Raw genomic sequence first — 59,423 nt, 5'->3', positions numbered from 1 at the left:
TATGCAAGAAACAAAATACGACACAAATAACACCAACAAAGTAACATTTAACTGAACAAACCAAAAAAAACGTCTTATAAATGCTGTCCACTGCAAGTTAGTCAAATTACTGATTTCACTCAACATTGTCAACTGAACATCATCTTAGGTGAGTAACGCCAAAAAAAAAGAACTTGAAGATTATTTCGACATACGCCAGATTTAGGTTCACAAACATCATTCAGGAACTTCATTAATTATGCAGGTTTGGCTCGTTTGGATACACAGTACATGGAGGGTGATATACAGTTCATACGTTGACAGTAGTCTTCTGGGCAGTGATTAATACCTCAGAGACAATACACTACAGACGTCACAAAAAAAGAAGGGCAATTTTCCAGGGACCAGACCACAGAGCTCCTCCCCTCCCTCCCTCCCGCCCACCCTCTGGTCAGCCATGAACCAGAGCGCGGCCACCTGTCCTTATCCACTCTTGTTTTTACCTGGACCCCCAAGGTCAACCAGGTCAGCGAGGCCAACCCCACAAAGGTCATGTAAACGTTCCATGACGTAATCGTCTTCGCGTAGGAGCCAGCAACACCAGTTGTGTGTAGCAGTAACACAATCACCCCTGTGTAACAGTAACACCACCAACCCTGTGTAGCAGTAACACTATCACCTCTGTAACAGTAACACTATCACCCCTGTGTAACTGTAACACTATAACCCGTGTAAAAGTAACACCATCATCCGTGTAACAGTAACACCATCATCCGTGTAACAGTAACACCATTCTTATTACCACCATGCTATGTGTACTATTACAGATGATATTAAATGTTACATAATACTTTCTTGAGATAAATGTACAGTATACAGGAATATCAGGTACCTACAAGAGAGCTCAGGCTCTCAACTGGCTCAGCCATGTTAATATTATGATTTTTAATCGACTCTGTATCTGTGTTCTTTTGGCGAAATAAACTGTTTCAATATCAATATCAATACCCATGTAACAGTGACGCCACCAGGAGCCTAACAGAGTCCTTGTGACAGAGCAGCAGTACAGTAGGTGTTAGTAGAACTCGTCCTGCGGCCTTTCCCGTCTGGCCAAGAGTTAACTTTACTTGCTATCCGGCTGAGGTGAGGATACTGGCTGCGGTGTGGTGTGTTGTCGGATAATTATCTTCTCCCTTAATTGTGTTGCATCACCACCTAACTGTAAGGCAGCGATGAATTTATACCATTGTTTATATGATTGAATATTTTATTATAATGTTAATTATCTCATGTAACATCTCTTTCTGCCACATACTAATAATGGTGATTTATTTGGCAAGTATTTGGAATGTTGTAGCGGCAGCGTGTATAAAAACCGCGACCTTCCCCCACCCAAGTGTTAAGACCCAAGTTAATTTATCTTCGTAGGTAACTCGTGTACATAATTCCGGCCACAGTAACACCACCACCCGTGTAACAGTTACACCACCACCCAGGTAACATCAATATACATTCTAATATTAGGAGCAACATCATCTGAAAGTAGCACCAGCTGTCCTGCACTATTTTTAAGTAACACCACCTCGAAGTAACAGCAACACAATCTCCAAGTAACAAACAACAACACAACCTTTACCTAGTCCCAATACTATATTTAAGTAGCACCGACATCATCTCTAACAGCAACACAACCATTATGTATCACCAACACCATTTCTATGGAGCATTATTAGCATCTCTAAGTAACAGCAACACCACCTTTACGTAACACTGACGACTACAGGTCATCGTTCCGTCTCCAGTAGTTCGTTATTGTGGAAGGTTTTGTTTGTTAGAGAAAAATACAACTGGAAATTTCAGTATCTAACCTAACCTAACCAAACCTGACCCATCCCATCCCATCCCAGCCCAGCCTAGCCTAGCCTAACCTAACCTAACCTACGAGAACAAATCTAACTTACCGAACCTAACATAACCTAATAGCTCCCCTAACCTTAATAATGTAACCTAACCATAGTGACCGAACATAATCTGAATTAACTTCTTTAATAATATAATCTTGCTTAACCTAACTCTACCTAATCTAGAATAACTGGTATTTGTATTTGTATGGTGGAATATATTCGTGGTAGTGTGTGTCTCTGAACCTAGTAGATACTATACTGGACACTCACAAATACAAGTCGTTTCGATAAGGCTTTCCATGTTGTAGAGGACCGCTTCACTGCCCGTCTTCTCATACTTTTTTCTTTTATTTTACTTTTCGAGAAGGAAGGGGGTGAAAGAAAGTTAAAGGAAGGGGAAGAGGTTAAATAGTTTGGAAATTGAAAAAAGGTTAGGATGAGGTAGCAGATGGTGGGCTAATCGCCTTCCTATACTCACTAGCTAAGTTGATAAATGTGTTGATGTTATGACCTTAGGCTAGTTACTGTGGTTGATTTTTAGAGCAGTTTTTCTAGATGGTTTTGGCAGCTCTGGCATTAGACAGTCTACGAGTATACTCTATCCCATTTGAGGTGCTTTGAAGGTCATATATCACGTTCCACCGACCTTGCTAGTGGATGCTGGTCTAAGGAGGTTATGTATTGCCCGACCGTAAAGACCGGGAGTGGTGATGGACTTCTTGAGGTTTGGTAACTTTTTAGGAACATGCGTGGTTGTTGTCAATTATGCCCTTATAGTCAATAACTCACTTAAACTCCCTTATATGTGAATTTTCCGTATAATTGTATTAATAACATCAGTTGTAGGAAGAATTTATTTCATATAATACTCGTATATTGGTTAATTGTAGAAAAGGGTAGGGTAGGGTAAGTTGTAGTAAGGTCATTTTGCAAAATGACCGGGGTTTAGGCTTGGCCGGTCTTTTTGCAAAATAGCCGATTTAGCAAAAATAAATAAAACCTAAAACACACACACACACACATTATAAGGCTAAAAATGAACTCTTCAGTCCTAATAGAGCCCAGTCCGAGGCTAGATTTAGCCTTCATGAAGCCGTGGCTGGGAATTTCAATCCCCCCCCCCCCCACACACACACTTTTTAATGTTTCCAAACTCTATTATACTAATTAAACTCTGTACGGTAATGTAGTATATCAATGATTTTAGTATAATCGTTGATAATTATATTGATATATTATATCGGAATAATTTATCCCGGCACTTGCACCCTCCACTCAAGACAGTTATTGATAGTATGATTGGGAAGTGACAGTTTATCTATGATCATGGACGTAATACACCTCACTTCATTTCTAATAGGATCAGTCCTAATAGACCTTGATCCCAATAAGTCCTAGTCCTAATAGATCTTAATAATAATTAGCTTTAGTCCAATAAGTTTCAGTCCTCATAAGCCAAGTCCTTATAGATCCTAATTCTGATTAGCGTCAGGCCCAATAGGCCCCGGTTCCAATAGGCACTCATCTAACCTTCCTGGTCCTAATGGATCCTGCTCCTAATGGGCTTTTGGCTTAATGGGCTCCAATGATAATAGACCCCAGTGATTATAGACCCAATTGTAATAGGTTAGGTTAAGGCCTGTTAGAAGTGGGGACCCATTTATCATTCGACTGATTTTATGACCTCCGTCCAAACACCGAGCTACAACTTTCAGATCAAGTAACTTCGAGTCTTGCAAAGGCAATAGTGTCTCCCTTTAGGCGTTCCCAATTAATGTGTTACGTCCTCACTCTTACGCCACTCAAGAATTCATTCCTGTTGCCCTGAATGTTTGTGTCATGAACGTGGTGTGACGCTTGTTCAACTTCTCCTCCAGACGAGTGTACACATCAGTGGCTGGGTGTCTGTTATCTGGGGGAGTCTTTGTAGGAGTTCTTGCTCGGCTTGTTCTTTTTTTGTCTAGACTCCGCTGGCCAGGGTGTGTTGGTGGGTCATATTCTCAGATCTCAGTGAATTTCTGCTGTGGTCTTTCACCCGTGGCGAATCTCAGGGCTTTATTCTGGACCACCTGTAGTTTTAATATTTGGGTGGTGCTCATAGTGTGAAGAGGTACTGCTGGGCAGGTTAATATCGGTATGATAAGTGAGGTGACACAAGCGTAGTTTTGTTATTGGTGCTGCAGAGATGATCATGATTATAGGTCGGTGGTCGCTGGAGGTCACAGGACCTTGTTCAAAAGGGGAGTTGTGGAAGCATCTGCCGTTTATTATTGCTATGACTGGGGTAGTGGCTGAGTTCCTGGGCCAATTAGCTTGGGGGTTTTGTCAGCTAAGAGGTCAGCGAGGCCTCTTAGAACACTGTTCTCCTGCCATCTAATAGAGGGTGTATGGCGTTCAGGTCCCCTATGATGTAGATTGGATGGTAGTATGAAGTGAGTCTGTGTGACGGTGCTGGGGCTGGCCTCAAGTTCACGTGTAAGGAGGGGGAGGGGAAACAGTTTAACTAATATGTCGTAATTTATGTTGTTGGGATAAGTCGTAAGCTGTTGCTCGACTTTTTACTTAGCAAAGTGGTCGTTAGTATTTCCCACGCCTAATGCATCAATCTTAACCTAACCTAAACCAGGAACACTAACTTACGCCATGATGGACAAGAACAAATTAGCTCCTGCCATTCTCGTATAAAGGGATGCGGTGGCCGAGTGGATAGAGCGCTCGTCCTCAGTCCTTAAAGACGTTGCTTCTCGCTCAGGTCACCCCCTGTTCGTCCAGCTGTAAATGGGGAACCGAACCCGACAGTCCTTCGGGTACCCATTTTCACTTTAAGTTTTGTTCACAGGTGAATTTTGGTTGTGCAAGTGGAGGAGTGAGTTCCACCTGGCACTGACACAGACGGTTTATACCAGACAGTGAGCAACATACGCAATAGGAACCAACCTCGAACTTCACACATACATAGTGCAGCATCACGAAAATGTCTGTCTGATAGTGGGCGGACATTTTATCATCGGACAATTGAATAACGTGTTATAATTATTAGTTTTAGATAATAGTGTATTTTAGAGGCGATGAAGCCATGTTTAGGTTATATTAGGTTAGGTGTCTTATGTTCTGAAACCCATTGCGAAGAATTTGGGTAAAGTTTCCCGTTAGACTCGAAACTTCGATGTCACTTTATCCAAATTCTGCGTCAAGGGTTTCGTAACAACGCTAGGGGTGTAACGTGATTATTTTTGTTTACTGTACATTACATAAAACTCACTCGATAACGATACACAGATGCATTTACAACAAAGCTTTCTTACCCCGAATCACTTTGTGCAAGGTGATATTAAGTGGATTCTTGTTCCTTACCGCCGTCACCTGGTTAATATCTGACAAAGAAGCAGTGTAATGGTCAACATGTCTCCTAGTATACCGCCAGGGACAGTATGGTGGAGAGTTTAGTGTCCTCACTCACCTAACGTCGTTTATTATCGGAAGAACTCCTCAGTCGATGTATTTGATGTATTTTAACTCATTTATATAATATGATCTTTGATGTATGACATTTCTCTATTTAATCATGATGGAACTCGTCACTGTGTTGCCACCTAACATTAATTGTAAATATCCATCGTAAATCTGTTTAAGATGACAATTTTTTTTTAGCTTGATCTCACTTTTGTCTTGGGATCCGAGGTTAAGTGGTCACAGGTCCTGTGGCTTTTGAGCCTTGACCTGAGCATTGAGACATTCATACACAGAGTAATTGATCTTCTTAATATTGAATTTATAGTTGATATATATATATACTGTGAAGAAAATTGGACACTGAACTATTTTTTACCTTGTTATATTGATTGTAGTCGCGCCACAGTTTATGATGGATGTGGCGTAATGCTGAATACAATCGCGTAGCGTTAACTAAAGTTTTAAAAGTGGCGTCGTGTAGTGAAAGGGTTAAAGCAGTTTCCTTTTGTGTTATAGACAAATATAACAGGTCAAAGGTCACTGTCTTTCTCGATCTTATTTTTTACGTGTGGTTCTGTATTAGGGACATTTCAGTAAAGTTGTCTGTATTTTGTTCTGTAATGATTTTGTTGCTTATATTTTATTTAACTCCAAGTGAAGAGTCAAAATCAACACTTTTTCTTTGACTTTGACCTTAGATCTCTTCTTCAAGGTCACTTTACAAAAGTAATTAACCTCACATTGATAGTTTCCATTCGTATTACAGACACACAACAAAGTTCTCAGTTTACAGCTGATCATGACTTTGTTGACACTCAAATCTATGTTATTTATTGTTGATATCGCTGTGGACGCACGAGTCACGGGTGCCAGGTTAGGTTGGTGGGGTGGGCTGTGTGCTGAGTTGGCTCACGTGACGTAACCTGGTCCAAACTTACCCTTCGTTGACGGGTAATTGTGAAAACTTTTTCTTTTTCAAGGACATACGAAGCACTGTTTTCTGATTATCGGTTTAGAGCCTGACTCATCTCCCTAGATTATAAGGCCAGGGTGACCCAACTGACCTATGGGCTGATGAACACACGCCAAGGGTAATATGAATGATGGTTAGAGTTGGGTTGCCGCTGAGAAAAAAAAAAAAACAGATGTGTAATGAGGAAGTAGGCGAGGAGTGGGTATGGTGGTGGAGGTTCATGTGGGGGGGGGCAGCCAGAGTGAACTGTGGGAAAGAAAGGAACATGAGATCAGAAATAGCAAGGTGTCTCAAAATATTACCAAGTGTATGGAAACGATGAAAACAATATCACATATGAGTCTTTATATAATTGAAGTGAGAGGAATAGTCTTGACATTTTTATTATCGTGTGATTATCTGTTGCTAGATGTTATGTTGTCAGTTAAGAGAGAATACATTGATGGAATATTGTTGCGAGGAAGAGACAAGTACACCAAGACTCTCTGTTGGCAATACTATCTGTTGAAACCGCTGTCGGCATATCGTGATGATTAACTCACTCAGGGTTGCTCGTATGGAAATTCCTCTAAAAAAATAACAAGTTAATTTAAGGGTAATAAGTATTTAGAGGCCATTAATAACCATCAACGTTCTCCCACACAGCGCGGGCGGGAGGCGAGTCAGGGCCAGGAAGGTGGTACTGGTGGTGTGGTTAACATGATCAGATTACAGTAAAAAAAAAAAAAAAAACGTACAGCAGAAGTGAAGATATAACCCAAGTGTGAAAGGCATCCCAGAGCAGGATATTAGATGGGTGGAGGACAGCGGGTGTGGGGGAAGCGGGGTGAAGATGGCACCACAAGGTCACCAGGGAGGCACCTGGCTTCATGGTGACCCTCTCCTCGTGACCCTGGACACCTTCTCTACCTTCAAACGTGACCTGGACGTCCTTGTTTGTGTCTTGGTGGAGTCACGGGAGGTTGTCGCCTGGCTTCATGCGTGGCTGACCACCGCACTACACTAGATAACACTACACACACACACACACACACACACACACACACATCCTCCTTCAGGTCGTCTGTTATAAATGTGTGTGCGTGAGTGTGTGTGTTTTTTTCGCTCATAACACACTAGAATATCGCAGCTATGGTCTGCTAAGAAACTTTATTGTTATTATCACCTTAAAATTATTGAGAGTTATGCTAATTATTTATTGTTGTTTTTTAGTGTAAGCTGTTTTGGTGATTGCATAACTATAAAGAATGAAGAAGCGAAAACCTGTTAAGAGTGGTGTCATCATGTATAATCAACTCTCCCTCGGCTGCCAGGGTCACGAAGTACCATTTGCCAGCAGCCACTCTCCTTTACCTTCAGTGTCGGCGGGAAATGCAAACCCATTCAGTACAAATTATAGATCAGGGTTTTTGTAACTGAACGCCTCTTATAATTTATCATCAATTATTATGAAGCAGCTATGAAATTCTGAAAGTGAAATCGTGTTATACTATAAGGAAAAAGCGCTTATATTCTCTATATGATATCTTACTAAAGTCTTGTAAATTGTAACAGAGGAATGCGATGCTTGGGAGGTGACCATCTGTGAGTATAATAGTGATAAGCAAGATTAAATGTGAGACAAAACTTTATATCGTGCGTTTGTTTTTCCTCTGCCAACACTCGAGGTTTTTTTTTTCAAGGACATGGCGCGCAGGTCACCTCGGGAGTAACTTTTCCAATAATTTATCTGAGTCAGTGAGGATGACGCCTTGACCCGGACACACTGGTGCTCCTCCCCACACAACCAAAACTGTATACTATAAATATAAGCAAAGGTTAAACATATATTTTATTATAGAAAACGTTAATAATAAATACAAACATTTACATTCGTGAACTTCAGGGTGTTGTCTTCTGTAATGTTTAACTTTAGCATTAACTTCATGAAACTATTATTATGTATTAATCGCCATTTAATAATAATCTGTACATTTTAATCGCATCTTTAATTTCTGGAGTCAATAAACTTCATTTTATAAACCGAGATTTGGGTACCGGTAGAGTCGCCTTTACCCCATTGTCACACAAATTAAAGACTCGGTCAGAGTTGGAGGAATCTTAACAAGCATACAGGAGACTCTTACAGCAAGTATATCAGTTACACAGCTCACCCATCCATCCTGCCCTGTTTGGCTCTTCTCACGATCCAAGATTTTCATTTACGTATTTTGTTTATTCTTTGATATATATATATATATATATATATATATATATATATATATATATATATATATATATATATATATATATATATATATATATATATATATATATACATAATATGGATTTCGTCTTTATTCAAGACATCTTCAGAGAAAACTGAATTTACAGGGGCTGAGAAAAGCTTATATGGGTGACCTTACAAAACATCAGGTCACGGCTGTTGGCGATGACGTCACAGCAGTTGGTATAACCTCACAGCAGTTGATAACGATGTCACGGCTGTTGGCGATAACGTCACAGCAGTTGTCGATGACGTCACAGCCATTGGTGACAACGTCACAGTAGTTGGTAATGACGTCACAGACGTTGGTGATGATGTCACAGCAGTTGGTGATAATGTCATGACGTCACAGCCGTTGGTGATAATGTCATAGCCATTGGTGACAACGGCACAGCATTTGGTGATGACGTCATAGCAGTTGGATTTTTTTTTAGTGTTTGGAAGAAAAAAATGAATTTTGGGGGGACATTTTTGGAAGTTTTGACATTTTTTTTTCTTTTTTTTTAATTTGAATATGAAAATTGGGGTAAATTATCCCTCTTTCCCCCTTCCTCTCATACCACTTCCCTCTCTTAGCCTTCTCCATGTCCCATTCTTTTCATCCCTATTCTCTTATCCCTCCATCCCCTTACTTCCCCTCTCCCTCACTCCTCACCCCTATCCCTCTCTCTCCCTTATACTATCCATCTCCTCTCATACGTCTTTCTCCCTCTCTCTATTTATCCCTCATCCCTCTCCCCCCCCCCTCTTGTTCAACCGTGTTTCCCTCTTCTCTGATTACACTCCCTGGTTCTGCTGTTTGAAAATACCTAATTAAATTTGGATTATCTTTCATGGGTGAAAATCTCTCGTAGTGTTTGTGCCAATTAAAGGTCAAATGAACCCCAACCTAACCTGACCTACTCTAACTTAACTTGACCTATCCTGGCCTGACCTTCCCATAAATACGGTAAATTTTAGGTGGGAGAGGTTTACTTCAACACGCTGTGCAGGCGCCTTCGCCGTCTCATCAATCCTTGGGAAAGGTTTAGCAGCAGAACTTTGTCATGACCTCAGTATGCGGTCCTCAACATCGGGCAGGAGTGCGGCGGTCGAGTGGATACAACGCTCGCTTCCTGTTCCTGGGGTTAAAGATTCGATCCCCGGGCACTCCCAGTTCATCCAGCTGTAAATGGGTACATGTACATAAGTCTACAGCTTGCTTAAGTGAATGCGGTCGAGTGCAGTACCGGCCACGCTGCCTCCTTGTGTACCGAAGGTTCAGTATACAGTACAATCTGCTGTATCCGCACTGTCTCTTTCGGGCAGTCATGCCTATGGGGTCCACTTTCATTTTCAATATCGAGCGTGTGTGTAAAATGCAGTGATCGGTTCCTTTTAAGAATATATTATTGTACTTGTTTATTTTGTTTACGTATCCATATCTTGTTTCAGTACCCTCGCCTCGCCACACAGTGAGGCAAATGGTTCAGTAAACTTCACATGGAAATAGTAAAATATATAATAAAACAACGATGAAAAAATTATTAGACTACCATACACAACAAATTTGAAATAAAACTTATTTCAGCAATGTTAAACTCTCTCTCTCTCTCTCTCTCTCTCTCTCTCTCTCTCTCTCTCTCTCTCTGGGTAGCGTATAAAAAGAATTTATTTAAATTATTTCATTTATTATTATTGTTATTGTTATTATTATTATTATTATTATTATTATTATTATTATTATTATTAGGCGGCAGTGCTCTTCCTCTAGATACCTTTCACTGTTTGAATATTTTATCGTTCTTACGCTGCGTTTATAATCCTAGTATCATAAACAAAATAACTAAAAAGAAAAGTTCTCCGGGTGGCTACAAGTGAGGTGCGGGAAGGTTATTATTAGCCAAGGCCAAATGTATCATTAACGAGTTGATTTAGTTATAATTTGGAGTCTGTTGTTTGTAAGACTTAAAAGGAGTGATAAGGCTAATCATCGTGCTGGTCACGTAGTGTTGGTGGCTGGGCCAGACCACAGCCATCACCCAGTTATGTGAAAATTGGCCTACATGCTACTTCACGTTGCTGCTATATCAGTTGGGTTAATTTCTTAGTGTGCCTAGTGCCTATCGAGTCGTTTTATTAGTATTGAACCAAGGATAGACGACTACATTACTCTCGCTGTAATTTGGCTGCAGCGAGTTACAAGACGCATTTTCCTTTTTCTGTGAGGTCAGTTGAATAATAGTAATAGATTAACCAAACGGCTGAAAGAAAATACTTCTGGCTTGTAATTCGCTACAGCCATCACTAAATGCGTCATATATTCTCCCATCCTAGGAAAAAAAATGGTCTGAGTGGGAGGTGGGCAGAGCCAAGCCAATAAACATATATGGCTGGCAACGTAGCACAAGCCCATCGACAAGGAGTAAGTATTGAGATCTCTAACACAGAAGAGATTTCTTTCATTAAACCAGAGTAAATCGAGGTGGACACGCGCTGCTACAAGTATTGGCACACCCTGAGTACACCATCCCTGAGTCCGTGTCGTCGTGAGCATGACCTTCCTGAGGATGACAGACGTGGTACCGGGCTGGCCTTCACCCAACACTTCCTCAAGCGTAGCCACCCTCATCTCCGCTCTCCTTGGTCCAGTTTTTGTCTGTACTTGTGAGACCGTGGCAGGTTTTGTTTAGGCTGTACTCGTGTTTTTACGGACTCAATGACAAGTACTAAGGGTTATTTTTAACCGTTTCCCTCTGTAACTTGGTGAAATCTACATATTTCCGTGTCACAGAAAGGTTATATTATAAAAGATCATTCCACAAATTAACCCAACTTTCACTAGAAGGTTAAATGATGAAAAGTCACTATGGTATGCTCAGTACACTTTCTGCTAAACAACAGTTGAGGATGTAGGTGTTGTGTTGTGGTGGTGGACCAGCGTTACACCGCCCCCAATTACTAGGCTACCACGAACAAACTGCCATTACCTGATGGTGTCTATTTACATTCTTTACAAGACATTTTATAGTATTGTACTTTGGCATCGTATTTGATGTTAATGAACAATTGAGTTCGATTCTGTATAAAAAAAAATCCTGCAAGTTTTTTAACGAATTTTAGCTGTGGGAACAAAATGTGCCGCCATGACTCTTCTATGAGACTACACTCTCACTGCTCACAGATAAAAGACAAGTAAACATGAGGGAACTTGTAGATTCAACCAGGGTAATTCTCAAGCCGAATCTAATAGTAATGGTTATTGTGTTCGTGTGATGTTAAATTATTTCCCTTCCTTCATTTCTAGATTTTTTTTTCAGCTCATACGAAATTGTAAAAAAAAAAGTGAATATGTTGGATTCTTCACAGGTAACACTTTGCTTCCAAATGCTAGATAAATTTTCCCGTACCTTCAGTTAATTACTCATTATTCTCCCTCCAACATCCAACACACAATAAAGCCTTGACTATACTCAATACAAGTGCAGTACAATTCTTACCTGCGCTACTAAGAAACTGGATCTGGGATCTTTAAATTCGACCTTTATTTTCGAAACAAGTGCACGACTTACTGCATCTGTATATGACAGTAAATACAGGTGTCAGGATTAACCAGAGTTGTCCATCATTGAGGCGTGATGCTAACTGACAGGCTCTACTTGTGTACTTAATAGGTTTTTCTGTGTCGTACAAAACTTCTTATGTTTCTTGATCCTATTTGTCTTTTTGTCTACATGAGATAATAAAGTTCAACATAACCCACAGTGTCTACGTGTAAGGAGGTGTGCCATAAATATCTCGAAGCATTATAACAACGTGTTCGTCTAAATAAACTTGGACTAAAATAATACTTTATTAAACAACATCAACACTCAGTTTACTTCTTGTTATATATCTTTCGTCATTAAATCACTAAGTACGTAAATCATATCAACTGTGGAATATAGTGAAACTTCTATATAATCCGTTAGATGGGAGCTTCACATCTAACGGACCATCGATATAACAGACTTCCATATCTCTAGTTCGTTAAATGGAGGGTTCACATCTAGCGGACCATCGATATAACGGACTTCCATATCTCTAGTTCGTTAAATGGAGGGTTCACATCTAGCGGACCATCGATATAACGGACTTCCATAGCTCTAGTTCGTTAAATGGAGGGTTCACATCTAGCGGACCATCGATATAACGGACTTTCCTCTCCCTATAGCCCGTTAAATAGATGTTTCATTGTAATCAACATTAGTAGGATCAAAGATGCTCTCGGTCACCATATATGTTACTATTGTTATTATACAGACAGGCGATCTTAACCTCCTCTGTCTGTCTGTCTGCTAGTACCGTACCTCCAAGATAACTAAAGCACTAATCTAAACTCACAATCATTTTGCTCAAGTGACAGAGAAGTGAATAACAGTCACAACAAAAGCATACATTACCACACCGCGTAGAGGAGTGCAAGAGAGTGAACACGATAACACTCGACCTCCACACTCTTATCAGGCTAGCGGGTCCCAAGGGCGCCCCTCAACACCCGGTCACCGATACCTTAGTAACATACGGAGCTGAGTGATACTTGGAGGGTTGATGATGGTAGATAGTGTTGTTACTTAGACTGTTGTTGGTGGTGGTAGATACTGGTGTTACTTATTGAGGCTTATGTTGGTAGGACAGCTGTGATGATGGTGGTAGTGATAGTAGTGGTGTGGATGGTGGTGGTGATGGCAGGCATGGTGATGGTGGTGGAGGAGGAGGTTATGGCATGGCGTGGGGATGGCACCAGTTCACCCCGGCTCACCACCTCCACAACACTGGTGATGACCGTGAGGAGGAGGCGAGAATGGTTGTCTGGAGGGGGGGGGGGGAGATTTATGACCCAGCAAATAAGATGAGGATCAGTGACCTCTTACTACCAAGATGGCGGCCTCATGTGTTCTCAGAGAGATGTATCTCCTCTGTATTAGAAAAAAACTAGACTTTATGATAGATTATTGGTAAGGAGGGCACAGAAGGGGAGAAGTGACTGGCGAGGTCACTCTGAGGATATGAAAGCTCGCGGTCGGTTCGTGGCTGGAAGATGGCAATGACAAGACTGTTGTTTGAATATTGTACATTTATCTAAACAAATAAATGTGATATTCCACTATGAGGTGAATTGGGACACGATGATAAACTGTTGTGTCATACAAACTAAGATGATAGGGAAATACACCACCTGATCGTCGGAGAAAATATACGCCCCATCACTATTAACGTACGGTTTATATTAATTGATAACTTTAAACAAAGATCACACGGGCTAAAGGTCAGGTTCTCTCAATATTTACGTGGGATAGAGGTGTACCCTAGGCAGGTGTCTCGTACAGTGATAACACGAGTAACTCAACACACCTGCACTCATTTACGTGATGCTGGGATTACAACTCTCCGTTTGGCAATCAACTTGATCTTTGGATTTCTTTGTGTGAAGTTTCCGTAAAGTGCATCAGTTTGGCGCCTATGTGAAGTACTGCAGGACTCCGACACACGTGCATTGTTGTATCAGATTAAAAACGGTACCTTTAGCAGCGCGAGTGAGTACAAACTACCTTAGCCTTTAATGTATTAGAAAAAAGATTACGTATATCTGTTATAATACTGAAACATAGGCAATTAATCATATATGCTTTATTTGTTTCTGAATATTATATCACACACACACACACACACACACACCTCCCCCCCACTCACACCACACCACCCCCACACACACCCCACACCCCCACACACACCACCCCACACCACACACCACCCACACACACACCACCCCCACACACACACCACCCCCACACACACACACACACCACCCCCACACACACCCCCACACACACACACCACCCCACACACACACCACCCCCACACACACCACCCCACACCCCCTCACCCCCACACACACACCCCACACACACACACACACCACCCCACACACACACCACCCCACACCCTCACACACACCACCCCACACCCCCCACACCACCCTCCACACACACCCCCCATCACACCACCCCACACACACCATCCCCACACCCACACACACACACACACACACACACACACACACACCTCCCCCCCCACTCACACCACACCACCCCCACACACACCACCCCCACACACACGTAGAAAAAAAGTTAGACGATTATAACTCAAAATGTCACAGGTTCATAATGAAGTTTCGAAAAGAACAAAATGTCACTTGATTGTTACATACCACATCGTTTAGCGCATAAAAAAGGTGCTATATAATGTCAGGGCCTCTAATGTCCCTCCTCAAGGTACTGTAGCTTCTAGTGGGCCTATCTGAACCAACCCGGTGACTCAATAACCTATCTCGTGGTTCAATAACTTACCCCGTGGTTCAATAACTTACCTCGTGGCTCAATAACGTGGTTCAATAACCCCGTGGTACCTAACAATAACACCCCGTGGTTCTCGTGGCTCAATAACTTACCCTGGGCGTGGTTCAATAAACTTACCCTCGTGGCTCAATAACTTACCTCAATAACTTACCTAACCCCGTGGTTCAGTAACTTACTCTCGTGCTCGGGGCTCAATAACTTACGTGGTTCAATAACACCCCGTGGTTCAATAACTACCCTGTGGCTCAATAACTTACCTCGTGCCAATAACTTACCCTGTGGTCATAACTTACCTCGGGGCTCAATAACTACCTCGTGGTTCAATAACTTACCCCGTGGTTCAATAACTTACCCCTTGGTTCAATAACTTACCTCGTGGCTCAATAACTTACCCCGTGGTTCAATAACTTAGCATGTGCTTCAGTAACTTACTCCGTGGTTCAATAACTTACTCCGTGGTTCAATAACTTACCCCGTGGTTCAATAACTTACCCTGTGGTTCAGTAACTTACCCCGTGGTTCAGTAACTTACCTCTTGGTTCAACAACTTACCCCGTGGCTCAATAACTTACCCTGTGGCTCAATAACTTACCCTGTGGTTTAATAACTTACACCGTGGTTGAATAAGTTACCCCGTGGCTCAATAACTTACCCTGTGGCTCAATAACTTACCCCGTGGTTTAATAACTTACCTCGTGGTTCAATAACTTACCTTATGTCTCTTGAAGTTAACTCATGTCTCTTGGTTCCGTTCTAGCACCAGTGTGTATGTACAGTATAATAGACGCGCTAATGTACCACATGTAATCCTCACTCACAGCAGGACCAGAGTTTGTTGAATATTCCAGGGCAACAGTGTGACCTAGAAGTAGTGACTCCAGGGAAAGCAGTGTGATTCCCGGGGAAGCAGTGTAACCCCGGGGCAACAGTGTGACCCCGGGGCAACAGTGTGACCCCGGGGCAGCACTGTAACCCCCGGGGTAACAGCGTGACCCCCGGGGCAACAGTGTGACTCCTGGGGCAACAGTGTGAACCCCGAGGCAACAGTGTGACCCTCGGGGCAACAGTGTGACCCCCGGGGCAACAGTGTGACCCCCGGGGGCGAAGGACAACCAGGAAGAAGAGAGAACCCTTAAAAACAGTGATGCCAAGTGTAGGAAAGTGACAACCTTGGACATGGAATCTCAAAGACACGTTAGTTAAATATTTTTGTCCAAATAATAATAATAAGTTAATAATAAGAAAATATATGTATTTACAGTACAGTCCAAGTGATGTTCTGATGCCATTTTGACGTCCTTGTCTGTACCAATAAGGAGAGTTACCACATCTTTTACAATAGAGAAATTTAACGTACAAGCCTTGGAAAAGGGGTGTTTCGTTTCCCTGGCGGCGAGGACATGGCAACCGAACATAATTTGACTTTATAATCAGAGAAAACTGTTTTTAATAAAGAGGACCGTAGACCTGTGTTCACCATTACCGGGAAGCACGGGACTCCCCACCACACAGTCACCCTCGGCCTTCAGTGAGAGGGAGAGTGAGTCAACCCCTCCTCACCGTCTCCATACTTTACTGTACTGACCACTTGACCTCTGGCTGGTTCACATATAGCGAGTAGTGCACGTAGGTGGTGGTGCACATGGGTTGAGGTGCACATAAGTGGGGGTACACATAGGTTGAGGTACACATAAGTGGAGGTACACATGGGTTGAGGTACACACAGGTGGAGGTACACATGGGTTGAGGTACACACAGGTGGAGGTACATATGGGTTGAGGTAAACACAGGTACAAGTACAAACAGGCACAGATAAAGACAGGCACACTAAAGTTACCTCCAGCAAACTATGACAAAGATGTTAAACAAATGATGCCATAGTGTACCTTCTTCTCTGTACACGTTACCTCCCCCCCCCCTCCCGTAATGCGCCCTTCTTTCTTATGTTCTCTGTTACATTTTCTTTGCATCTCCTGTTTGGTCTTTCAGGAACTGTGTCATTACAGAGTGGTGGGGCAGTTGTAGTGGGCGGAGCAGGTGTGGTGGGCGGAGCAGGTGTGGCGGGCGGGGTTAGTGTGGTGGTTTAGGGCAGGTGTTATGGGCGGGACAGATGTAGTGGGGGAGCAGGTGTGATGGGTGGACCAGGTGTGGCGGGTGGTCAAGTGGGCACCTCACACCATCTTCACTACAGATGCTTAAGTCTCCAACACACTATTTTATTAACATATTTTTTAAGTGTTTTTCTTTGTCCTCAGATAATGATAAACTCTCCTGAAGCAGCAAGCACGACTGTATTCAGAGGAGTGTAGTGTTACCTTTGTCTCTCCCTACGTCACACACTTCTTCCAGGCCAAGTCCTTAAACCTTGTGTACACCCAGATAGCTCCTCAGTATTCAGGGGACGGGCTTCAGATTTAAGGTTTGTGATGGTCTGTGTGTAACGACTGTGGTTGTTGAGGCATTGTGGCGCTGACATCTTGTGTTATTTCGGTATATGGTCAGTTCTTTTCACTTTTCATCGTTTATTACTTGATTTCTCTTCGTCACCGCTTGGGGCATATTTTTTATAGATCTTGCTTTCGTTTCTTCTGAAATATTCTTTTTACTTCTGCATTACATACCCTCTTTATCTCTTGTTATGTTTCATCGCTTCTGTGTCTCTTTTTATCTTCCTCCATTCCTCTCCTCTCGCGTCCAAAGTTACTGAGAATTAAGTATCATGAACATTTCCTCCTTTAAATAAATAAGTTCCGAGAACCTGAATTACCGTCCCTGTACGATGAACACATTGCAGAGTTGCGTGTCTGTCATGCTTTGAGACGCACACTTCCAAGCAGAACATAAGCCACACCTTCAAGCAGTTGCTCAAGCAGGCTCGTGAAAACCCTCGGCCCAGCAGTGACATCATACCCCTCAAGGCCACCAGAACATCCCCAAACCTACAAGTAGGTAACCGCGGGAAAGACGTGTACAGTACTTGCGTAAGGCGAGTGTCAGGAGTTCAAGGAAAGCCAGAGATCCAGATGAAGAGAGTTACTCAAGGTGATGAGATCGTTCCTGCACTACCTTAGGAGCCAAAGAACCCAGTGTTAAGTTTATCTGCACGACTGGTCACTGTATATCATTCAGACAATACCTGTGGTAATAACAAGGTATAGTGAAGGGTCATCATGCTGGTACTAGGAAATGGGAGGGGGAAATGAGAGAAAGAGAGAGAGAGAGAGAGAGAGAGAGAGAGAGAGAGAGAGAGAGGGAGAGAGAGAGAGAGACATACCGTGAGGCGAAGGCGGCGTGTAGTGCACGCGACTCAACGCTTCCGCCTCACAAGGAAAACTTGGGTAGTCATGGCGCCCGACCCTGTACACCAGCCCCAGGTCACCCACCACTTGTACACCCACCCTCAACTCCCTAACCACCTTCCCCGCCCTCACCACCCTCCCACCCCTCACCAATCTCACAACACTTACCAACCTCCCCACCCCTCCCCACCCTCACCACTCACCACCCTCAACACTCACCAACCTCCCACCCTCCCACCCTCACCAACCTCCCCACCCCCACCACCTCATCACCTCACCAGCCTCCCACCTCCCCACCCTCACCAACCTCCCACCCTCCCCACCTCACCACCTCCCCCACCCCCATCACCTCCCACCCTCACCAACCTCCCCACCCTCCCCACCTCACCACCCTCCCCACCCTCATCACCCTCACCAACCCTCCACCTCCCCACCCTCCTCCACCCTCCCTCACCCTCCCACCCTCACCAACATCCCCACCCTCCCACTCTCACCACCCCTCATCACCCTCCCCACCTCACCAACCTCCCCACCCTCCCCCACCCTCACCAACCCCCCACCTCACCAACTCCCCCACCTCATCACCCTCCCCACCCTCCACCCTCCCCACCCACCTCCCACCTCCCACCTCCCCACCCCCCACCCCCACCAACCTCCCCACCCTCATCACCTCCCCACCCTCACCAACCTCCCCCACCCTCCCCCACTCACCACCCTCCCCCACCCTCCCCCACCCTCACCAACCTCCCACGCCCCTGCCCTCACCAACCTCCCCACCCTCCCCCACCTCCAACACTTACAACCTCCCACCCTCATCACCTCACCACCTCCCCCACTCCCCCCACCCCTCCAACACTCACCAACCTCCCCACGCTCCCCACCTCACCAACCTCCCCACCTCCCCAACTCACAACACTCACCAACCTCCCCACCCTCATCACCCCTCACCAACCTCCCCACCTCATCACCCTCCCCCCACCCTCACCAACCCTCCCACGCTCCCCACCCTCACCAACCTCCCACCCTCCCCCACCTCACAACACCACCAACCTCCCCACCCCACCACCCCACCACCTCCCCACCCCCACCTCACCACCTCCCCACCCCCATCACCCTCCCACCACCAACCTCCCACGCCCCCACCCTCACCAACCTCCCACCTCCCCCACCTCACAACACTCACCAACCTCCCACCTCACCAACCCCCACCCCTCATCACCCTCCCACCCTCACCACCCCTCCCCACCCCTCACCCTCCCCACCTCCCCCACCCTCCCCACCTCCCACCCTCACCAACCTCCCCACCCTCATCACCTCCCACCTCCCACCCTCCCCCACCTCCCCACCCCTCCCCACCTCACCAACCTCCCCACCTCATCACCTCCCCACCTCCCCCACCTCCCCCACCCCCACCCTCACCACACCTCCCACTCACCACCTCCCCACCTCATCACCCTCCCACCCTCACCAGCCCTCCTCCTCATTGCCACCTTACCCCACCCCTCATATTCCTCACTACCCTCTCCCACCGCTCACACTTATTCCCACAAGTATCTACTTTTACAAAAGTTTTATATTAAATTACAGTATATACACCAGCCATCGTTACACATTTCTTGGGCTTCAATAATCCCCCCCCCCCAAAAAAAGAGTTTATTTCAGTATCCTTTAATAATCATCTCAACATAAAAACAACGATCATTATGCATTAACCCCTTGAGTATGTGTGGGATACATACGTACATACATACTTACATGCATATATACATACTGTACATACATACATGATAATAATGGTTGCCCCTCGTGTAACGAAGATGGCTGGCCACCTAGGAGTGAATTTGTTTAAGGTGTAGAAGTTGTCGCCAACACAACAACCACACCCTTAGTTAACGAGTTGCATGACCCATTGTCAAGGAATAGTCCGAGAAGACCGGACAACTCGTGAACACCCCGGAACACAATCCGCAAATCGATTAACATCCAAGTTCCCAATTACTGCTGGGTAGACAGAGGCAAATGGCATAAAGAAACTTGCCCATAGTTTCACCCTGCCCGGGGATGGAACCCGGGTCCGCTCGCTTGCGAAGCGAGCATGTTGACCATTACATACATACATACATACTACTTTGCTGTCACTCGGAATCGAGTATGACGATCATCCAGCTATGATACAATGATATGAGTTATTAACGATGTCACCTAGGTTGGTGAGTTTTGAGGTGACTAAAGAGGCAGATACATACATACATACACAGATAGAGGTGGATAGAGGTGGATAGATCGATAAATGTACGAATAGATATTCAGTAAAATCGTCATACATTATGTCAGTATGTACAGTATACGTAGAAAATACAGTTATACAAGACACATAAACACTGCAGGTGTACAAACAACGGTAAACAGTAAGTCTCTTCAACCAAGAGCAGCTCAACCAAGCTCATTTTCCGCAGCTTGAATACATATAGACAATATTAAGAGGCTTGAATAATATAAACACATATAAAACAAAATGACAAGACTTATTGAAAAGGTACTAGAATGATGATGATGATGATGATGACTACTTGCAGAATACAGTGTTGATGATGCTGATGACTTACAGTTTTAGTGATGATGATGATGATGATGACTAACAGTTTATTGTTGATGATGATTGATGATGATGACTTATGATAGTGATTGATAATAATGATTTTTAATGATGATGACGATAACGATCATAACCACTACTCTGATAATCATTTTAAGCTATGAATTACCTCCGTGAAACTAAAATACTTTATTATGGTGAAAAACAACTCACTTACAGGTATACTCTCATACATATAACAGGTGTGTGTGTGTGTGTGTGTACAGCTCAGAGGGTTAGCATTTAGTTTCCTTACGGTGGACGTCTTGTTTACCACACACACACACACACACACACACACACACACACACACACATTCACTGCCAGGGTGTGCTCGGTCAAAGTTACTATGTCGATTAGTTGATTCATTGTTGAGTGTGATTTGTAAGGTGTTTTATTACTGTGTTAGTGAGCAGGTGCATCACACGGGGGTTAGAGAGAACATGGTATATGCAAAATAATAATAATAATATCCTCCTCCCATGACGGTTTGTGTCAATTTTGCAAACAATAACTATTTTTTTCTTTGCCTATTCATTTTGGCCAATTTTGATACGTCTTAACTGGATTAGCTATTTTATACCTCTTTTATTGTTTTTTTATTGTTTTTTTAGTTTCTGATTTTGTTTGCTAATATTTTTTTTTAATTAAGAAAGTTAAGCCTGACTAGTATAAAGACCGTCCCTTACCTATACACTTCTCTCACTTGTCTTCTGAAAAAAAAATGACTAACCTTTACCATAATTTGTGTTCTCTAATTGTAAACTGTTACCATGAAATATATTGATGTTGCTATGTGTAATAATTGATATAGTCACAGATTACGTTATAATTGATGGATTAAGCAACGGTATAGCGTAATCGTTCTCTATCTTTAACACGTTACGAAATTTTTTTTCTTATATGATCCTTTACAAGAAAATAATTTGTACAATAATTTTTGTAGTGGATTATTATGTCACGTATTGGATTATGCATGTAATTGTAGCCTGGAAATAACACCATGTGTCCTTCAGTGTGTGGGAACCCTGAGAGTTATGATAGAGGTATTGACCATAGTGGACACCTGCGACCACACTCACGCCCTCACTCCCTCACTTCCTTCTTCCTTCGTTCCCTCCCTCATTCCTTTCTTTCTTTTATTCTTTCCTCCCGTCTTCCTTCCTTCCTTCATTCATTCCTTCGTTCCTCCCTCTCCCTCCCTCCCTCCCTCATTCCTTCCTGCCTCCCTCCCTTCCTCTCCTCCCCCTCGTGTTTGTGAAGCTCTCTACCTCCCTGAACCTCCACCGCCCACACGTATAAGGTCTTGCGTATGTGTTGAGTATTACTAAAGTGTAGCTAATTCTCGACTCAAAACAAAACAAATCAAAACAGAGGATGTATTAGATTATTTATGTTGATACAAGAGCGGTCTATTTTTTTTTCTACATTTTATATCATTTAAATGAGGCTGGACCTATTAAATTGTAAAAAATTTTAAGGCTCCTATTTATATGCACACACACACACACACACACATACACACACACACACACACACACACACACACACACACACTCACACTCTCACAGGTTACGTTACGTTTTATTAGTTTAGGTTTGGCTATGTTAGGTTAGGTTAGGATATAGTTATATGAAGTTAGATTAGCTTAATGGTGATCAATCTTCAAATGAGATAAGATGGGGTGTCTAATCTTCAGGTGAGTCAAAATATTTCTTCAAAAGACTGTAAGATCAATATATACTGAAGTGAACAGGTGAAGAGCAGACCCCATTGTCAGTCGTGTCTTAAAATTATTCTCTGCCCAAAACTACTTGAAAAAGTCCTATTAATTTTACGTGTGTGTGTGTGTGTGTGTGTGTGTGTGTGTGTGTGTGTGTGTTTGCATGATTGTGTTTAACTTTTTTTACACAATGAATGCTAAGGTATTTGAATGTGAAGGTCACCAACGCCACTAACTGTATAGCGTCACACCTACACTACCTCGCGAAGAGCTATACACCACGACTGTATTATATAATCTTTACTTGGGGTATGTGGGTATTGTTTGTCGACCCTACAGTGTTTTTTGTAAATTTTATTTTTGCCACTAGAGTGAATATTTATAATGCTGGAGTGACGTGATAGTGACAGGACGAAGGAAAGTGTTTACGGGGGGCACTGAGATGTCTAGGCTTGTCAAAAACCTTCATGTTACATTTTCCTCTTTCCTGGAGATGTAAAATTGCATCTAACTGCCTCGTTTTAAGTCATATTACCAACATGACGGCAAGTGTGGCGTTGAAATTTAAACCAAGACTACTGTAACTAGATGCGTTTTCTTATTACTGGTGAGGGGAAAACAGTGTTCAGGTATACGGATCATTGAGATCTCGGACCCAATCTACCTTGATATTATATACTGTACCTTAAGACACTCGCTCGGTAAAGCCTCGTTTATGAAACAGGTGTGAGAAGCAGGGACTGACTTGCCTTGTGGTCAATGTTAGCTGAGACACACACACACACACACACACACACACACACACACACACACACACACACACACACACACACACACACACACATGCCTGACCTTTGGGAGACGAGGGAAAGCAAAACCTGATATGGCCAGACTACCTGAGAACCACCACTATGGGCACAATAGAAATGACGAGGGCCAGGTAAGTAAAGCCACGCGGAACCTGATGGCCACTGACCTTCACATCACGGAAGTGTCTCTAGCCGTCTCGCGTTTATCATAAAAAGGGATATACAGTATAAACAGCTTCTGGCAATTCAATCCAACTCGATCAAAACCTTGGCAACACCTGGCGACGACCTGTTGCTATATGGAGCTGCTGCAGGACGAGATAACTAGTACACGTTTATTATATAACTGACCAACTACAGCTTCATTATAGACTCTATCCTCATACAGTCTCTACATAGACTCTCTTGTTCCTTACTGTTTATAGGAGTTGGAATAAGACACTAATATTTGCCTATGTACGTCGAGACAAACTTTACCTATAGTGAGTGTAAATGAGTGTGGTGTAGGGACAGACGCACGGATTGACAATACTACCTCAGTACTCATTTGCGTAAAAAAAAAAAGTGGCAAAACTACACAAAGACTCAACAGGTCCACCACTCGCCTGGGTCATGTTTTTCTTCTCCCAAAAGTTGTATGCTGTTGACCCACCACAACTTCCCGCCCTCCCTTACACCGCCCCACAACTACAGTATAGCCGCTCACGTCCACTCGATATTATTGATAAATATTCACCAGAATCGCCATATAAATTCACACAGGTTCAGCTTGTACACAGACAGTGAGGTCATACAAATAGTAGCGAACGACACGACGATGCAACCAGGGGTAGTCCAAGAAAGATGTTGAAAGGGTTATTTCCAGCAAGCCAGCCTTCTTCGGCCGCCGGCTGACACCATCACCAGCAGTAACACTAGTCGCCTGACCCACGCTACTGTACTTACCACCAGAAAAAAAATCTTGACATCTCACCAAATCACATTATACTCCATTTCTTATGACCTCGTCTCTGAAGGGGTATACAAAGAATTGGAATGACTCTGAATGTGTATCTGTCTGTGCATTACGCTCCATCGGCAATAATGTAATGATTAATGAAGCATGTCGGCTATATCTACAGTACATTAAATCTGTCCAAACGTCATGAATGAACTATGTTGGTTATACTGTACAGTAAACACTGAATTTTTTGGGGAGGTCAAGGTCAAGGGTAAGGTCATGACCATCGAAAGTTCCAAATACATTTTTCGTGATAACTCTGGAAGGAAGCCTCATTGAGAGATGGGTCTTGTTACATTAGATTCCACGACGAAAATCACATAAAAATATATAATGTGCATTATTCCTTATGACATAACCATACCTCAGAAAATGATGGATAAAACCTCGTAAAAACCTGGTGTCACTGTAGATTCTTCATTGGTTCATAAGAAAAAAAAAAGACGGGAACGAACAGCGGATTGACGTCACGAGTGTGGGGTTTCCCGTTCAAGTGGCACAGCACTGAGCTGGGGCAAGGTATGTCATCACTGATTACCCTGTTAACTATGTTATTTAATATAAAATGGTACCTAATTATTAACCCTTTCCAGGGCAGCTCCACACTTGGGTATTTTATTGTGGTCTAACACCAGACAATTTTATTCAGTTGGAATAAACCCCCTGTTATCCCAAGGGTTATGAACACGCAAACAACGATGCCAAACTCAGGCACTTGTTAACTGGACTGGCGTGTTTATCATAGCTAAATGGAGTTTCATGTTGACCCGCAGTCACTGTAGGTGTGTAGATGTCTGCCACACCCAGACATGGTTACTGTAACTCAAAAGGACTGAAGTGTGATTTAACTTTGTCGGGTGGTGACTTTCCTTCACACTCGCACATTCTTATAGCGTTCTTTAATTGTGTCAATTTTAATTTGTCAGAAGAGAACGTATCTAATAAAGTAGAATTTCAGCGTAATTTTCACATCATTCTCATAGTATGATAGAAAGGAGACGTCCCTGTTCGCATTACTAGTTACGAGTAACTTTGATCTACGAACTCTTGGGAATTCTGGCCCAGGTCATGAGTGGTCTGGATGTCCAAATCTGGTGATGACTTCCCCATGGTCAAGACCAACACGACGACCAATCATCAGCCTCATATGTGCTGTAGTTGTTTCCCTCAGTGAGAAACAATAGGGGTCGTCTTACCCAAGCTGCAGTGACGTTAGGTCAAACAGCAAGACTGCTAATTTGTTTTGTTTGTACCTGACCACACTGTTGATCGAGAAACAGTGGAACGATATGTTATTTCTTAAGGACAAGTGATGCTTTACCGAGGAAATCTTGACGACAAAGAAAATGAAACACATAAGCTCACTCAAACGGACGGATTTATTGCGTCGTTTCAACAATAAAAAACTCATCATAGATTTATTTCTCTGGTTCACACTACAACTACGTCTAAGAAACTTAATCTTGACCTTAGAGTTGAGGTATCCTAATTGTGCCCAGCGCGTTATTCACTACCACTCACTGCAACCAGGAATTAAAACGCTCATGAGATGACAGGGCGTAGCGTCGTCCCAACACACGTGCGTCTGGTCATGTGCCGCCAGAAACAAAGCTACAGAAGGTGCACCTCGTCTTGTTCAGCTGATTATAACACTTCTTGCTGAGTGAATAAACTAATGGAAAATATATGTTTGTAGAACTGATTTCTTTTTCTGGTAAATTGACTGTACGACAACATTTCCACATTGCAATGCAACTTGTACGTTTCTTTCCCAGTTTTTGCTGCACTCAGTGACGAAAAAAAAAATAAACATGACTACATCTTCATTATCATAAGTGATATGTGGCTTATGAGGTGATGAAGACTGTTTATATCTGGTGTTCCTGCTTTCATCCACATCACCTTTGTGGATTGTGGAGTTTTAATTATTAAATGATGATCACTGTATAGCAACGTAAGCTACTGTTGACCTCCACTACACCTCACACAAAATTTAATCCAATTTTCTGTTTTTCCAGCACATTGCATGTTCTCGTAAGTACCTCGGGCAAAGAGATTTGGACTCTCCTATTTTTTTCTAGTTACTTAAGGTGAACAGTGCCATATTTAGCCCCACCGACCTCGAGGGGCCCGACACCCCAGTCCGCCTCGCTGCTGCAGGTCACCTTGTGAGGTAGGAGGCTGAATGGGCCAAGTGTAGATTAAGCACACCAGCTTATTTCATCTGGTGATTAAAAACCCTAGCGCTAATTAAGGAGTTAGGTTAGGTTGCATGAGATTAGATCAGGCTATCTTACGTTAGGTTAGATTAGGTTGTGTTAGGATGACTATTGTTAGGTTAGCATTAGGGTGGTTAAACTTCAAGTGAAATCAGGGGTGCCTAATCTTCACGTAATCCAACAGAAGCATTGAGTTCCGACCGAGTCTGTTTCGTCAGTTGTGTGTTGTTGTCGTCCTCGAAGCGTTACAAGGAGAGCTGCTGTGGGTCGTCATATAATGTTAGCTGAGGTCGACCAAGAAGGAGGAACACATGCACTGACGCTGTGAGTTTAGAGTCTATATCGAAGACATTCATACGGTTCACCAGAAGATTAGCCACCCCAGCTTATTTCACCTGATGATTAAACACCTTAACCTAACCTAACCTAACCTAACCTCCCCCCGAGGTAGTGTTAGGGTGTTTAATCATGAGGTGAAATAAGCTGGGGTGTCTAATCTTCTGGTCATCTTTTTTTTCACTTATGATTCACCCAAGTTCCCTCTCTCAGACAAACTGCTTTATATGGTGACCGACAAGGTGACTGATAGAGACCGACCAGTTGACTGATAGAAACCGACAAGGTGACTGATAGAGACCGACCTGGTGACTGATAGAGACCGACCTGGTGACTGATAGAGACCGACCTGGTGACTGATAGAAACCGACCAAGTGACTGATAGAGACCGACCTGGTGACTGATAGAGACCGACCTGGTGACTGATAGAGACCGACCTGGTGACTGCTAGAGACCGACCTGGTGACTGATAGAGACCGACTAAGGTGACTGATAGAGTGTATGGGAAGTTATCGACCCGAAACCAAACTTATCACAGACTCCTCTATCATATAAGGGTGTGGATAAGTAAACACATGGTGGTGGTGAACACACTCGCTGTAACGTAACCTTGATTTATCTCCAGTCCTGCCTCACTTACGGCTTGTGTTGTGTCGCCGCGTTACAGACACTAAAACCTGTTATAATTTAGCCTTATGGTAAATGTTTTTTTCTTATATTGATTTATGTTCTACTGTTTGGTATGTTTTATTATTATTAATTTTGGGGGGGTTGTCATCGTTACTCCTTCCTGAAATAACATAGAGTATTTTATTCATTTTAATTTCCCGTTTCTTCTTTTATTTTGTTTTATTTATCAGTTTATGTGTAAGTTATTGGCTTCAGTTTTTTCCTTCCTTAAAATAGAAAATAAGGCAAATGTGTGTAAGGACATAACGACAATGGTGGTGGTGGTAGTGGTGGTGGTGGTGCGTCCACCTGCAGGTTAACTGGGAACACCATTACGATTTAAATAACACGTGTGGCATCCATGGTCGTGTTGGACCTTGTAGGTGGCTGGCTCACATCCCCACCACTAGCACCCCACCCGGGGATTCCCCCGTCAGGAATAGTAACTCTCTCTCTCTCTCAAAATCAAGGGAAGCGGTGTTAAGTACAGCATTTTAGTATATCGGGGGGGGGGGGGGCATGACTTTTAAAAAGGGGTCCAAATATAGATTCTTTATATACAGTATAACGTTATATCAGGTATATATTATTCCTGATCGTTTTATAAAGTTTTCTAAGACATATCACAGTAATGACCCAAGACGCTGCAGGGAGTCACGAACATGGAGAAGTTACCCTCACTTATTGCTTCACTGTTCGCATAATATCAAACAAATCTAATACATTGGTTTTCTACATTTTTTTAGTCTAGCTGTCGTTATTGTCGGTTATTGCTTTAACTAAAGATAGCAATAGTTTAATGGTCTTTATGAAGTCATACATCCGGTGTAAGACAACGAATGAGACAGCTTTTATTACTTCTTTGAGCGAGGACGTTGTTCATGTAGTTAATTTCATAAATGGTTATCGTGTCTTGTATTTATATTTAAATATAATTGAAAATATGCACCACTGGCAATTAAGCTTTTCGAATTCTTCCGCCCTTGTAGATTACTTTAGTCGTCAGCAGAGTTATGACTGGTGGTGTGAGTACAGTACGTTCATTGGAATTTCGCATGATAGACACTATTATGGAAATTAAGGTAATGTAATAATATTTTTCATATATTTAGAGCAGGTTTGATAATATAACCAATATTATTGTCAGCTCAACCCCATTACAAGCAAGAGTAAATTCAATTTGACACTGAAGCACACATTTTAATATTACGTAAATGTTATGGTAATTGTTGGAATGTCGGTCAACAACACCTCTTAAGTGTAGGTGCGTATTATATTGTCTTGTATTATCACCATTGTTACCCATTATCATCCCCACAATTCTGTATGACTTAAAAACGATTTCTTTTAGGTTGTGGTTATTTGTCCAATCACGAACCTTTTCTTCCGCAATTTGTCTGGCATGTTCTGATTGGTCGAGGCTAATAGAGCTGATAACCTACAGCCCTAGGTTACCGAATTCGGTCACTTGCAAACCTAATCCAACCCAACCCTAATTATTTGCAAGTGAACGAATTCGATAATCTAGGTCATGAGTGTCACCAGCCTCGACTAATCAGGTAGATAGGAGGGGGTGGCAGGCCCAAGCATAGAGTACTGTACCAGCGTCCTCTCCACCGGAGCGAGGCCGGGTAACTCAGCATGTGCCGTATAAATGAGTATCATTCTCGACTCTCACTTATTGTGGTCCTTCAGGTGCTATCGGCTCTTAAAAGCTTCCCTCGCGGTACATTCTATGAACAGTAAGTTTTACCGCTGAACAGCGGTAATCATAGGAGTGATAAGAGTAGTGAAAGTAATTATGGGGAGTGATAAGAATTAATGTTGGTATGTACTACGCGACGAGACGCTGGTGAGTCAGCTCGTGTCTTAATGAGGAACAAGGCGTGTATATGCTGAATTCGCTTGACGTTCACCCAGGCGGGCCAGGCCCCTGGACGATAACATACGGCAGTACCCAGCAACTGATCGCCCTAAACACACCAGAGGCTGTCTGGCCAAGCCAAACCTGCAACACGTATGTGTGAAAATATTGTGTTTCATTGTGGACGCGAAGAATATTAATTGAATAACTTATGACGATATGCAGCTTATGTTGTGTTTACTGTTAAGATAATGTACTCACTTGTGTTAATTTTAGGTGAATGTATTCATATATGATATGTCACTGAACCTTCAGTTTCCCTCTTGTAAATTGATTATTTGTATTTGACAGCTTTGGCCGAAATAAACTGTATCGAGTTGACGAAGCAGGTTAATCTCCTTACCGGGCGATCACAGTTACTAAGACTCGATGGGTGATGCAGAGTTTGACACTGCCAGTTTCTTATACAGCATTTATGTTTGAAAATATAAGCCGGTCGCCGGATGGAAGTTTGTTTTTAGAGATGAATATTTGTACTGTATTTTCATTGTACTGTTAGGCTAAATGGCTAAGAACTAGAATTGTTACATGCATTTAGGTAACTGGGTTTACTGTTCAACAAGACTCACGGCTGATCATTCTGTCTCTTCGTGTTTCTTTTAAGTGCTGATCCCGTATTTATAACCAAACTTAGTTAGGGTAACGCTAACACAACCAAACAATGACAACACATCATCATCACCTCCCTCCTTCCCCTCATCCTCTCCCTCACCTTCCCCACATCTTGATTGGCAAAATAAAAACAAAGATAGAGACAAATAATAATGTACAGGAAAGTATATGTTGCCTTGCCAGCCTTGGTGTACAAGACGTGTGGAATGTGTCCGATGCTTGTTTGAAGACGTACCGGCACTTAATACAACTTTAGTGTATACTGTACAGGTGAAGCCAGAAGTTTACAAACTTAAAACAAGTAGGAATGCAATGTGAGAAGGGTGTTATCCAGTGTGACCCTACCAAATATTACAGGTTTTCTCTGGGAACTCCAGTCTCCTTCTGTACTAACACTGGACGATAAAAACCGTAACAAAGTAAGAAAGCATAGACCAACCGCTCCAAAGGATAGTAAGCTGGTACGTGGCGAAATGATTTAATATATATATATATATATATATATATATATATATATATATATATATATATATATATATATATATATATATATATATATATATATATATATATATATATATATATATATATATATATATACTGTATATATGTATGCATATAAAGAGAGAGAGAGAGAGTCTGAAGTCTGCGGTCTTTGCACGCCTCAGCACAGTCTAGTGTCAGAGAACAGGATTTGAATATTTTTTTCCTAATTTTGATTCAGCTCAACACAAATAAGGTAGTGGTTTATATGTGTTTTGCTTATAAGTACACTTCCAAGGTGTAGTATAAAAATAGTAAGAGCATCCACAGTTGTCTTTGAGAAAGAAGATAATTTGACAATAAGAATGTAGTTTTACCATCAAGTTCAAAGGTAAGAACTGCTACCACTGAAGTCGCTACTTCCTGAACCTGTCACCTGGTTTTATTGACATTCTGCCTTGCTCCTCCGTGGGCTGCTGGTGAGGGGCACTGAATGTCACCTCCTCCGCCTACTGACAATACAACACTTTCTTTCTCGGCACTACCGTTACCACTTTTGAGCTTACGTGACATTACCACGTAATGAAAAACAACAGTGTACCTTGTGTTTCGTGGGTGTGTGTGTGTGTTACTAATCTGAATTATACGGTTGCGTAATTTACATCTGTATGTGTTTTGGGGATGCTGGCAACGTTAGAAGGTCTGATAATTGTGATTTTAATGAAACAGAGAAGATGGTAGGTGTGGATATAGTGGACAAGGACATAAAAGTTGTAGACATAGTTAGGACGCCTGGATCAATTACAAGTTATAAACAAAACTGGATGGAGTTTCCTGTCGTTTCAGTGACCCAAGCCATGGTAGTACTGCAGTTGTTTTTAGTGACACTTCTTTTAGGGAAACAAATTTTTATAGTTGTTAGTATTTGGAATTCGGACTAGCTTATAGGATCCAGGCGTTGATAGTTTCTTTTGTGAACTAGCCAAGGATAGTTGTTAGTTTGAGTAAGATGGCTAACATAAGGTTTTAATATTTATAGTGAACTAGGACAAGGGAAGTGAGGTAGGATAAGGAAAGTGTGGTTGTAGTTTGGTCGGGTAATGGGAGTGTGATTGTAGTGAGGTATGGTAATGGAAGTGTAGTTGTAGAGTGGTTGGACAAAGGAAGTGCGGTTGTAGTGTTGTAGAACAATGGGAGTGTTGTTGTAGTGCGGTAGGACAAGGGAAGTTTGGTTGTAGTGTGGCAGGATAAAGGAGGTGGGGCTGGAGGGCGGGGTAGGTGTGAACGGCGGCAGCAGCAGCATGGGGCGCGGCCTTGCGGATGTTGGCTAGTGAAGGACCAGCGTTCCAGTTTTTGTACTAGTAGGAATGTCAACAAGCGGGCGTGGCCTTGATCCACCCCCAACCGACCGACACCTATCCCCCCCCCCCACCCCCCGGGACCCCCACGACCCTAAACCCTATTACAAAACTATCTTCGGTAAGACACCCAGTAAATTATAACCACTTAACCCTACAAAATATACGAATAAATCTAATAAATACACTATCTTTTTTTCTGGTTCAAGGACGTTGCGTTAGAAGTATACACCATCTTAGGAGGGTAGATGTGAGGGGTTGTGGAGGGCTTCGTATGTGGGAGGTGGTACGGGGAGAATGCTTCACCACTATGCAAAATCTGACGACAATACATCCCCTCTACACTAGATCATTCCCGGTCTCCTGTGTGACTTTGGGTGCCCCTGGTAGCGAGGGATGGGTGAGAGTGAGGGACCATCTCATCACTTTCCCTCTCGATGCCCCCACAGTCTGCTACCTCCTCCTCTCTCCCCCAAGAGCCCCGGTCCCTCACCCGACCCTACTCTCTCCCCAGTTGCCTCCATCTCTCACCAACCCCCTCCCCCCAACCTCTCTTCTCTATGTGGCCCCTCCCTCACCTTGCATTTTTTGCATTATATAGTGTAAGGGGGATAATTCCTCAATCAGAGGCTTCTGTTCAGTTGAATGTTGACATGGAGGATTCATGGAGGGAGAGAAAGATAATGTGTGTGTGTGTGTGTGTGTGTGTGTGTGTGTGTGTGTGTGTGTGTGTGTGTGTAATAATAATGATAATAATAAACGGTTTATTGAAAGAAAATGGCAGTCAAAAGGGTGAAAAATAATATACAGTTACATAATTGGGAATGGGTCACTGATTGACAAATAATATACAAGTAACATAAGTGGTACAAACATGATATTGTCCTGTTGGGTTTTAATATTGGTTTATATTTAGTTAATCTCACAAAACCCACTTGGGGGTTATATCCTCTTAATTACCAATCACTGGTAGATTGCTGCCACCACTCCTTACTCACCAACTATGTGGTGAGTATGGGGAAATAATTAATTTCTAGGTTCAGTGTGTTATCAGTCACTTGGGATTCTTTCTCACAAGTGGTGTAGTTCTAAATATCACAGCATAATGTAACTATCAAATTAATATATTTACATTTATTAACAAAATAAACTAGCATTTATGTCAAAGGAACTGGCCAGTTATTGTGAAAGATTTCCCTATTAAATGAACATAAGCTTACCTCCTAGGTCAATCCACTTAGAAACTTCTAAAGGTTGTTTTGTCAGAGTCCACAAGTCTCGCAACTGATGTTGGGGGGCTCAAGGTTAGCGTGGCTCAACCTCTATGAAGTCTCCTCGCACGCTCCTGCTAAACATACGGTTACATAATTTTCTGAGGCACTGCTCATCCTGGAAGTATTGCTGACCGAGTCTATGTCCTATGTGCGAGCGTCCTGCGGCATCGAGCAACCAGGGCGTAGATACTCTACATACTTTCCAAAGCCGACTTGTCTCTCAACTGCCAGCGTCTTCCCGTCATTTACATGCCGTCTACGCATCCCAGACGTTTCCTGGTACTTTTAGAAAATAATACCCTAAGGCGTATGGTACCCGCAGAGGTACCCAGGAAAAAAAATCCCATATATTAGAGGAGGATGAAAGTAGGCGAATTTCACGATCTCTTCAGGGAACTTCGCCAAGGTCCAAAGAAGGTTCACGAGTACACCAGAATGTGTTCTTATTGGGGACGAGGCCTACCCACTGTGTATATTTGTTGAAACCCTATCCTGGGAATGCTTTGAACAAAGAAAAAAATACAGATTGTCACATGCCCGGCGTGTTGTAGAGTGTGCATTTGAAATTTCTACAAGTAAAGGGAGAATTTTAAATAAAGCTATTGAAAAGATAGATACTACTGTTAACCTTGTAAAGTGTGTTACACTTTTCCATATCATTATTGACACTTCGGCTCTGGACGCAAAGTCATATGCAGTTCAAGAATGTACAGTTGAGAATAACACAGCACCTAAAATAAATAATGCTTTACAATCTTCTGCAAAGAATACAAGAGAAACATTTTGCAGATACTTTAATATTCCACAAGGATCTATTTTTTTTTTTTTTTTTGTAAGATCAAGCTGTTAACAGTGGAAAATGAATGCATAGACTTCTTTAGTTTTGTTGTAGAATGCGAGGACTCGCGTGACTGAGGAAGCGACATCAAAATATTTGATCACTGCTTCCAGGTCGCGCGTCTAGTTCCCGTTTCCTGGTCGCTTGCGAACGCTTCACGCGTCTACGTGGGACACATCAAAGAAAACTCATTGTTTGTCTGCTACACCAAGGTAGCGCGTTCACTCGTGTGGTCTCGATGCCGCAGGACGCTCGCACAGGGAACGTAGCCTTATTACTACAGTCACCAGCGACTTGACTGGAAATCTCGCCTGGCCAACATTTGGCCAGGGCTAGCCATAGTCCTGTACCACCTGGGCCACTCGGGTAAAATTCACTCCAAGGTCTTATCAGTACCAGTAATGGAAATTTGTTGCACTATGCTACAGCTGAAACCAATTATAGGCAAGCCACCTCCGCCAACACCTCTCTTGGTCAACAAGTTATATTCAACAATTCCCACGGTCCTGCAAAAAAGGTACCCTAAATTTCTCTTTGGATTATGGAAATAAACTTATTGAAAGATCGGAAAAATTTAGGTGGAAATGCAACAGTCTGTCAAATCCTTAGTTAAAGCCACACCAACATTGTCAAACCCTAAAAAAAGTGCGCGTATCTGCCAGTTCCATACATTTAAAGCTCACGGCTCTAACTTCTTTGCATTCCATCCATTACCTTCCAATATTGGTCTGAATGTTGCCATTAAATAAGAAAACAAGTAACAACTGTTTTGTTGGAATCCCAATATTGGTTAGAAAGTTAATCGCTGCCTAATCTCAGTTACTGTAATGAAAATTCACGAAATTTGACGGAGGAGTTTTAGTTTTTTATAGCAAAAATTAGAATCAAGTAGGCATCTTCCACCTTGTATTATTGTATAGGTAATTGCAATACAATCAATATGATCTTTGAATTATCTCATTATCTTTATTAGTTTCACCCTTCCTTCATCCCATTAAAAATTTATTACTGATGTAATAAACAAACTTGGCTCAAGACAGTGTCTCCAAATTATAAATATGCTCATTCTCTGCAAATTCCCAATACTGTAGTTCTTTTCAACATTTGTAGGATTGTTACTTATACTCGGACCATAGGCTAAAATTAATACTAGTCCGTCTTCCAAGTTGTTGTTGAGATGAGAGCTGTTTGCTCTTTAGACACAAGAAGATATTTGTCATAATAGCAAGAAAGTAAAAAGGAAGTGGGAAATAAAGTGGGAGATTTGATAGCATGTGGGTTATCCATCTTGCGGAAGGTGGTGGTGGTGGTGATACGGAGAGAGGAGAGCATTAGCTCTGAGGGTGCAAGAAGGGTACACAGTACAAGGTAAAGTTCAGAAATGGAAATATAGGAGGAGGTTGACAGCAGGGGGCTATCCACCTTGCGGAGACGAAGTTTTGTCTTCCGTCAAAAGTGATGCATTAGGGGACTCTTGCGGTTAGGGAAGGCCGGTCTCAGCCAAGCTAAGCTAAGTTGTTCTACTTGATGTTCTCTTGGGGCATATTATGTTGGAGGGGGGGGGGCTCCCTCCAGGTCCTTGTGGCACTGGAGGGATGATCCCCATCTTTTTCGTTTCTAGTTTTTATTGTGGGTGTTTGTGATCTTTTGAGGTCTTTGTTTGTGGGGTCCCTCCAGGTCCTTGTGTGACTGGAGAGTTGTTCCCATCTTTTGGTTCATTTTTATTGTGTATATAGAGGCTCTGGTTCTTCGTTATCAGTTTTTATACTTATAGGCCACCATCTGTGCGATGTGTTGTTGCTTTCCTCATTTAGTTGGTTCAGTATGGGATCCTGTTCTTGATGGATTTTTTCCCATATTGCATTTGCTTTTGCTTGGGTATGTGTTCTGGTGTTGAGTGGGTCTATACTGTGTTCTGTATGTTTGTCTTGTCCTGTTTGTGTGTATGGTGGTCTGTGTTTTGCCGCTCTTCTGAGGGCTATATTTTACACTGCTTGAAATTTAAGTTTGTTTGTTCTTGCGATTGTGTTCAGAGGTATCGGAGGGTATTCTAAGTGTGGTCTGATCAGTGCTTTGTATAGGTGCAGTTGCGTGTTGGTGTTTAATTGGAGGAATCTTCTGAGCTTTGTAAGTTGTGATTTTGCAATTGCTATTCTTTCATTGGTGTGGGGGATTATTCCGCTTCTGGTTATCTTGAGTCCTAATATTTTTCCGTTGGCAGCATATGGTATTTGTTGCTGATTGACAATAGTGGGGTAGGGATCTGTTTTTGCGATGTGAATTATTTTGAGTTTTAGGACATTAGTTTTTATCTTCCATTTTCGTTCATAGTTATTTATTATCTCTATTTCTCTGCTTGTTCTAATGGCCATCATTTGTTTGGATTTTCCTGGGTACCTGACTATCTGTGTGACATCATCTGCATATACTATATATTCTGATTGCCGTGGTTGTGTCATGTCTGCTGTGTATACAGTTTATAATGTCGGCGATATATTAATGCCTTGGGGAACTCCACTGTGGAGGTTGAAAGTTTGTCCTAAATGGTTGTCGATGATTAATTTGGCCTTTCTATTGTCTAAAAAATTGCATAGAAGTGTTGTGATATTGGAAGGCATGTCCAGTTTGATTATTTTCAACTTCAGTCCTTCATGCCAGACTTTATCAAATGCTTTTGATACATATCTTAGAATTATATTACATTGGTCTCTGTTGCTTGCAGCATTTGCAATTGATTCGTATATTAGTGCTATTGCTGTGTTGGTTCCGCGATTTTTCCGAAAGCCTTGCTGTCTCGGGTTATATTTGTTTTCTTGGTCTAGATAATTTCTGAGTCTGTGGTTGACTATTTTTTCCAATATTTTACTGGGTGTTTCCAGTAGTGAGATAGGTCTGTAGTTCTCTGCTTGGGTATGGTTCTTGCCTACTTTCGGAATGAATCTGATTTTGGCTATTTTAAATTTGGTAGAGAAGAAGCCAGTTGCAAGTGAGGCATTATATATATATTTTTAAGCTGTTCGATCATTGACTCAGGAATGTTTTGTAGTACGATTTTATTAATTTGGCTTATGCCAGGTGCTTTGTTCTTAAAGTTTGCTATTGTTTTTTTTTTCAATATTATCTTGGGTTAATGGAGCAATTATTGGGTTATTATTATTTAATGAATTGAGGTTGATTTTTCAAGTGGGTTTCCATTTCTCTGTGTTCTGGCTCAAATATGTTCTAGTTGCCTGTTCTGTTTCTTGGCAGAAGCTTCTATTATCTTCGTCGTTGATTCTGAATATGTCTTTCCAGTATTCTCTAAATATTGGTTCTTTATCGTGTGGTTCTGTTGCCTTTCTTCCGTTTTTGTCCTTTATGTACCTAGCTAGTTTCGTCCGAGTTAGTTACCATTAGGTTTTTTTTTTCGAGAATGCTTTTGGGTTTCTGTAGTCTGCTTGTGTGTCATAGATCAGTTTGTTCCATTTTTTCATTGTATTTGTTCTTGCTTATGACTTTCAGCTCTTCTTTTAAATTCCTGTATAATATTCTGTTGTCATTGCACCACCCGTGTGTTTTTGTGTATTCATATAGATTGGTGAATCTGGTTTGGATCATTTTCTCTTCATATGTTAATTGTGCATGTGGTAATGTACGGTATGTTGTTTTTGGGATGTTGTTTTTCATTGCTGTTATTACTTCATTGTACCATGTATCCAGTGTTTTGTCAATCTCTGTTGTGTCTTTGTTGTGTAGGAGTGTTGGTTCGTTGTTGCTAAGATCCGATTAAAATTTTTCCCAATTTGCCCTATTGAGTGAAAATCTTGGGATTGATGGAATTTGTATCGGGGGTGTGGATAGAGTTGCTATTATGGGTAGATGATCACTGGTTGTTGTGGGTCCAGCTTTTAGATGTACGTTTAGATGGTGATGCCTATTGCTTAAAACAATGTCGGGTTTCCCAGAGTTACCGGCTGATGCGTAAGTTTCGAAGTCGGGCCCGAGGTGTGTTATTGTCCCGTGTTCGATGAGAGCATGGAGGATTTTTCCTCCTGGGTTTCTATTATTGTGTCCTAAGGTTGTGTGTTTAGCTCTGAGGTCTCCTATGAAGTATGCTGGATTGTTTTGCCTCGTTAGTTTTAAGATGTCCCCTGTAGGGAATATTGGCCTTCTGAATGTTAGATATGAGGTTTCAATGGTTATTGGGCCTCTTGTTGTATTTATTTCGGCTGCAAGAAAGTTACTTTGAAAGTTGTCTATGATTTTGTATTGTATGTTGCGTTTTATAACTATTGCTATTCCGTCATGTGGTTCGTCATGTATGTTCATTCGATGTACATGGTAGTTAAAGATCTTGATTTTGTCACTGTTTTTCCGACCATGTGCGTTGATGAGAATGATGTCTGGGTCTATTGTGCTGTATATGTGAATGAGTTCTGTTTTCCTCGCCATGATCCAGGCAAGAACGTTGTGTTGGATTGTCTTTAGTGATTTGTTTTGTAGGGGTATCGAGATATTAATGTTGTCTAGCACTCAGGATGGAAGGAAACTCTAATGTGGTTTTCTTGTATAATATATAAGTTATATGATAGACAGTCTGGTGCTGGAGGTGCTGTGTGGTGAGGGGCTGCTTGGTAGAGACGTGCGGTGAGTAGCTTGTTGAAGGAGGTAGATGTGCAGGAGCTTCGTTAGAGAAGATGTTGCCTGTTGCTGGCCTCCTGGTTGAATGAAATGTTAACAGCGTGGAGCTTGCTGGAGGAGATGTTGCTTGTTCAGGAAAATGGGCAGAATGAGAGTTGGTTGGTGAGGAAGCTCAGAGAAGGACATGCTCGCTGGCGGGAGCGAGGACCGCCAGGCAGGCGGAGGAGAGGCGAGGGTCGCCAGGCAGCGGCAGAGGAGGAGGTGTTGCTTGTTCAAGAAGAATGGTCAGAATGAATCTCAATGGAGAGACAGAGCTTATATACCCAGCAGCCGCTATGAGTCATGGTGGGAAAACCCGAGAAGTCGCCGGTGAATAGTTTCGTTGCTAAGCAACGGCACGTTGGAATGTGATAGCAGGTGGTGGGCTGCTACGCAGTTTGTAGGGGAGACGTCCACTACAGTTTTGTTAAGTCAAGGGTCCCGAGAACTTGGTGCAGGGTGTTTGCTGGCTCGAGTCTATTTCTTTCTTCCTTTAGTCCCGTTGATTAGTCCTGCATTTATCAACGTTTCTATGTAGGATTCTTCAACCCTGACATCTTCGAAGGTAAATTTGACTGTGCCTTCCTTGATTTCGTGCAGAAGTCTATCACTTGATATTATAGGTGGTGTGTTAACTGAGTAGAGATGGATACCGATCTCATGATAATAATAATAATAATAATAATAGTAATAAACGGTTTATTAATAGAGTTGCAGCCGGTGGCTGAAAATATACAGACTTACATTTGATTTAGACATAATGATATAATATGCTTTGAATACATTTACAGGGCTGTACAGTACATAAATCAGGAGTTGTTTAATATTTTAACAATAGATGGGATGGTGCTCTTCTTATATCTATCGGTGCGGGCTCTTATGGGCTGAATTTTGTTGTAGTGGCGGACTGCGCGAGGTGGGTGGGGGGCTGCCGGTGGCAGGAGGTGGCGATGACGAGGGTGGCTCATTAGTTGGCTGCCAAACCTTTCCAGTGCTTGGTGGTAGAGGTCACTGAGGGATGGCATTTCCAGGGTGGAGAGAGCATTGACGTAGCCGGAGTATTCTGCCCCGAGCATGATTCTGCAGGCCCTTTTCTGTACCTTCTCTAGCTGACGCTGTTGGGTGGAGTTGAGAGAAGACGACCAGGCTGGTGACGCATACGTTAGTTTGGGGAGAATAAAAGCGCTGTAGATAGTCCTCAGCTCTGGCGTGGGTGTCCAAAGTGACCTAAGTCATCGTAGCATGTAGAGACGGTATGAGGCTGCCTTGACTGTGTTATTTACATGGGCCTTCCAGTCCAGTTTATTGTCTATCGTTACAGCCAGGAGTTTGGCAGACTGCACCAGCTGGAGAGGATTGGCACCCACTGTGACTGCTGGGGCTTGCACTGGAGTGGTGGCGGTATTGATGCGCATGTCTGCTGTTTTGGTGTCTGCAGTCGCCCTGCACTTCGGTTGGTGAAGATGGGGGCAAGATGGCCAATGTGGGATTCTTTTATTGTTTTCACTTTGGTTGGGTCAACTTTGGCAGTTTGTGCTTTCTCTGTCTGCCGAGTCTGATGATTTGTGGTATGGTGACTGGTTGGATCTATTTCTATCACGTTTTCTTCTGTGACAAGTTTGGTTGCTTGTTTCTATGGATTGGTTATTTCCAGAATATTCTCAGTAAAATTTTGTGATTATTTCTTTTGAAGAACCTTGTTGTAGGATTTCGACTGGATTCTCGTGTCATTCAAAATTCACATTTAAAAATCTATCTATATTCTGTTAAATTTATGTAATTATATACAATCAATATAATTTGGGAGTTTTACATTATTAGATAATATTTATATATATTTTTTAATATTAACAAATACTATGAGATTTATATGAAGTACATTAATACGTAATGTATTAAGCTCTATTCTCTAATAACAGTCACATAACCAAAATAACATCTCTCAAGGTAGTCTGTAAGTTTTCTATGGTGTTGCTAACAGAAAATGATCAGCTCTTTAAAGGGGTAGTTCGTATAATGTATAATGTTTTGTACGCATTATTATACCAGAGTCCGTACATATCGCCTTAAGTGTATATATATATATATATATATATATATATATATATATATATATATATATATATATATATATATATATATATATATATATATATATATATATATATATATATATATATATATATATATAGCTAGTACGAGTCTTATTAAAAATTTGGACAGTGTTCCACTTGCATTAAAAATATAGGGTTTTGTGTTGATTTTAAATGTGAAGTTCATGTTTTGCGGAAATGTTTTATTTGTGACTTGCAGGTCTGTGAAGCAGAAGTGCTGGCCGATCAAGCTTAACGTAAGCTGTATAAATTTTGTACTTTGTGACGCTGGCGCCACAAACTCGCACAGGTACCCATCCAATATTTGGCGATGAGTACTGGCCTGTTTGTTAAGGCGCCCACACACTATCAAATATGTTTGTCAAACAAGGTGTTTGATCATACAATTTGTGAGTGTGTGGACATGTTTGAAGAAGATTAAACAATTTTGATACTTTCTCGTCCAACAGAGACACGACTGACCGCCCAAGCGTATATCAGGCCAGTCAGTAACGAAGAGCCTGAGGATAAAAATGGTGGCCACTAGTTAAATTAAACCTTGAATTAAATATTTGTTTGTCATATATAGTAGTAAGAGTACCATTATTTTCATGAAATTTAATTTATTTAACGACTTTCTCCAATTTTGCAAATTTATTTGTTACAAAAATTCCCACGGGCTTATTTGTTTCCTTTTACCGGTAGTAGGACCCAACAAAGGTTAATCTAATCTAACACAAGCTCATTAACATAAGATTCCACAATTTCTGCAATACATTTTAAAAAACAAAAAAGAAAAGATAGTTTAGCGTACCTTGTTCGTTGTTTATTTTCAACATTAATTGCTGTTCTTCCAGTAAATACGTTGACGTTTATCATTGGTCGCTATTGAGCGAGGCAACCAATGAGAACATCTTAAACCTACTAGCAGTGCGCGCATGGAACCTGAGTCAGGTACCACAACAACACGCAGAGTCTGACAGCTGTGAACCTTCTAACAATGGCAGAAAAAGTTATTGCGGTAAGTATTGTTTATATCATGATACAGTAGCTTTGTTTTTTACAAGGTTTACCGTATATAGGATGATGATGAGGGTGAAAATGTTGTCTACCGAAGAGTAATTAAGAGCTGCCTGGTAAAAGTTTTAAGAAATTTGGTCGAGTTTATTTGTATAGTTATTCGTAGTGGATATTTTGCCGTGTCCTGCTAAATTCCTACTAACACTATTTTACCGTGAGTGCATTCTGATTGGCTAAGTACTTTCTGTTTTATATGATGGGTGTGCGCCCCCCCCCCCCGGCTAGGAAGTTAGGTAAGGTTAGGTAGGTTTCTTTGGTTGGTTAGGTCAGGTTCTGTTAGGTTCTAGTAAATGTCACTCCTTTTAATGATAAGAACATCAGTGAAGGTGTAGAATAACAGCTACCACCATAAGGAATTGGTTGAAAATTTTTCTACACTGTCATATTAAACAAAAATGGAAACGACAATGCATAGAACCTGACCTAACATACCCATAGGTTGGGTATGTTAGGTCAGGTTCTATTAGGTTCTATGCATTATCGTGTTAATTTATGTGTTAAACAATATACCTTGATATTGAGGTTGATATACAGTACACCAGCAATGGCGAGGGGGAATTCGTGGAAGTGTTCACCATCATTTATAGGAAACGTCTCTTGAAGAGGGATTCTGCGAGGTAAACAACAAAAATGGCGCAGTAGGTAGAACACTGTTCATGTAGAAATTTCTTCTCTTCTCCATCTTTACTGTAATAATTGATGTGAAATCTGGCGATGGTTTGGAAGTAACTGAAATCACAACCATTGCACAAGGGAGGCATCTTGGAAATAAATTCATATTCAAACAGGTGGCGGCGGGTGCCTATATCGAGCTGTGATTGCTTGATCCAAAATCTTACCCACCAATCAACGTCCAAAGAACAATTGCGCATGCTTCAGACTCTAGCGCATGCGTAATACAGCTTAGTAACCAACAAATGAACACACACGAGTGATTTTCTCAAAAGTAATCATTTGCGGAAGAAATGCTACAGAATAAACGAGTCTCAGAATTGTCTAAACGACTGGTTCCAAAACTTAAAATCCTAAAATTCGCTGGATGACCAAAATGATAATAATGCCTCAATTTCGCTCATTTTTTCCGCGTGTTTTGTTTGAATAATAGTAAGGTAATTTCTGAGAACAGCATTACCACAAGAATGAGTTGTTCGATTTTGTTAATTTTTTCTATAATCGAACTTTGGCAATATGAGGTCTTAGATGCATGGATTAATGTTCCACTCTTGGCACTCTCCTTGATCTTCTCCCACACTATCAGGAATAGTCTGTAAAGTAGATTCACTAATTCCAATGGCATGCTGAATATCAGCTGTTCATTCACCTCTTTCATAATATTTGGAAGCATCCATCTTAATCTTGGTGTCGATGACCTTATGCTTCTTCGCTCCACTGATACCAGGAGAACTTAAAAGCTGCTTTGGTGGCATGATGCAAGGGGCAAAACATGTGCAATTATTGACCTTGGTCCTGCTCCCAATGATGATGCTTGTCGATGGTCTCATTATTCCAAACATAAGCTCACATAAATAAAATAAAAAAAAGAAGTGTAAATGGACCACTCACATTATACTAAAAATAGCATTAAACACTCATGTTATGTGATGTTGGCAGTGAACTCCAGAAGTTGCTGATACTGTTACATTCTATAATTTTTCATTAATAAAATTAATCAAACTAACCGAGCAAACCTAACATAATTGGTATTACTTGATGAGAGTGGTCAGCTGGTTGTGTAGAAAACCCATGAAATTTATATTAATGTATCTACCAAGTAAAGATATATGTACTATAGAGATATGCTGCATTTGGTTTTATCATCTAGATTGTTAGATAATTGTGTGCAGATGTTAAAGGAAGAGGGTATGCTTTAATTTTTATGCAACTATTTTCAGACTATGGAGGAAAATCCACCAAAAGTGAACAAATGGGATGGAAATGCTCTCAAAAATGCCCTAGATGATGCAGTGAAAGATGTAAGTATAAATAACTTTGGGAAATTTGGCTGCTCGTGAGTGAAAACCACCGTCTTTTTTGCCTGGAAGTTATTTTCCATAATATAGAACAGTACAGGTACTGTGTTATATGTGAAAAAATAAAATAAATAAATCATGTAAAAGGCCAGTCCATCAAATTCGGTAGAAAAAAAGTTGAATACACTACCTGTTTTTGTATTATAATATAATTTATGGAAGGGGCATATTGTTACCTTGTCCATTCATCTCGTCTCCAACCTCACCTCTAGAATATGTACAGTAGTTTATTTTTTTTTTCCCCCCACTACTCCAGATATGAAAAGTAGGTCCATGTAACTGTTTTTCCTTGGTTAGGTTTTTGGTTGATCTTGTTTATTCAGCTCATTTTAGGTGGTCAATCATTTTTGATAGAGTACATGTACAAAGTACTGTAGGATGTCAGAGTTGTACATCAAACTAGTCTAAGCACATCTGTAAAAAAATTAATCTAAATAAAATGTTAGTCATATAAATTCCAAATTACAAACGATTTACCAGGATATTTATAAGGTTCTTATAATATTATGTACTGTACAGTATACTGTAGAGTATTGGCTGAAAATTTTCAAGTAATGCTATTTAATACAGATTAGATGATATTCTGTATATATCAATAAGCAGGGCAGTGATGATAAAAGAAAATATATGTAACAAGAATATACTGTAAATAAATTACACATTAACACTCATAAGCACTGCCTTATTTATAGCAACTACCCCTCCCACACATGGGCTTATGTTATTCTTGCATGGAAGAGCCACACTCATTTCTTCTTTGGATATATTTTTTGACAAACAATTATTTTTTACATATAAACAAACTACTGTATATTCTAGGCAATTGATTGTTTGTTCATATGAAATGATAAAAAAGTGAAAAAAGAAGAAATAATTTTTATGATGTAAGGTCATGCATTGCAGTTTACAATACAATTTTAGCCAACAAACAACCAAGTAAGGATAATAAGTGTTAGATAAAAGAATAAAGCATTTTTATGCTTTATACTCATTAATATTCATTCAATAAAAAAATCAATACAGGGTGTTTCTGGGTTACGAACGAGTTCCGTTCCTGAGTCGGAAATGTACAGTCGGCCACAAGAATAAGTATACACCTACAGTTCGTGTTTGAGACAAAATATCTGGTAACACTGTCCTGAACAGAACAGACAAAATTACAAAATGACCTGTAATTTGTTTTATTCCTACATATATGTTTTAAATACATTTGTTGTGAATGTTTTACTAGTGTCTTGTGTTTATATTACAAGTAATATATTGTATCCAGTGATAGTAAACTTGTTGCTGAATGAGATTGTAGTTATCGTACGGCTCCCTCCTCCTCCCCCACTTTTTCTCTTACCCTACTTTTTTTTTTACTGATGTTTGGCGTAATAAAGGAAGGAAGAGGAATAAATAGAAGAATAAAGAAGGAGAAACATAAAATAGTTAGAGATAACAGGTGGGGGGAGCTGAGTTTCATCATGCATCTGAATTCTCAGTTTCATCGTTACCAGACCATTTTCAGACGTTACAGCTACTGTACAGTGTGTATACTTATTCCTGTGGCCGACTGTACATATTGTAAGTCGGGACACACCCAATGTGCACTATATCATAACCTAAGTCCTTTTATACATCTCGAATCAGTTAATTTAAGGAAAAGGAAGAATTGAATGACAAAGTATAGTAAAGGAAAGTAAAAATTAAAGTTTAGGACTTACATTGAAACCAGGGCTGACTTGCATGTAGAGATGGGCATTTATAGGAGTGACAGGCTTTATTGGGATGGTTGAACTGAAAACTTCTTATCATAAATCTCTCTGCAGCATTGTAGGCATTCAGTAATACTTATATGAATCTTGGGGAATCTTGCTGTGTTGGTATCTTGCTGTTGAATTTTAAACAATCCTTTAATAAGCCTGAAACCATCTGCCATTTATTTTGTAATGAATTGCTTTGGTTCTGGAGTTTCAGCTTCCTCTACATCCTCTGACAAAATTGGCTTCTCCAGTTCAATCAGGTCCTCATTGCTTAATTCTTCAGCACGAGACTCAAGCAACTATGTGACATCCTCGTGAATATCAAACTGGAGTTGGTTCCCATGGTCTACCACTGTCTGTGTCACTTCCCCAACATCATTTTCAAAGCTCCTGAAATCGTGGACAAACTGTGGGCAGAGTTTTTTCAAACACCATTTGCCCTTACCTTGAACCAATTAAACCAGCCCCTACTAGCAACAAAATCTTCCCCATCACTTTCACCACCACTTTTAGCCTTCACGTCAGCTTGCAAGCTTCTCGCTTTTTCCATATCACTAACAATCTTTCCATTTCAATTAACAATCCACTTCTTTGAATTTTTATCACATTTGAGTGCATTGGTGTAGATCCTTTTACATGTTTCAAGAATTCTCTGTCTCTCAAAATTGTTCTGATCATTGACTGATTGAAGCCCAATGCTTTGCCATTGACTGAGGGTGTTTCGCCCTTTTCAGATAGTTTAATTACATTAACTTACACTTTCATTGTAATTGTTTTCCTTTTCTTGGATGCACGACTATCACTTGCATCAGGTTTGCGTTTTGGAGACATGATGAGGGCAAAAAAAGAGAGTTAATGAACAAAAAAACAACAGTTTGCACTTGATCACACTCGTTAATGCAGTGAGGGTAAAACTTACTGATGCTCCCCCAAAGCGCATGGCTGGGTGACTCATTACTCCCCACTCTGCCTCGCCGCTACGCCACACTAACTAATTCTCATATGTTAATTCTACGAACCAGTTTTACCTATGTCAGATTCTTAAAATAATTTACCTTATGGAACCTCGTTTGTATCGGTGGGTGTTCGTAAGTCAGGGACCCCCTGTATATATATTTGCTATATGGTTTGGCTGTTAGCAATTTTAGAAAAACAATTCCATCCTCACACTGTGTACTGTTCTGTTATACATACAATGTACTGAATTGTAACATACTGTACTATACAATAATAAATCTTTGTAATATTATAGGTACTGTATACAGATTTTGTAAAACTCTATTTTAAAACAATTTTACCTTTTGGTGTGATGGAAAATGCTCAGACGGTCATTGTATCCACAAAGGGGCATTTATTACTCAATCCACACTTGTGATGCTTGCAAGTTTGAACAAGTGAAATATTTTAAAATAAACATATAAACATTTTATAAACACTCAGACACTTATAAAACACTTCATCACTTTACAGATAGCTCAGACGCTTATAATCGCCACAGAAGAGCATTTTTATTACACATATTACACACAAGATGGTTACAAATTTAAATACTGTAAGTAAAATACTATATCATAAAATAAACAAAATCTCAAGTGTCAATCGGAATTGTTCAATTTTCTTTAAAAAAATCTCTTGAGTGACATTTTCTATGTCCATGCTTATTGGACGATGATGACACGTGATACACATCACTGTGTGCAAAAGTGTTTAGACCCCTCTAATTCATACTTCTGTATGTCAGAAACCCCCATAAGTAGGACAAGGTTTGGCTTAGGAGTGGTTGTGTGGAGTGGCAGTTGGGCAAGGCATCAGTTCCCATTTATTTGTTATTGCAACCACTTTTCGTTGAGCACCCTGGGGTTTTCTCGTATTTAGTGCTTTCCTGGTGTATTATTATGGCTCTTGAAGCAAGAAAAGGTAAAGCAACACCTCTGAGGATCACTGGGAGAAAAGAAATGGTGCTCAGAACTCTACCAATTGAAAAGGAATTGAAGATATGAGACAATCTATGCTGGGGCATTCATGAACATTATGTGTGTGAAGAGTTTTGGCTAAAGCAGACTAATTTTTATGACAACAGCTAGATTTAAGTGCATACTAAATATAAGTGTAATTAAATGTGTGAATATACATAATGTAAGTGTAAGCAGTCCCCATTGTCCTCCATCTAAAGATTCATGTTACAATAAAAATAAGCACAGTATGTTAACATTACAGTACAGTATTTTTCTTTATAGAAGGGATTTTTCTGCAAAATGATGGTTGAAAGAACCTAGTAGGAAGGTTTTGCTTAAGTTGGACAGCCTCGACCCCCTATATAATTCCGCTTAAAGAAGTCTTGCTGCAATGACAGTCATTATACTATTAGTGTGTACAATTGGCTTCAGGAAAGAGACCTCGGTAATTACCGGGTAATTTTCAGTGTAGTTTCTTGGTGTTGGTTCTCCCTTAATATAAGAAGAGGTGGTTAGTGACTTCAAATATTCAGAGCAGATTATAAGTATTGTACCCTGTATATTTTTGGGCTCTTTTGGGTGGGAACTCTTTATCTGTGATAAGGAAAAACCTGCTATTGAATGATTCACACACTGTATTTGTTTACATTTTAGGTGTTGCTGTCAAGATTTAGTTATGTTGAGAGCCATAAGCTGCTTGATGGTCGACTTATCATCTCATCTGTAGCAGTGGGATTCTCTGTCTTTGCTCTTATATGGGACTGGCTCTATCCGTTCCCACAGTCCAGGTAAGATATAGGATGTGAGTTAGTTTGTTTCTGGTTCTGATTTAGATTTTATTTGAATGAAATTTATGATTTTTTTTTTTTTGTACTTTGCCAAATAATGTACAGGTGTTAACCGTTATACGATGTACTGTATCAATATACTGTACAGGTGTTAACCGTTATACGATGTACTGTATATACTGTACAGGTGTTAACCGTTGTACGATGTACTGTATCTATATACTGTACAGGTGTTAACCGTTGTACGATGTACTGTATCTATATACTGTACAGGTGTTAACCGTTATACGATGTACTGTATCTATATACTGTACAGGTGTTAACCGTTATACGATGTACTGTATCTATATACTGTACAGTACTATCAATCAATTTTATGATGTTAAAACAGTACAGTAACACAATTTACCGCTGTGCGATGGCTATGATCAGATTTACGATGGTTGTGGCCTCTAATGTTTGTTTACAAAGCATGTGCTTGTCAGGTGTAGTGCTGACATATATATATATACTATATATATATACACACACACACACACACACACACACACACACACACACACACACACACACTATATACAGCTACTCCCCGACTTACGACCTAAGCGACTTACGACCACCTAGACCAGTGGTGCCAAACTCAAAACCTTTTGAGGGCCAAGTCTTATTTTAGTTACCCTCTTCAGGGCCAACATAAGTGCTATATCACATATTTGCAGGATTGAAGATTACAGCTTCACACATTGCCTTACCTGGCTTACCAGGAATACTGTACCTCATTTGGGTTTGTCTGATCTTAAGTATGTAAAAATCATTTTACTAAATAAACATGATTATATCTATTTCTTTCATAATTTCACGGGATGATAAATTTTACTGTCATCCCGCTGGCCACACCTGACCATCACAAGGGCCACATTTGGCCCACGGGCCATGAGTTTGACACCCCTGACCTAGACATACAACCGCCTCAGTCGTACCAAAATTTTGTCAAATTACGTATTTTCGAATCCCAACGTCAGTGATTATGCTGTGCACTGTAAAAAATTTTGTTTGTAATTCACTTTAAAATGGCTGGCAATCTTAAAAGTGAGAGTTTTGTGGTGCAAACACATAAAGGAAATATACATCTTTGCACGAGTAAAAGTGTAAACACCCACCCACCCCGTCGGCAAATGTTATTTGCAGATTTTTGGCTATTCGTGGCCATTTTGAGAACCTAGCCTCCACGAATTTTAAGGGCATGCTGTAATGGAAAGAAATGAACATTAGAGATGCATTCAGAATTTTCCATCACTTCGTATCGTGAATACAGTAATTCCAAATTTTCTAATTACGACAATACAGTAGTCCAGTACTGTATAGCATAACACTTTAGAATAAGAAAAACGAAGAGCACGAGAGTGTGTGTGTGTGGAGGCAGTGAGCTGTAAGTGTAACTGCGTCTCCCTCCTTCCCTTCCCAGATGCGAGTCATCTAGGTAACTGAATGACTGAAATGTTATTCTTTGTACATAAAATAATATACTGTACCAGTAAAAGTGAAGAATAAATAAAAATACTTGTAATACTAATGACAACCCCCCACACCACTACCTCCTCCCCCACTCTATTATAACTCCCTTACACATAAGAAATTTTTATTCCCTTTATGTTTTTTGACCTTGTAATAATTTTTATTTTTTATTTTTTACACATTCTGTATGAAAGAATGTGTGCATGTACCTGAGTAAAATTTTTTTTAGAAAATTGTGTACTGTATGTCTACCCTGCTCTGTGATAACTTCTGTACACGTAATAAATGTTTACTGTGTTTCTTTTATCTTTTTGGTGTTATAATACAGTATTTTTTTTTTTTTTACATTCTGAATGAAAGATTGTTTGTGTACGTAGCAAAGTAAAAAATAAATAAAATAAAAAATTATGTATGCCTACCCGAAATTACAAGATGAAAAATAACCGATCTGGGCGTTAATTTTGGCTCTTCAGGATCTCACGAACAGAACTTATTTTTCACCAGAGGTTATTAATATCGATGTATGATCAATCACCATACTATGGCTTTTTGAAGTCCCTAACCCCATCGTATAATGGTCAACACCTCTACAGGTATATAGTGCAAATTTTCGTATGAAGTAAAAAAAAAAAGGTTTGCGTATGAGTGCTAGACACGCAAGATACATATTTTGCAATGTCAGCGCGATCCCTTTTGTGTTTCAAGGAACCAGGATATAACATTGATCTACATTCTCCACACATTTTCCTGTGGCTTTTGTTGATTTCTCGTAAATCACAGTGATTTAATTTATTCATAACAGTGTTGTGAGAGTTTTGAACCCTGCCTCATATTGCTGGCAAAGGTGGAGGGGTGGGAAAACATGAAAAGTGCAAGGACATTGCACCATGTGATGGTAGTCTGGTGCCTCCTGATGCCTCTCCCTAGCAAAATATAAATTTTTTCACAACTTTTCTTTTATAACTATTTTCTAAATATAATGTGATGTATGAACATTTTCATTAAACGTGTACAGAAATTTTGTGTTCTACTCGCACTTAGGTATAGAAATCATTATTTTAATGTGATTACTCATATAAAACAGCTTGTAGATAATTTATTTACAATGCTAATACAACAAATCCCACCTTTTCATCTCAAATAGCAAGCTTGCTATGACTCGTTAACATGCTGATTAAGGATCTGTTGTTTGCACTTGGATATTGTATATCGGTAATTATTGTCCCAATGATGCCTATGTTTTTCAAAAGTCACTTTTTGGTGTTTCTGTGTAATTCAGGATGTACTTAAGTAATTAGATACATTAAGTTTTAATTCTGAGAGAAAAGCTGGTTTTGGCTATCTTAATTTCACCGATTTTGTTCAAAATCTCAATATACTGTACAGTATACACCACTGAACATGCTGATTAAGGATCTGCTCTCTGCAGTTCGATATCTGGATTATTTCTTTCCCACATTACACCTGAATATTTTTAATTACTTTCACAATGCTAATTACTTGCCACCTATGGGTTTTCAAGGTCACTTTTTTGTGTTTGTGTGTTGTACATGTAAAAAGTCTATAAATTTACGGGGACTCCCTCCCCCACTCTGTTGGCTAACTGCAGACCACATAAGAACTGTTTATTCCCTTTGTTTTTCACCTTATGATAATTATTATTTTTATTTTGTTTGCACATTCTGTATGAGCAATTGTGTGTGTGCATGTAACAGAGTAAAATAAAATGAAGAAAGTTACACACTGGGTACAGTATATCTACCTGAAATTACGAGTTGAACAATAACATGTCTCACAACTCAGCCTCACCCACTCTTAGTGCTATTGAGTGGCAAGTCAGCTGTGCAATTACATGCCATCTCCACAGATATTATTCCTCATTCCAGGATTTATTTTTAATTTTTTATATTTATTTTTACATTATACCCTCATGAATTCAACAAAGGAGGGGCTCAGGGTCACTCGAATTACTGAAAAATCCGAAGCTTGATAGACGGTGAGTGCTGGCAACATTGTTAGGGAGAGCGAGAATGCTCAGCTGTTTATGCCTGTAGCACTGTGCATTGTAGGATTTATTGGGGATCTCGCTCAAGCTTGGAAAGAAGTTTCATTTCTACTCATGAATGGTTACTTTTGAAGGTAAGCTAATAAAAATCATTTATATGTTAAAATTATTTATTTTTATAACTTGTCTCGGTGAACCACTTTCTCTGAAATTAGCGTGCAAGTGTGTGGTTAGGGAGCCCGGCCAATGATTAGGTAGCTTTCACTGCATCAACGCACCGACACCAAATGACTTCTAATTACCTTAAATAGATTAATTAAATAATTTTATAAAATAATGTTTAACAAATGTTTCTAAGGTATATATAAATGTTAAAGAATATCAAATTAAAATTTGAGTGCCATTTATGGTGTGGGGATCGTAATTAGACCCTAATCCTATTAATTCTTATGGGAATTAATTCCCCTTTATAGGGGGTTTCAGTTTAAGTGGCTTTTTTCTGGTCCTTACTAACCACTTATAACGAGGACCCCCTGTATGTGTATGACCCCTTTTTATACTAAGGTAACCGACGTACAACTTCAGAGTTCGCTGTGCCACTCCTTATAAGTCCAATATCTTGCATTTTTCTTCAAAAATTCTCAGTTTGTGTTTTTTCTTTTTCTCACTTGCCACCACGAGCACTGACACTAATTTTCCTCTTAAGGGCCATGATTGCAGTAAAATTCACTAGTAAAGATAAAGTTAGCCAGAACAAACTCCTGAGAGATATTCACGCAATCAGTGTGAGTGAGAGAAGGACCCCTGAGTTATGTTATGGTTATTTTTCAACTCCTAATTTTGGGTAGATACTATATAATGTTCGTAATTTTCTTCATATACAGTTTTTTACTCTTACATGTGCACACAAGCTTTCATACAAAATGTGCAAAAAAATTATCATAAGGTCAAAAACTAAAGGTAGTAAACATTTCTTCGTGCACCAGAGTTAGCTTTCGTCTTTTTAGGGAGTGCCCTTTCCTTGAAGGAGCAGGAAGTCGGCAAGTTCTTGCAACACCTACTTCTGCATTTAAGTCACTCAACCTCTGGCCCTGCTGTGAATGATGGCTATTGAGTAATTTATTGGTGTGCTTGTTATATACTGTACTGTACACCCAATAAAAAATTATTCGGCACCCGCGTCATATTGTATCACGCCGTAAAGGTGCCGAATAATATTTTTTGGATGTACATGATATTTGTACACACACACACACACACACACATGTATACAGTACATGCATGTACACCCACTAAAAAATTATCCCGCACCCTTACGGCATGATACAATATGACACGGGTGCTGAATAATTTTTTTAGTGGGTGTACATACCTAATGTTGCTGGGCTAACTACAGTATGTAGGTCAGCACAGAATTGGTGGGTACACTACAGATCTTTCCTTGTCTCAACTTGGGTTATGAAATGGAATATCCAGGATCGATCCTTAAATTTTTTTTTATTGATGATTATACAGGTACAGTATTCTTAAACATTAGTGTTGGTATTTTCAGAAGTGTAATGTGTGTGTGTGTAGTGGCCTACTTCATCATGATGGGAGTGTTGACATGGTACACTACTTACCTGGAGTGTGGCATCTTTTGCACAGCTCTCAACAAAGACGCTGCTGGCATCGACCCGGATGATGTGTGGAATGCTTCATCTTCTCTCAAGAGGTAGGCATTGAACTTTCTTCTCAAGAAGTTTATTATGTTTGATGCATCATAATATCACAAAAGTACCAAAGGGTGCTTTAAACACTGGGAAAACCCTCCATTCCAAGGAGAAAATCAGGTGCCAGGCGAGTGGATGGCTTAGCTGTTTAGATTGCTAAGTTCATATTCTGCTGCCATTGTAGAAGGTTGTTTCCTAGCTAACTGTTGTTTTTGCATACAATTTGTGTTGCGCAGTGCTGTACCTTACTGTACCAATGTTAAGACGTAAAAAAGTGAGAACAGTTACATAAACTGTACATTCAGTAAGTGTCCCATATGTACAGGAAAAGGGAAATATTGGAGCACTTTAGCTTTCATATTTATTCAAGACAACTTCTCTTCATGAGACCCATTAATCCCCCACCCTACCTCCACTGCAAATGAGAGGAGCTTATATGCAATGCATGACCTGACATTGCATCAGGTCAAGTCACTAACATTAATACTCACTAATCCCCTACCCCTACCTCCATTGCAGGTATTAAGATGTAAGAAGTGATTACAGTTACATATACAGTAAACCCTTGCCATTCACAATTTTACGGTTTACAGTTCATTCCCTAATAAAGAAGAAAAATATTGGTTGAAGATATAAAAAAAAGTAGTTGTACATAAAAAGTTCCTTCCCTTCTCATAATCATCCTTTGGGTGACACCATTACACCAATTAGTAAATATATAAATATGTAAATAAATAACACAGGCAGATGCCAGGGCTTGCTGGCTGGTCAGCTGTTTCCATAAGTAAACAAATTAAATAACTCATCTGGGGTTGAGTGTGGGATTACTTAACAATAATATTTCATTAACCTGGCACCAAATGAACATAAATAATATGGGAATTATGGTGAAATTGCAAACTGTTATAAAGGGGTGGGAAATTTCCGTTGAGTCCAGTCCAGCCACCCATACTCCGTCACACACAACTCCCTTTCCACTTAATTTTTTCTTATTTTATACTTACTGTATAGTACAGTATATTGTATGATTACAATGTTTTATTAATGTTTTTCATCATTGTACGTGTATTTAAAGAAAACTTACTGAAATATCATACTGTATACCTGTATGTCGTGTTTATGGGTGCCTCAAGTATCTCAGACATAACGTACAAACTTGTTCAGTACACCTTATAGTATAATATAGTACAGTATATACTGTATTGAATATTGTTGTAAGTATATTTTATTGTTTTTTTAGTGTTTTTCACCATTGTATGTGTATAACGATTTGCTTCTTAATGGCACAAATGTAACAGTATGCTTACAGTAATGGGGAAAACATAATATCTCTACCTTTACCAACTGTGTATCTGTTGAGGTGACTTTTTAAATGAATATAACAGTTACTTGTGAAACTTTGTATATGTAACAAACTTCCTGGGTTATCACCACTTGTAACAACCACTTGTGAAGCATTACCTTATATTTTAGACATAGTAAAATATAGATAAAAGATTTGGATCTTCTGTAGTGAAATCATATATTTCCATTTGTTGTATTTATTATAAAGAGTTATATGTACACTTTCAAAGGAATATTACAGTGCGTAAATTACTGTAGCTATGAGTGTTAAAATGGCGATGAAGGCTATGTTAAATAGCTCTGCTAAGTACGTCCTGTTGATGAGATAGTTGAGTGAGGTGAATAGGAACCCATTGAGGAAGAAAGGAAATATATCCAACGCCTCCCTCGAGGGAATAAACCATCACGATGGCTCTCAATAACATCTTTCTCTAGTCAGGATTATCAAACTACTGCCGCAATAGGTGGCCAGAGGCGGTTACTTAATGCTTTACTCAGCACTAAGTGACGTGACTTCCCATGGGCACATAACACGTGCTCTGAACATGCTACCTCATAGCTAGTGGAAAGTTACAGGGGGTGATAGAGTATATACGTCTAATGTAATTAACCCTTTTATATAAATACTTCTGCCTATAAGACAGGGGCTAATACATGTGTATTTAAAGAAAAACATACTGAAATACCATATGTGGGTGTTTTTATGGGTGACTCAAGTAACTCAAACACCAATACAGTACTAAGGCCTTTAATACTGGGTTGTGACTATTAAGGGGTCCATGGAACCCACGCGAATAACGTATCAACTGTTATTGCTGTACTGGCATTCAGCAGAGTGGACAGTGTACCTATTGTAGACTCAAGACTACAGCATCTGCTGGTAAGTACAGTACCGCCATCCCCTTTGTGCGAACTCAATCAGTACAGTAAAACTTCAAAAATCTGATCCTCCTGAATATGTTGGTATCCAAGATTCAAGTGGAAAAATCCTGCCATGTGTTACTCATCTTCTAAAATCTCTGACAATTGCTACTTGCATTTTCTGGGTCGTGTGGTCACATTCAAACTGGCGCCGTTGCGAAATGCACGTGTTTGTATTCAAATTCATTTTTATATTATAAGAAGATTCATTCTATTAATGGCATCTCTTAAGCAACTAAGTGCTGCCTGTAGTGCTGCAAAAATGAAGGATGTTATGCTTACAGTATTGTAGGAAGTGGAAATACAGGATATTAATAAGGGTGTCTATTCACTTTCTTCAAATGGAATATGGTGTTGGAAATACAACAGTACAGTACCTGTATATGACATTAAATAGCGAGAGAATTTGTTTTATATTAATTTGAAATCATGATAAATTACAAAGTAAAATCACTTCATCCTCAACAATAAATGTGATTCAGCAGGCTTTTAGCCAGCTGCTAAACCCTGTGATATGAAAAATCTTTTATGTAAACACTGAGCAGTAAATGCTTATATTTTAACACATTAACATATATTTTTTCTTCAACATTACCATTCACTAAATTTTCAAAAAAATTATCCCATCAGCTCCTCCTCCTCTCTCCTCTCCTCCTCCTCCCTCTCCTCCTCCTCCTCCTCCTCCTCCTCCTCCTCCTCCTCTCCCTCCTCCCTCCCTCCCTCCTCTCTCCTCCTCCTCCCTCCTCCTCCTCCCCTCTCCTCCTCCCCTCCCTCTCTCTCCCTCCCTCCCCTCCTCCTCCTCCTCCCTCCCTCCCCTCTCCTCCTCCTCTCCCTCTCCTCCTCCTCTCCTCCTCTCCCTCCCTCCTCCTCCTCCTCCTCCCTCCTCCCTCCCTCCCCTCCTCCTCCCTCCCCTCCTCCTCCTCCTCCCTCCTCCTCCTCCTCCCTCCCTCCTCTCCTCCTCCTCCTCCTCCCTCCCTCCCTCCCTCCCTCCCTCCTCCCTCCTCTCTCCCTCCCTCCTCCTCCCTCCCTCCCTCCCTCTCCTCTCCTCCTCCTCCCTCCTCCTCCTCCTCCCTCCTTCTCCTCCTCCCTCCTCCTCCTCCTCCTCCTCCTCCCTCCTCCCTCCTCCCTCCTCCTCCTCCTCTCCCTCCTCCTCCCTCCCTCCTCCCTCCCTCCCTCCCTCCCTCCCTCCCCTCCTCCCTCTCCCTCTCCTCCCTCCTCCTCCTCCTCCTCTCCCTCCCCCTCCTCCCTCCCTCCCTCCTCCCTCCCTCCCTCCCTCCCCTCCCTCCCTCCCTCTCCCTCTCTCTCCTCCCTCCTCTCCCTCCCTCCCTCCCCTCCCCTCCCCTCCCTCCCCTCCCTCCCTCCTCCTCCCTCTCCCTCCTCCTCCTCCTCCTCCTCCTCCTCCTCCTCCTCCCCTCCCTCCCTCCCTCCTCCCTGTCCCTCCTCCCCCTCCCTCCTTCTCCCTCCCCTCCCCTCCTCCCTCCCTCCCTCCCTCCCTCCTCCCTCCCTCCTCCCTCCCTCCCTCCCTCCTCCCTCCCTCCTCCCTCCTCCCTCCTCCCTCCTCCTCCTCCTCCTCCCTCCCTCCTCTCCCTCCCTCCCTCCTCCTCCTCCTCCTCTCCCTCCCTCCTCCTCCTCCTCCCTCCTCCTCCTCCTCCCTCCTCCTCCCTCCCTCCTCCCTCTCTCCCTCCTCCTCCTCTCCTCTCCTCCTCCTCCTCCTCCTCCTCCCCTCCTCCTCCCTCTCCTCCTCCTCCTCCCTCCTCCCTCCTCTCCTCCCCTCCCTCCCTCCCTCCTCCCTCCTCCTCTCCTCCTCCTCCTCCTCCTCCCTCCCTCCTCCCTCCCTCCTCCTCTCCCTCCCTCCCTCTCCTCCTCCTCCTCCCTCCTCCCTCCCCTCCTCCCTCCCCTCCCTCCCTCTCCTCCCTCCTCCTCCCTCCCTCCTCCTCCCCTCCTCCTCCTCCCTCCTCCTCCTCCTCCTCCTCCTCCCTCCCTCCCTCCCTCTCCTCCCTCCCCTCCTCTCCCTCCCTCTCCCTCCTCCCTCCTCCCTCCCTCCTCCCTCCCTCCCTCCTCCTCCTCCCTCCCTCCTCCCTCCCTCCCCTCCCTCCTCCTCCCTCCCTCCCTCTCCTCCTCCCTCCCCTCCCTCCTCCCTCCTCCCTCTCCCCTCCTCCCCTCCTCCTCCTCCTCCCTCCCTCCTCCCTCTCCCCTCCCCTCCTCCTCCTCCCTCCTCCTCCCCTCCTCCCTCTCTCCTCTCCTCCCCTCCCTCCTCCTCTCCTCTCCCTCCTCCCTCCCTCCTCCCTCTCCTCCTCCTCCCTCCTCCCTCCCTCCTCCTCCTCCTCCTCCTCTCCTCCTCCTCCCTCCTCCCTCCTCCTCCTCCCCTCCTCCTCCTCCTCCTCCTCCTCCTCCTCCTCCTCCTCCTCCTCCTCCTCCCTGCCTCCCTCCTCCTCCCTCTCTCCTCTCCTCCTCCTCCTCCTCCTCCTCCTCTCCTCTCCTCCCTCCTCTCCTCCCCTCTCCTCCTCCTCCTCCTCCTCCTCCCTCTCTCCTCCTCCTCCTCCTCCTCCTCCTCCTCCTCCTCCTCCTCCTCCTCCCCTCCCTCCTCCCTACTCCCTCCCTCCTCCTCCTCCTCCTCCTCCTCCCTCTCCTCCTCCCTCCTCCCTCCTCCTCCTCCTGCCTCCTCCCCTCCTCCCTCCTCCTCCTTCCCTCCTCCTCCTCCTCCTCTCCCTCCTCCCTCCTCCTCCCTCCTCCTTCTCCTCTCCTCCCTCTCTCCTCCTCCTGCCTCCTCCCCCTCCTCCTCCTCCTCCTCCTCCTCCTCCTCCTCCTCTCTCCTCCTCTCCCTCCTCCTCCTCCTCCCTCCCTCCTCCTCCTCTCCTCCTCCTCTCTCCTCCTCTCCTCCTCCTCCTCCTCACCTCCTCCTCCTCCTCCTCCTCCTCCTCCTCCTCCTCCTCCTCCTCCTCCCTCCTCCTCCCTGCTCCTCCTCCCTCCTCCCTCCTCTCCCTCCCTTCCTCCTCCTCCTCCTCCTCCTCCTCCTCCTCCTCCTCCCTCCTCCTCCTCCTCCTGCCTCCTCCTCTCCTCCTCTCCTCCTCAAATACAAAAAATTATAGACCCATTATGTCTGTAGTTTTGTAATTGCTAAATGTAAAAAGCGCTTACAGCACTGAGGCAAAAATGAATGGCTTATCTTAGTTGGTGACATGATACTGGCTGGTGATGAGTGGCCAAATATGTAAGATTTTCCCCAGATAATTTTATATATCTCAGCATTTCCGGTTAAACTAGACTGTATTACATTCGGGGACAATATCAGACCAAGTTATGAAATTCCGAGTTATCAAATGCCAGGTTATTGAGTGTTACTGTTCCTGTATTTAATCTCTTAGCTGCTGGACGTTGTAGTAATGTCTTTCATTTAAGCTATACAGTATACATAGAACAATTCCGAGCAGCAATACATAACTAC

At 41.7% G+C, this 59,423-nt stretch overlaps 1 protein-coding gene across 1 annotated transcript; it reads left to right on the top strand.

Moving 5' to 3' along the window:
- Positions 1–41,766: 41,766 nt before the first annotated feature.
- Positions 41,767–53,739, top strand: LOC121867331 (probable signal peptidase complex subunit 2). Its single transcript, XM_042367252.1, has 4 exons — positions 41,767–41,904; positions 43,856–43,936; positions 48,348–48,481; positions 53,554–53,739. The coding sequence occupies exons 1-4, from the start codon at positions 41,884–41,886 to the stop codon at positions 53,717–53,719; spliced, it is 402 nt and encodes a 133-aa protein (XP_042223186.1). The 5' UTR covers positions 41,767–41,883; the 3' UTR covers positions 53,720–53,739.
- The last annotated feature ends 5,684 nt before the right edge of the window (positions 53,740–59,423 follow it).

This window comes from Homarus americanus, unplaced genomic scaffold (assembly GCF_018991925.1).
Source record: "Homarus americanus isolate GMGI-L3 unplaced genomic scaffold, GMGI_Hamer_2.0 scaffold6317, whole genome shotgun sequence".
NCBI lineage: Eukaryota > Metazoa > Arthropoda > Malacostraca > Decapoda > Nephropidae > Homarus > Homarus americanus.
This window is presented reverse-complemented; position numbering and strand designations above follow the sequence as displayed.

Coding starts and splice junctions, on each gene's coding strand:
- LOC121867331 (XM_042367252.1), top strand. CDS start 41,884: ATGGCAGAAAAAGTTATTGCG. Junction 41,905..43,855: donor TGGCAGAAAAAGTTATTGCG/GTAAGTATTGTT, acceptor AACTATTTTCAG/ACTATGGAGGAAAATCCACC. Junction 48,482..53,553: donor TATCCGTTCCCACAGTCCAG/GTAAGATATAGG, acceptor TGGTATTTTCAG/AAGTGTAATGTGTGTGTGTG.